This window comes from Peromyscus maniculatus, chromosome 3 (genome assembly GCF_049852395.1).
Source record: "Peromyscus maniculatus bairdii isolate BWxNUB_F1_BW_parent chromosome 3, HU_Pman_BW_mat_3.1, whole genome shotgun sequence".
NCBI lineage: Eukaryota > Metazoa > Chordata > Mammalia > Rodentia > Cricetidae > Peromyscus > Peromyscus maniculatus.
Window position 1 is genome coordinate 7,380,944 of NC_134854.1, and position 72,089 is coordinate 7,453,032.

A 72,089-nucleotide genomic window follows, 5' to 3' on the forward strand; every position below is an offset into this window, starting at 1 on the left:
TCCCAGGGAAATCCATGCATCCCTATTAGGGTCCTCCTTGTTAGCTACCATCTCTGGAACTCTGGGTTGTAGTCTCATTATCCTTTGCTTTACATCTAGTATCCATTTATGAGTGAGTACATATCATGTTTGTCCTTCTGAGTCTGGGTTACCTCACTCAGGATAATATTTTCTAGTTCCATCTATTTGCCTGCAAATTTCATGATGTCATGTTTTTTGTTTGTTTGTTTGTTTGTTTTTTTACTGCTGAGTAGTATTCCATTGTGTATATGTACCACATTTTCTTTATCCATTCTTTGGTTGAGGGGCATCTAGGTTGTTTCCAGGTTCTGGTTATTATGAATAATGCTACAAGCCTCATTTTATAATAAAAATAATCTTTGACTCTTAATTTTATTCCCTATAATGTTTCAAATTATGTTTCCTTCCATTAATAATATGCCAAGTGATTCAACTCCAAAGCATCCATTCTTGTATTCAATAGAAGACAGAAAATCATAAACAACCATAAAGGAAGAGAAACTGGGTGCCACATGACTTTAATCCCAGCACTAGGGAGGTAGAGCCAGGCAGATCTCTATGAGTTCGAGGCTAGCTTGTTCTACAGATCAAGATCCAGGACAGGCTCCAAAACAACACAGAGAAACCTGTTGCAACCCCCCCACACACAAAAAAAAAAAATTAAAAGCAAAACAAAAAAAAGGAAGGGGATTTTAACCCAAAGCTATTGTGTCAACATATTTAAGTAACATGAAATTTATTTAGAAAAAATATTTTCTTTAAACTCTAAAAACAAACATAAAACTTTATAAAGTACACATAACTTCTGAAATATAATATCTAATCATTAAATACCTACATATTTTGAATAATACGAAGTGTATCTTTCATATTATTTTAAGGGTGAATTCTATCTATATAACTTTTAATCCATTATGTATTCTATTACATGAAATTGTCCTTGAATAAGCTAACACACACACACACACACACACACACACACACACACACACACACACACACACTGTATTGAATATCCTTGTTTATATATATTGATGGACTTATGTTTGCTTATTTTTAAATTTCACTGAAGCTTTATGAAACAAAAAATATTCAGAAACTTTACAAATGTTTGTCACTGTTACATCCTGATACAAACAAGATTTTCTTACCTATAGCCATCCAAATACTAGATGTCTTTTTATCCATGCTTGCTTGAGAGTATATCATTTCCCTGTCTTTGTGGGTAAAGAGTGGTACAAGATAAGATTTTTTTGACATTTCACTAAAAAATAAAGTTGTAGGACAAAATCAATAACACTATTTTTCTTCTTCCTTTATATTTTTTCCTTATTCCTTTTCTATTTTCTTCATCATTGCCTTTTTCTATTAAATTTAGGGTATAATCTAGAACATTATGTGAAGATCATAATTCTTTCATCTTCAATCCATACTGTAAATATTATTGCTATATTTATTCACATATGATTTCAAAATCTTATAAATAAATGTATTGTATTGGCAGAACATAAATTATAAGTTTTGTCATATTTATTAATACATATAATCAGAATTCATTTAAATGCCAAAATTACTTGAAAATAACTAAGGATTCAAGAAGGGAAAACTGTTGAAGGTATAATATATTCTAGAGTGTTACTTTACCTACTTAGGTATAAATATCAAACTGACTTAATACCTGATCATATACTCTTTGTACTTAGAGACTTTGTATTTCTCAGACACTCTCAAAAATAGAATTACTTCTGTTCATAAGAATTAGTGTCTGTGTCTGAGTTGGGTGTCCATTTAGGAAGGCATATGCACCAATAATAGAAAATGTGCTAGTGTTGTTATTGAAGTTGCTTTTGTGCATATGTAATATTTGTTGGAAAATAAATAATTTATTATAAAATAAAGTTAAATTACATTCTGAAGTCTCAAAAGGCATAACTTAATCATATTCTAACATTTTGAGTAATCAGTAGATTGAGTAGCAAATTAAGATAGGTAGATTATTGTCCTTATGGATCAACTTATTTAGTGTGATAATTTAAGATCAAATATTATTAAATTTACTATTTGAATACCTAATCTGAAGCAATCATTTATATCACTGTGAAATATACCCTTGCTGTTTGGCATAAAGGAGAACATAAAGTATTATACACACTGATAAATAAGTAGGTAGATGATAGATAGATAGGTAGATAGATGATTTATACATGATAGAAAGATGATAGAAGATGATAGATGATAGATAGATAGATAGATAGATAGGTAGATAGATAGATAAAGAACTTTTAGTGTTATTTTCTTAACTGATTTTATATGGTAGAGAATAACACTTCTAGATCACTCAGTAAAATATTAGAATAATGTATAGCATTTACTCTAACTGATAACATAAGCCAAAAATTAAAACATTCATCTAAGTGGTCATTCTTGGTTTAAATGTGCACTTACCTAAAACATTGAGTAGTTGTTAATGGCACTGTTAATCTCTGACATGGAAAGGGTACCTGAATTCAATTCTTCTACATAAGCTAGCATACCAAATCAACTCTGGGAAGTTTACAAAAGGCTTACCATTAAACAAACATGTTCAATTGAAGAGACTTAAAATAAAACTTTATTTTTCTTCAGTATAACACTTTAAGAGCATGTTACTTTGATGTATTAGTAAACATTTCAAAAGTTGAGAACCTCTGGATGTGCTATTTAATTCTTCTAGGAGACTAAATGTACATTCCACAAAGAGAAAGGCATTAATGAAAATGTTTATTAATTTTCATATTAATTTAATTATGCATATGTGTGTGTCTATCTATGTAGACACATAAAGGAGTGCCAGTGCCCAGGAGACAAAGACATTGTAACCCCTGAAGCTGGACTTACAAGTGGTTGTCAGTGCCGGGAACTGAACTCCGGTCCTCCGCAAGAGCAGTAATTGCCCTTAAAAACTGAGGCACCCATCCAGACTGAGGAGAATAATTCTTAACGCAGACCTCTTCTTTATTTATTAAGTCAACATTTCCCTAATAAGTTAGATAGGAACTGTGAGGGCCAAGGCTATGACCTAGATTCATGTCTCACTAAATCAGGGGTCAGAGCTAGGTTTGGGGAAGTGATTTTTGTCTTGAGGATTCTGACTTCATCAATGATGGATTTATAATATAATGATATTATTGTAAAATTGTTTTATTATTGAAATTATTATTATAAACTATACAATAAACTTATCATGAAACTTAATATTATTATAAATTATTGGAAAAAATGATTATTTGTAGTGGGAAATATGAGGCAGACGTAGTTGGAGGAAGCATGTCACTGTGGCATTTCCTGGAAAGGCATTTATTTTTACTCCCTACAGCCCCTTTCTCTCTGCTTCATGACCACAGTGAGGTGAGAAGTTTTGCTCAAACCCAGGGTTCCCATGTGATGTTCATTCTTGCTTCTGTCCCACAGCAATGATACCAGTTAACCAAGCATTGAAAAGCCAGGAGCCAAACAAAGCTTCTATCAGTTAAGTTGTTTTCTCCGGTATTTGTCTAAGGCAATGAAAAGGTTTATACATGCAGTGTCTCTATTGGAAATAACTTATTCATACTTATTCAGTTTTCTTCTACTGTATTATTTAGTGTGAGAACACACAACAGAAGTGTATTACAAGTCACACAAAGCCCTAACACAGACATATTATGCATATAGTCTTTACTCTTACAATTGGAATTGTCAGTATTCCCTTAGAGTTATTTTACATTTTAACCTCATGCTCAATCTTTAATATTGATACCTTTACTGGGAAACTATTCTCCAAGTGGCAGGGCTGAGCTGTTCAGAATAAGTTTGTAATGTATTTTTCCTAGAGCCAGGCAGCATAGCATCCCTCTTCTTTCACCTTGATCTGCTCAATACAGAAACACAGCTTTTAAACAAAGGTACAGAGCACAGATAGCCAAGGGAGGTTCTGAAAGAGTGCATGCTGCTGAAGCATCTCAAAATATTGATCTGAAAAGAAAGCAAATGGAACAGCACATTGATCGGAAAGAGGGAAAAGCAGGTGTGGGCAGAAGAACAGAGAGAAGCATCAGCCCTGCTGAAGAAGTGCAGAGCACCTTGCTGAGAGAAATGAAGCAGAGTGTAAAGATGAAAGTGTGGAGAGATTTTAAGGTGAAAGTAGGAGAATTTTCATCAAATAATATATACTTTGAAAATTCAAAGTGAGCCCCATAGAGTGAAAAGTTTTAATGAAATCCCCAGCAGTTTGCAAAGTACTAAACAGAAGATGGTCTATACAGGCTCCATATCCCCATTACTCGAAGGCTTCACCAGCCAGCAAGGCTTCCAGTGGAACCACTGGGACATCAACCCAGCAACAAAAGCTTCAACCTACAAGTTGTCCTGCCTGCAATATGTGCTGGGGTAAAAGGTGGTGCAGACTTATGAGAGTGGAAAACCAACTGGTCTAACTGAAAGTCCACACCATGAGAAGGAGCCCATGTTCATGGCTGGCCAGGAACCAGAGGGTGGATAACCCAGAGACCTAGTATAAAACCAAATATGATTAGAAAAAAAATCAATGGGTGAAATGATTCCTAATGATATTCTGCTATACTCATAGACTGGAGCCTAGCATAATTGGTACCAGAGAGGCTTCATCCAGCAACTGATAGGAACAGATGCAGACACCCACAGCCAGGCATTAGGCATAACTCAGGGAAGCCTGTAAAAGTGGGCAAGGAAGGTTGTAGGAACCAGAGGGGTCAAGGATACCACAAGAATATGGCCCACACAAACAACTAAACAGGGCTCATATGGGTTCACAAAGACTGAAGCAGCAATCAGGGAGCCTGTTGTGGGTCTGAACTAGGTTTCCAGCATATTGTTATGGTTGTGTAACTTGGTGTTCTTGTGGGACTGCTAAAAGTGGGCTGTCTCTGACTCTTCTGCCTGCTCTTGGGACCCTTTTCCTCCTACTGTTTTGCCTCAACCAACTTTGATATGAAGGGTATGTGCCTAGTCTTATTGTAACTTGTTAAGCCGAGTTCAGTTGATATCCCTGAGAGGTCTGCTCTTTTCTGAATAGAAAAGGAGGAGTGGATCAGGAGTAGGGGGCAGATATTTTGAAAGAATCTGGGAGGAGAGGAAGTAAGTGTGGTCAGGATGTAATATATGAAAGAAGAATAAACAAATAAATTAAACAAAGTAAAAAAAATAAACTGAGCTTGTCAGACGTCTAAAAAAAATGGTGGGAGGTACTAAATAGACCAAATTTAAGTTGTTGCTTATGCCTAAACACAGAATATTTTCAAAGGCCCCTAGTCTCAATATGTCTATTTTCCTATGTTTATCCTCTAAGATATTGTCAAATTCAGTGATAACAATGGTCTAGCTGTAGCATTTACCCTAAATCCACCCTCAGAATATTCTTGGGCAGAACCACTGGGCAAATAACTTAAAGGCTTGATTTCAATGCCACATTTCCAGTGTTTTTGCATGATAAATCTACTCAACCCTTTCTAATTTGGGGTAATCTCAGGCCATCTAGATTAAAATAGAATGTAATAATGTGGTTTGTCAAGTATGGGCACAATTGTACTGAGTTTTTATCCTGATACATTATCCTAATAGCTGGCACCAGCAGCTCTGTTCACAGTTCACATAAACCTAGTCATCCTTCCAAGCCCCATCCTCTACACTCTCCTCACTTATTGTTACCTCCAAATATTTTTATGCAACCAGCCACCATGTCCTAATCATTCTACCAATGTATTACTCAATTCTGTCTATCCCAAAGTACACAAAGCTAACAGTAATTTTATATGCCTATAGTGTTCTGCTAGAGTAGTATGACAACCCTCTTTCATTTCTGGCTTCTAATCACACAATCTGTTTCCCTTTTGTGAGAATAGAGGATAGACTCTTCTAAAATGCATATTAACCCCAAACTTACTAATTTAGAGCATTTTAGTGATCCAACATTATCAGAGTCATATTGCCTACTATCTAAGGCATCTCAGAGGACTGAAATATACTGTAATTGATTTCTAACAATTTCAGTAGTTATAAAACTAATAAACTTCATAAGAATTAGAAATAAAGTATCTGATCAATATTTTTCATGGTGATTACTAAATGACATAATAATATTCTGACCAAAGAGTTGTAAATACATTTTGTTACTAGTACTAATTCTATGCTTCTTTTTACTTATTGTAAATCTGACATTAGTTTGCACAAAAAGTGTTCCTGACAGAACACTTCTATAAGGTTACCATATAATTTAAGGTCCTAATGGAAATGAAAATGTGCCACCCATTATTCAAGGGGTAGAAATGCTGTTTGGTGTCTTAAAATATTTTCATATTTTTCATATTCCTTCTCAACATGCAATAGCATTTCTTACTCTTGGCTGAAATGACTGCACATTGCTGAAAGAAGTTATATATTTTAAGACAACTACATTTTGTTCATTTTTTTTTGTTAAATAAATTCATTACTTCAGGTCAGTATTCTAACTAACTAGAATGGAACAGATCAGATGGATATAAAAAATGTTTTTTAGAGTGAATATTAACTACTAGGGATAAAATTATTTTATGACTTTTCTTTGTCAGTTGTGTGTTTATCTGTATCTGGGGTCATGTAATAAAAATAGTTTTTCTCTGAGTTGTGTACAAAAATGTTTGAAAACAACAGAAGTATGCCACATAAGTTCCATTATCACCTTGACTCCATATCATCTTTACACAAATGATACTTAAGTTTCAGGCATGGTTTCATTTCATAAATAAATCTTATTCTCTAAATCAGCCTGTGCAGTATTATTTTTGCTGGTCTGTCCTTAAATGTCCCATCCACTCACAAATTTCATTCAGATTTTAATGCTTGTTTAAAACATTGTCTGCTCTGTGAATCTTCCTAGATATGCTGTCTCCCCCATCTTCCCCTTTCATCCCCACCATTGTCTTGAGCTAGACTTTTGGCAGAGTTGTAATATTTGGAATTAGTAACAATTGTACTCTACTAGGTACCTCTACTAACTTCCTCACACTAAATTCATCAGCAAGTAGGAACCTAAAACTCTTAACAACTTACTTTGCAAATATAGTAAAGCATGGCTGTAGGTGACTTTACTATACTTTGTAAGAAATATTCTTGAAGGCAAAAGGTGGTATGTTTCCATAGACAGATTTTTAAAAGAAAAAATGTATTGGATCAAATTCTGTTTGTTGCTAATCAAATTTGATAATGACGTAAGGGTATGATAGACATATGTATGTGAACCCGGGTTCATATGCAGTTGTTGCTGGGTGTGTGTGCTACATGTATTTCAAATCTATTTTCATCAGGTCACATGTGTTGGATCTTATTAATGTGGCTAAAGGGTCTCAACTTCTCACATTCCTTGTCAATAAACCATTAATTTCACCAAAGAATACTCAACCCTACTTATGCTAAGTGTCCAAGCTACTTACATATATTATTAACCAAGATAGCTGAACTCATAAGGGAGATTCTTAAATCTGAAAAACTTTATATAAAAGTGTTTACATATGGGTACTGTGAAAAACATGGACAGAGAACTGGAATCCAAGTTGTTTAAGATTAACAGGAATCTCAAACGTATTTCCAAAATTGCACTAACAAGCTTTTACTACCAATGTCAAGAATTTGACAACTGGGGGCTGGAGAGATGGCTCAGCGGTTAAGGGCACTGGCTGCTCTTCCAGAGGTCCTGAGTTCAATTCCCAGCAACCACATGGTGGCTCACAACCATCTGTAATGAGATCTGGCGCCCCTTCTGGCATGCAGGGACACATGCAGATAGAATACTGTACACATAATAAATCAATAAAGAATTTGACAACTTAGAAGAAGTTGTGAGAGTGTCAGTTTTAATTAAACCACAAACATATAGAAAGGAACACAGCCTGCAGAAACTTTGGCATTGAGTTGCAACACGCTTAACTTTTCAACTTCCAAAATAAACACCCTGGAAAGATAGACCTTTTGTGACTTATTGTGCACTGAAATGACCGTAACACACTAAAATACAATCCACTGACTGGGCTAATTTAACCACATCTGCCACAAGGGAACTGTATACACAAACTGCTACACCAGAAAAATCAATAAAAAATTGAGAAGAAAGTGAGTACCACAGAAAACGTCAATGAAACTCTAATGGTCTGGCTGTGAAGTGACACTAAACAGCCCCTGTGTTGAAGGACAGTCCCTGATGGCGAAGCTATGGAGAAGTGTAGGCATCAGGAAAAATCTTGCTTCATGAATGGGTTATTGAGTTGTGAATCCTAGTTAGAGGAGGTACCAAAATGGTCACATGCTGTTGAAGGCCAGACTTCTTTCCCTTCCCACTCCTGATTGTCACAGGTGAGCAAGCCTCTTGGCCACACAGCTCTACTGCCACACTGTTTTCCTTAAATCAGCCATAGTTCAGCAGACTAAAATCTATGAAGCATTCAGAGGCAAAATGCTTTCCTAACTTAAGATGTTTTTACTTAAGTGCTTTGTCTCAATAACAAATACCAAACACAGAGCCCTAAAATCACAGAACACAAAAACAGATATTTTAGAGGTTGAGAAACAGCAATTATGTTATGATTTCTACAGGAAACTATAGCTACTTCAGCACATTCTTGACAAGAAACAATAGAAATTGCGGAAAATTCCTCATATTAAACAAATGTTTCTCAAATAAATTATGAGTCTGTAGAATTTTATTACAAAAGTAACTGTGAATATGAAATTATAAATATTTTTCAACAAAGGATGTAAAAAAATAACTTCATGGGTTCTGGCTTTAGTTCAGATTGCTTAGATACAATTCCAAGAACCTAAAATTTATCTAAAAATAAAAAGGCAAGCTGGACTTCATAAAATAAGAAACAAAGAATCAGGAAAAAGAAACATATTTTAGGCCTTTAATGGAAGAAATGAGTAAACAAAAAGAAAAATCACAGCCTGAAAGACAGTATATTCAACAATTCACAAAATAACAGATGGACTTTAAATACGGAATCTATAAAATAGGACAGGAGAATGACAGAAAAACAGTAAACTCTTTGATTTAATTCTTCGCAAAAACGTATGCATATGCCTGTGCCTGTGTGTGCACGCGCATGTGCACTCGTGTGGGTATGTGTGTGTGTGTGTGTGTGTGTGTGTGTGTGTGTGAGAGAGAGAGAGAGAGAGAGAGAGACAGAGAGAGACAGAGACAGAGAGAGACAGGGAGAGGGAGAGGGAGAGGGAGGGAGAGAGAGAGAGAGACAAAGAGAGAGAGAGACAGAGACAGAGACAGAGACAGACAGGGAGAGGGAGAGGGAGAGGGAGAGGGAGAGGGAGAGGGAGAGGGAGAGGGAAGGAGGGAGAGAGAGAGAGAGAGAGAGAGAGAGAGAGAGAGAGACAGAGACAGAGACAGAGACAGAGACAGACAGAGACAGAGACAAACAGGGAGAGGGAGAGGGAGAGGGAGAGAGAGAGAGAGAAGGGGGAGGGAGAGGGAGCTCTTCTCCTTGATGCAAATGATCTGAACTGCCTCCCTGTACCAGATTCCTTGTGCCACAGGATTTCTTCCTTCTTTGATTTATTTAGTAATTTTATTGAAAATAGATTTTCTCTCATACAATTCGTCCCTATTCTCCCTTCTCTCCACTCCTAGCTCCTCCTTCCCCTCCTCCCCTCTTCCCAACATCCACTCCCCTCCATTCTCCCTTCAGAAAAGAGCAGGCCTCTGAGAGATTACAGCTAAACCTGACAAAACAAGATACAATAAGATGAGGCAAAGCCCTCACATTGAGGCTGGATAAAGAAACCCAATAGGAGGAAAAGAGTCCCCAAAGCAGGCGAAAGAGTCAGAGACACACTAGCTCTCACTGTTAGGAGTCTCACAAAAGCACCAAGGTAACAACCATAACATATACATAGAGGACCTGGTGCAGACCCACGCAGGCTTCATGCTTGCTCCTTCAGTCTCTGTGAGTCCATGCGAGCCCTATTTAGTTTGGTGTGCCGTGTTCTCTTGTTATCCTCCGTCCCCTTTGTCTCCCACAATCTTTCCTCCCTCTCTTCTTTAGGGTTCCCCTACCTCTGAGGGGAGGGAATGGATGACAATGTCCAATTTAGACTTTCTCTGTACAGTGTCTGGTTGTGGTTCTCTACATCCGCTCCCATCTGCTGCCAAAGGAAGCCTCTCTGATGACAACTGAGCAAGGCACCGATCTATGAGTGGAGCAGAATATTTGTAGGAATCATTTCACTGATTTATTTTTTCTGCCAGGCCTGTGTTTCCACTCTAGGTCTCTGGGCTATCCAGTCTCCAGTTCCTAGCCGTCACGGCAGTATAGGGCAGGAGCTTCCTCTTATGGACACATGGCGTTAGCCTCAAGTTAAAACAAATACTGGTTGACCACTCTCAAACGTCCTGTGCCCCCATTGCCCCAGCACATCTTACCGGCAGGACATACTGTAGTTTGAGGGGTTTTGTGGCTGGATTGGTGTCCATCTTTTTCTTTCCATAGCCTGCAAAATCTCTAATAAGCATTGGTGTAGGAATAAATTTTCGTTTTCCATTTATCTTTTTTCCTCTTATAAAAGTGAACTGGGCGGGCGGTGGTGGCGTACGCCTTTAATCCCAGGATTCGGGAGGCAGAGGCAAGCGGATCTCTGTGAGTTCGAGGCCAGCCTGATCTCCAAAGCGAGTTCCAGGAAAGGCACAAAGCTACACAGAGAAACCCTGTCTCGAAAAACCAATAAACAAACAAACAAATAAATATAAATAAATAAATAAAAATTGAACTGTGGTCCATTTCTATGTTCTTTATATCTTCTCCCATCCTGTAGGTTTTGCCTTTACTCTATTGATTGGTTTGGTTGGTTGGTTTGTTTGTTTTGGTATATACAATCTTTCCCTTTGGTGTCACCTCCTTTGTCACGTCTCTTTTTACTTTCCTGTACTTTTAATAATTGTGTCCAGGTATCTTTTGATACTGTCCAAGTATTCCTTGCCCAGGCAAATGTCATGCAACATTTCTCCTTTGCTTCCTTCTAATAGCAATCAAGTTCCAAGTATTACATTTAAATCTTTGTTCTTTTGAATCTTACTTTTGTCTGATGAAAGATATAGTCTTATTTAACCCTTTAACAACTGCACATTGAACTTACCAACACATTTTATGAGTCTTATCTTTCCTTGATATACAAAATTTTATTTTTGTAAAGAAACATGTTTGTTTCTTGCATAAATATGTGTTTATTTCTAAGATGTGTATTGAATACAATCATTTATGGTTTTTTTGTGGCAAAGCCTTAATGCTTAGGTTTCTATAACTTTGAATCACACTTTAAATATTGAAATATATAGCTTGAGTTTCATTCCTTCTGTTCAAGATTATTCTATCCACTAGAGACTTTTGTGATTACCTAAAAACTGGTAGTTTTATGACAAATATCATTGGAATTTTCATATGGGTGCCAGGGACTTTGTAGACTGCCTTAGAAAGAATGGCCATTTTGGCAATATTCTTTTTTATAATCCATGGACAGTGATATCTTTCCCTTTTTCTCTTTCATCTCTTTTTTAAGTGTTATTTTATTTATGCATATATGTGAATGTATGAAACTTGTGAGTGGCTGCCTATAGAGTCCTAAGAGGGCGGTGATTTCTGGAGCTTTGGTTGCCCTACATGGCAATTGTGAAATAAATTGGGTCCTCCGGAAGTTTAGGAAGCATTCTTAACCAATGAACCATCTCTCCAGATTTCTTTGTCATTACTTGAGCCAATGATAGTTTCTGTTTCAGATTTAGCTTTCTAGTAAATGACCACAGATAAACAATCTGGAAACCTTGATGAGTTAATCCCATTTTTTTTTCTGGGACTGAAATTGGCATTGGAAATTGCTTGGTCCTGCTTTACAGACACTTTTAGCAATGATTATAATGTTTAAAATGGAAATTTCTATTAGATATAAGGTTTAATTGTTTAAAAATAGAATCTCTTAATTACTAACCATTCAATTTTAATGCTTTGTCTTATATGTACTCATTAGTGAAAAATAAAGAAAAATATAACAGGAAATCCAAGATCCTTAGTAAGTGACCTATGTATTCTTTCTTCAAGATCTAATCTGTTGTCTGAACATCCTACCATAGGTAATCAGTTTCTGAGATTTGCTGTTGTTGTTAAAGAATTACCAGTAGCCTTCTTAAAGGAAAGTTTCAGATGTATATTTCCTTTGTATATTTCAACATGATACCTGTAGTTTTGCCCATTCTTCCATTCTGTGTTATGGTCAATAGTTGCTGTGCCTAAGCTTGAAGTGATGGTAGTCTTTTTCCTATTCTCCATTAAATTTATTTAATAAAAGTATCTTATGATCTTGATAGCCATAATTTTCAACCACTTCATTTTTTATTTAAGAAGCTGTAAGTATGCCCACTCATATCCTTCAATATGTGATCTCTGAAACCTGAGTACAGTGTCAGGTTTATTTATTTATTTCCACAACTTGTTAAGCACAATTCCATTTCTTTGGTTTTAGTACACACAGAGAGATGCGTTCCTTCATTTTACTCTAAACATTATATCTGTTTTCTTCCATAACACTGGTAGTTGTATATTGGAAACATAACATTAACTGCTTCAACACGAGTTTGTACTGTGACAAAATAAGCTCAACCAGTTTGTTGCTTGGGGAAAATGCTGATAAAATCATTTCAGGTTCTGTTGTTTTTTTCTCAGCTTTTCTTTCAGGTATGAAGATTGCACAGGAAATTAGCAAAAACAGCATCTATAGCCTAAAAGATTATAACACATCGTTTCCTTTGAAATACCATTTTGTATGAGATAATTGCCTCAGAGGAGGTAGTGGGGAACATCAAGAACAGTTAAGGAAGCTGACAGGAATATTAGCAGAAGCAGAGCCATCTTCACAATGACATCTAAGTTTGCATGGTGTCGCTTTATACTCATTTAAAGTTTCATTCTGTTTGCATTATTCTTCAAAAATAACTTGGTATATGGCACTCCAGTCCTTTTCCTCTAGTGCTACCATGCCTGCCCGTCTGTGTGGGGCCGCGATGGCGAGTTTCTGTTCCACAGGATAGGGTTTGTGAAAGTTGTCAAGAATAAGGACTACTTTGAGAGGTATCAGGTGAGATTTAGAATATGGCGAGAGGGTAAATGACTACTATGCTCAGAAATGATTGGTGATCCAGGACAGAAATATGTACAACATATCCAAAGGCAGGGTGATAGTTCATGTAACAAACAAGACATCATCTGCCAGATTGTGTATGCCCGAATAGAAAGGGTTATGATCGTCTGTGCAGCACATGCACACAAACTACCAAAATACGGTATGAAAGTTTGCCTGACACATTATGCTGCAGTCTATTATACTGTCCTGCTGCTGGCCCACAGGCTTCTCAACTGGTTTGGTATAGACAAGATCTATGAAGGCCAAGTGGAGGTGACTGGAGATGAACACAATGTGGAAAGCATTGATGGTCAGTCTGGTGCCTTCACTTGCTATTTGGATGCACATCTTGCTCGAACTACAACTGGCAATAAAGGTTTTGGGGCCCTGAAGGGAGCTGTGGATGGAGGCTTATCTATTCCTCCTAGTAACAAAGGATTTTCTGGTTATGATTATGAAAGCAAGGAGTTCAACACAGAAGTACATCATAAGCACAGCATAGGTCAGAATGTCGCTGACTACATGTGGTACACATAGGAAGATGGAGATACTTATACAGTTCTCTCGGTACATCAAGAACAGTGTAACTTCAGACATGAAGGAGGAGATGCATATGAAAGCTCATGCAGCTATCAGAGAGAATCCAGTCTATGAGAAGAAGCCTGCAAAAAGTGAAGAAGAAGAAGTGGAAGCGACCCAAAATGGCTTGTGCCCAGAAGAAAGATCAGGTTGCTCAAAAGAAGGCAAGCTTCCTCAGAGCTAAGGAACGGGCCACTGAGAGCTAAAGCAATTTTCTATGAAGATATTTTTATAAAGAAAATAAACTTATTTGACCAGGGAGCTAAAAAATAATAACTTGTCATTTTCTAAAGTATGAGTGGCATAGAATTGTCCTAAATAATGAAGAATGTGTATTTGGTGCTTTCTACTGGTTTCTTGGTGGCAACATTGACTATAATGATGGGACAATTTTCAAAAGGAAGAATTTAATACTTATTTCATTGAATAGTATTAATATTATATAATTTAAAAATAATTTAACTTACAGCAAAGAACAGCAAGTGCCCTTAGCCACTAAACACTCTCTTCTATACCCACATCAAAGATTTTATTTCTCTGAGACAAACACATGGCTGTGGCCTCACTGAATTGTGTGATAAACACATAGTTAACTCTCTACGAAAGTTCCAGTGATAGCTGGAATATACTTCCACATTTCTACAACAGTGAGTTAGACTGATGACATCAGTTTAAATTTTTGCTACAAACACATTTGGAAGTAATGACTTAGTGTGTTTTATGTGAAACACATAAAATGTAAAATGTGGTTGGATGGATTTCTATGCATGTATTGTCAATCCATGTATTATTTAGACAAACTCATTTTCATTATTAATTTTCATTTAAAAGTTTTATCTTTTTCTTCTTTTGTTTTGTTCAATTCCAATGTGTTAGTGTTTGTTTTATCTTTTTATATCTTTTTTATTTTATTTTAGTTATCTCTTAGAAGTCCCTGCCCATTCTCTCTAGCTCACTTTTCTTTTTTTTAAAGATGGGCTTTCTCTATATAACAGCCTTGGCTGTCCTGGAGCTTGCTGTGTAGACCAGGCTGGCTTCAATCTCACAGATACCCACCTGCCTCTGCCTCTGGAGTGCTGGGATTAAAGGCATGCACTGCCATGTCTGGCCTGTCTGTTTTCTAATCAGAAACAGAAAGGAAGTGGATCAGGAGGATAGAGGGGGAGGCAAGGAGGAACTGGGAATAGTAGAGGGAGGGAAACCATAATCCAGACATATTATATAAAAATATTATTTTAATGAAAGGAAAAAAAGCTTCCAGAGAGAAATACTGATTAATAAATAGAACATTAATTAGTTGAGTGAGTAGGCATATAAATTACTATTTGTCAGACATTAAAATTGGACCATGGTTCACTTAGCCATTTGGTTCTGTATCATAATAAAATTAAAGGAAATTAGTAAATTTTGATATCTCTGTTTATGCATTTTTAGCTATGTAACACTAGTACAGTCATCTCATTTTCATGTGAGACTCAAGAAAAAAAATGGGTATTCGAACTAGAGCTAATTTTTGCCTTCTGTTTCTACTTGAAATTATCTTCCCCACTTTAAATATTTTGAAAATTATCACTCAGTTGTGAGTTAATATGGGTATATAGCCAATGGTTTGTATGTAAATTATAAACAATATATTATTAAATAATTAATTGATTAATTTTTTTCTAGTAAAAAGCCAGTCTTTGAAATAAAATATTGACTATACCAATTGCTATAGCGATTAAAATACATTGAAAGGGTATTCCTTCAGTAACTCCCTAGCACATGATAAAATGGATAAAATGGTTCCTTTTGCTTATATATAGTAAAATTTTATACAAAGAAGCTGTGTATCAAGGAAAGTAAACATGAATAGCATAAAGTAGATGAGAAAGAGCTTATGAGATATTGAAGTTAAGAGAATTCACCATAATGTAAACAAGATACAAATATCAAAGAGAACATAATACAGATTCTCTGTGTGGTAGCCATCTTTATGTGGCCTATTTTTTATATTATCTTGAGCCTATTGCTTTAAACGGCAGCATTTCAAGACTGAAATGGCACTGTGGCTGCTGGCTCCACCCACTTCAGCTTCCCAACATGGCTGTGGTACATTTACCACCAGCTCTGGGAGCCATCTACTCTCAGAAATAGTGGGTCTATGCTTCTATCAAAGCAGCGTGTAGCCCAGAAACCTCTTTTTTTGTTTTGTACTAGCAAAGGATAAATCCACCACACAGCTTAATGTGCTACTTGCAGAGTCCTCATTCCCACCATACTGCAGGTCAAATGCACAGGTCAGGAACCCGCCATAGTAGCTCACTAAGCCGCTAACTTGAGAGAGACAACTAGGAAGCTGTTTTTACCGATTTAGAATCTTTTTTCTCAGGTTTTAGGTGGAAACTCTTGCCAACACGTTGGGCACCATTTGTAGCTAGAGTTTTCCTGCCTTGCCCACAGTCAGGGCAAATCTTTGTCACCCGCCAGTCCCTCAGCCGCTCAGACCCAACCAAGTAAACACAGACATTTATATTGCTTACAAACTGTATGGCCATGGCAGGCTTCTTGCTAACTGTTCTTATAGCGTAAATTAATCCATTTCCATAAATCTATACCTTGCCACGTGGCTCATGGCTTACCGGCATCTTCACATGCTTCTTGTCATGGCGGCGGCTGGCAGTGTCTCCTGCCTTCCTGTTCTTTCTTTTCTCCTCTCTGTTAGTCCTGCCTATACTTCCTGCCTAGCCACTGGCCAATCAGTGTTTTATTTATTGACCAATTAGAGAAATTTGACATACAGACCATCCCACAACACCCCAATTTTCACCAACAGTCAGGTAACACAGACAAAACCTAAAAAGAGAAAGCTGGAGCTACTTGATGATCTAAACCAAATGGACCTAACAGATATTTACAGAACGTTTTACCCAGACAGAAAAGAATATACTCTTCTCTTCAGAACCTCATGGAATTTTTTAAAATTGACCTCATACTTGGAAACAAAGCAAGTCTCAATATATACAAGAAAATTGAAAAATTGCCATACTTCTTATATGACCACTATGGATTAAAGCTAGATATCCACAACAACAGAAATCTTACAAACTCATGGAAAATGACCAACTCACAACTGAATGAAAATGAGTAAAGGCAGACAATTTTAAAAACATTTAAAAAATTCTAGAATTGAAATAAAATAAATATGCAACATACCCAAACTCATGTCCATTCCAATACACAGATTCATTCCATTGAGGGCCTATTTAAAAAAATTGGAGTGATATCATTCTAGTAAACTAACAGTATACTTCAAATATCTAGAACAAAAAGAAATCACTTCCAAAAGGTATATATGGGAAGAAATAATCAGACTCAGGGTTGGAATAAATAGAATACAAACAAACAAACAAAAACTACAATAAATCAATCAAACAGTTGGTGCTTTGAGAAAATTACTAAGACTGGCAAATCTTTATCCAAATAAAACAAAAGGCAGAAAAAAATATCCAAATTAACAAAACTGGAAATGAGAAGGGGACATAACAACACACACCAAGGAAATCTAGAGACTCTTAAGAAAATACTTTAAAAACCTGAACTCCACCAAACTGGAAGAAATATAAGAAATGGTTAATATTTTGATAAATGGTATTTATCAAATTTAAATCAAGATCAGATAATCAATTTAAACATATTTATAACCTTGAATCCCCAGTGAAATAGAAGCTGTTGTTAAGTCTCCCAATCAAAAAAAAAATGAAACAATAACAAAAAATTACTAGTGCCATATGGTTTTACCACAGATTTCAACTGAGAGTTAATGCCAAACCTTCTCAAATTATTCCACAAAAGAAGTATTCATTAACAGAACATGTTCCCTAAATTATTGCTGTTTTTATGGAGATGCTATTGTGCTGTGGACTACGGAAATATGAAGCAGTAATTCAGCTGACTATTGTCTAGTTTTATGCCATGCTATTTACCCTGCAAGAAAAAGTCACGAGGCACAACAAAACCCACTATAAGAGTTTATTAGGAGAAGGGAGGGACAGGAAAGGGTGTCCTTAGGCCTATTTGAGAGATATTCGTGGAAGAGGGGGGAGGGTACATGGGATCTGCCTTTTATGGTCTCCCTCACACATGCACATATGGGCCCACGTAGCTATGCCCATGCATGCACATTGATTAAGTGATCACACTGCATGTAAATTATGTGACCATGCAGTGCATGGATTACGTAGGACACAAGACTCCAGGATGACAAAGCCACTTGCTTGGCTACTGGGCAGCCCAGCAGTCATGTAGCTGGGGAGTGGCCTGGAGTTCCAACATTCTATACTCTTTGCTTATTATAAAATAATGGCGGGCGAACAGCAATGAGGCCGCTGTGTCTCCCGAAATGGCTTACAGCTGACTTGGTGAACACCAGTTAATTTTTGGAGAGTAGGGAGGGGGACATCTGAGGTAGCCAGATGTCCTAGGGTAGTGGATTGTCATCTGCTGCTTTACAGTCATCCATCATCTTTCCTGGCTTGGGACTCTGTGGCTGTTTGGGTCTGAGAAGGTGCTGTCCCGGTGGATTCAAGCTGGCTCTGGAACAACTGAGGCTGCCTGGTTCCCAGACCAACCACACCCATCTCACACAGGGGACCCAGGGTAGTCATGATAATATTGAGGTGACACATGACTGAGCCACTTACTCAGTCATGAGGGAGTTTGGGGTCCCACCTCTCCTCATTTCCCTATTGTTGGGGCAGGGAGACAGGCTTACCTACCTCATCAGACTCCACCACTTGAATGTATTTTCAGGGGTATCATTCTTACCCATACATTTTTAGTTGAGCCAATCTGCCCTGTGTCCCTAATGGGAAGAGATTTTGTAGCTAAGGTAGGACCTTTTGTTTCTTTGCTTCTTTCAAGTGCCTGAAGTGCTTCTTCTCCTCCTCATGCACAGTGACACAGGCAGGCCCTGCTCTCTCTCAAGGATACCAGGATCCACTGTCTCATCACCAGTTCAGAAGAATGAAGTTTTACCCCACAAGCTTTTCCTTTCTGGTTCCCTCTCCTAATGAACTACTCAGCTAATTGTTACAGGACCATCACAGAGCCAGAAGCCAAGGACCACCAATTAAGACCAGGATGTAAGGAACAGATCAGTCCAGAGGTATTTATACCCCTAGACCCAAAATGGTATAGTCTCTGCAAAAAGAACAAAAAAACAAACAAACAAACAAAAAAACCCAACAGACTTTATGTAACACTCCATTGCTGTTAAATGCCCTGGGCAATTGATCATCTGTGTTTCCTGGATGCTAAAATAATAAAGGAAACAGGTAAAAATTAAAAGTATGTTCCAACCTCCCCCCTCTCTCATCAATACTAACCAATATAGCAGAGTGCTAAATATTATAATATCATGGCTACCAGCTCAAGAATTTAAATTCCCCATGGCTGCTTCTTAATGTTTAAAATTCTTCTGAGCTCTAGAGCCTGCTTGAATCACCTGGACAATACCTTCTCACACCTAAACAGCCACAGAGTCCCAATCCAAGGAAGATGATGCATGACTCCAAAGCAGCAGACAATAGTCTACTACCCCAGAACATCTGACTATCTCAGAAGCCCCCTTCCCTACTCCCCAGGTATTAATCAACGCCAACTGAGTCAGCTAGAAGCTGTTTGAGGAGACACAGCGCCCCCATTCCCACTCACCCTCCATTTTTTATAATAAGCAAAGAGTATAGAATGTTGGAATTCCTGGGCACTCCCCAGCTACATGACTGCTGGGCTGCCCAGTAGCCAAGCAAGCGGCTTTGTCATCCTGGGGCCTTATGTCCTACATAATTCATGCACTGGTTGATCATGTAATTTGAGTGCAGGGTGACCATGTAATCTATGCGCCTGCATGATGTAACTACATAATCCCATATACACATGTGTGGGGGACATCCATAAAAAGCAGGTCACAGACTTCTCCCCTCTTTTCCTCTTCTTCCTCTCTCTCCCTGGATAACTTCCATAGGCCTAAGCACATTCTCTTCAGTCTCCTCCCCTTAATAAACTCTCATAGTGAGTTTTGTTGTACCTCTTGGCTTTCCTCACAAGGTGTACAGTGCTGCCTAATGAATAACATTACACCTGCATAAAACTAACAACTAGAACAAAGGCTAATACCTGGAAGAAGCAGGGATCTTCAGAGGAAAAAGCCAAGCCTCAAGGAGTCTTTATGGTGATATTTTATTTGTATTAAGATGTTATTTGTATGTTAATAAATAAAGTTGCCCAGGGGTCAGAGCTATTAGCAAGCCATAGGAAAGCAGGGCAGTGGTGGCATAAGTTTATAATCCCAGCACTTGGTAGGCAGAGCTAGGTAAGTCTCTTTGTGTTCAGGGATACAGCCAGTTTTGGATACACAGGCCTTTAATCTCAATACCAATCATAGAAAACCTGCAGGTCTATACAGACAGGGCGTGAGGAGGCGGTTATTTGGTTGTGTTTACAACCAATGAGAAGGCAGAACAGAAACACTATATAAAGATTTTAACACAGGAAGTAGCTCTGGTTAGGAGAGGTAGGACCACTGTAGGAGGAAGAGTAAGGTTTATCTCTTAGCTCTGACCTCTTGGCTTTCTTCTTTGCATTGGTTCTGTGTTTCTTATTTAATAAGACGTTGGTTACATCTACAAATGGCACCCAACGAGTTGGCAAGAGTTTCCACTTAAACGCTGAGAAAAAATTATAAAACAGAGCTAAAAACAGCTTCCTAATTGTCTCTCTCAAATGAGTGGCAGCTGCCAGTTTGAGCTACTTGTGGGTTCCTGGCATGCGTGCTTGACCTGCAGTATGGCGGGAATGAGGCCTCTGCAAGTGGCACATTAAGCTGCATGGTGGATTTAGCCTTTGCTAGTACAAAACAAAAAAAGAGGTTTCTGGGCTACACGCTGCTTGGATAAAAGCATAGACCCACGATAGCTCCCAGAGCTGGTGGTAAATGTACCACCACCATGTTGGGAAGCTGAGGTGGGTGGAGCCAGCAGCCATAGCACCGTTTCAGTCTTACAAATGCTGCAGTTTAAAGCAATAGATTCACAATAAGACAGATTCAGATGTAATAGTTTACAATGTGTGTAAAATATACATAGGCTTGAAAGAGACAAAAAGGTGATATATACAGTTATATAAACAAATACATAGTTTTAAAAAATAAAGTCTTTAAAGAGACAATAAAATTAATATAAAAAATAAGCCACATAAAGATGAATATTACACAGAGAATCTGGATTGTGTTGTCTTTGGGATTTTTAACTGCAGAAAAACATTTGATCGTAAAAGATGTTGAGTTAAACCAATATGTATATTTTAAAGATACCTTGACTTCAAAATTTGGATGTAAGGATGTTTGCTTTGGAAAGGAGACTCTGCTTTTGTTCCCACAGAAAGCCAGAGGCTATGTATTTGTTCCAGATTAAGATACACCAGGTTTGAGCAGCCCAGACCCCTTGAAAGGTCTCTGAAGACACCATGGTCCAGATGATCCAACATCCAGAATGATTTGAAGGCAACTGGCTCAGACAATACACCCTCACGGACTACTCCATAATCCTAAAATTTTCTTTGTGTCCCCATAAGATACAGTGCCTGCCTCTAGCAGGAAGTAGTAAGAGAAGCTATGCCCAAATTCCCAAATTATATGTAATTTTACTTTGTTAAGGTTAAAACCTTCCTTTTAGAAAAAAAAAGGGGGGGGGGGAGTGCTGTGGGATGTTCTGTATGGCAAGTTTGTTGCTCTGATTGGTCAATAAATAAAACACTGATTGGCCAGTGGCTAGGCAGGAAGTATAGGTGGGACTAACAGAGAGGAGAAAAGAAAGAACAGGAAGGCAGAAGGAGTCACTGCCAGCTGCCACCATGACAAACTGCATGCGAAGATGCCGGTAAGCCATGAGCCACGTGGCAAGGTATAGATTTATAGAAATGGATTAATTTAAGATATAAGAACAGTTAGCAAGAAGCCTCCCATGGCCATACAGTTTGTAAGCAATATAAGTGTCTGTGTTTACTTGGTTGGGTCTGAGCGGCTGTGGGACTGGAGGGTGAGAGAGATTTGTCCTGACTGTGGGCCAGGCAGGAAAACTCTAGCTACAGAGTCTTGGTGATATTAGCTTTTAAATATATATTAGCCGGTTCCTACAATGATTTTCTTGTGTGCTATGGCAGGTCTCTCAATTGATTCCTTTCCTAAGAGTTTCTAAACAGTGTGGATTGATCATTCCTCAGGCATATACAACTAAGGTATTTGGATACAGTCATGCAGGCAAGGCTCCTTGCTTCCAGGCTTTTTGCTTCTTCATTTTAGCATTAGAATTCAGCTGTCTGACTTCTGCAACTATTTCCTTTAGCAAGCACACAAAGCCAGGGCCAGCTCTGGACAAAAGCACCCAAGGACAAAAGAAAGACAGAATAAACCCTCCAGACAAACTGCTAGGTAAATATCCATATGGAGACAGAACCTAAGCCAGATGGACCTTAGGTACATAGTTTGCTTCTTGTGCAAATTAATCTCAGACCCCATGTCTCTCACAGCCTTAAAATCAAAGTCATATTAAAGTCAAAGTATCTTTATTTGTAGGTGTATAATAGTATACAAAAGTGACCCCAGCTGTGCCATTGTGGTGATATTTTAATTGTGCTGAAATGTGATTTTATTTGTATGTTAAGAAATAAAGTTTGCCTGGAGATCAGAGGTCACATAGCCATAAACAGGAGTCAGGTGGTGGTAGCACACGCCCTTAATCTGATCACATGGCAGGAAGAGTCTCTGTGTGGTCAAGGACACAGCCAAGCATGGTGACATGAGCATTTAATCCTAGTACCAACCATAGAGACCTGGAGGTCTGTATAGACAGTTGTAAGCTGCCATGTGGATGATGGGAAATGAACCTGGGTCCTCTGGAAGAGCAGTCAGTATTTTTAACCCCTGAGCCATCTCTCTCCAGCCCCCATATAAAAATATGACAGACTGAAAAAGAAATCAGAGAAAACTACCTTTCACAATAGCCTCAATTATAAAATGTCTCATGGTAACTCAAACTGAAGTTATAAAGTGCTTTTATGATAAAAACTTCAAGTTATTCCAGAACAAAGTTAAAAAAAAAATCAGAAGATGAAAATATCTCCCATGATCATGGATCACTATGTTTAATATAGAAAAAAAAAAGGCAATTCTACCAAAAAGCAAGTCTCATCAAAATCCCAACACAATTCTTCACAGATCTTGAAAGAACGATTTTTCACCTTCATGTGGAAACACAAACAACCCAGGATAACTAAAAAAATCCTAAACTATCACTGCTAGAGGTATCACTATACCTGATTTCAAGTTGTACTACAGAGCTATAGTAATAAAAAATGCATGACATTTGTCCAAAAACACTTTTATCAATGGAATCAAATCGAACAATAAGAAATAGATCCACACATTTATGTACACTTGAATTGCTTATTAAGAAGCCAGAAAACACTCTGAAAACAGGATTGTATCTTTAACAAATGGTGTTGTTTAAACTGGATGTCTGCATGTAGACAATCTAAATAGATCCATACCTATCTCCTTGCACAAATTTCAACTCCAAATGGATCAAAGATCTGAACATAAAACTAGATACACTGAACTTGATAGGAATGGAAGTGGGAAAAAGCCTTGAAGTGATTGATACAGGAAAATAATTTCTGAACAGATCACCATTAGCACAAGCACAAAGACCCACAATTAGTAAATGGGACCTCGTGATATCAAAAAGCTTCTGTATGGTATACGGGAAAGGAGAATGTCATTTGGACAAAGAAGCAGCCTATGGAATGAGAAAAATTTTTACTGACTACATATGCAATAGAGAACTACTCTCTGTGTGTATCTATCTATCTATCTATCTATCTATCTATCTATCTATCTATCCGTCATCTGTCTCTCTCTATATATATACATACACATCTATACATATCTATAGATATGTATGTATGTATATATGTCATAAAACAAATAACCCAATTAAAAATGTATAGACAGAGATTCTCAAAAGAGTCAACTGAAATGGCTAAGAAACCTGAAACACTTAAAAAAATATTCGGTATCATTGGCCATCAGGAAAATGTAAATCAAAACTTCTTTGAGATTTCATTTTATACCGTTCAGAAAGTCCAAGATCAATGAAAACAAAAGACAGTTCATGATGGTGTGAATGTGGAATAAGGGGAACATTCATTCATTGCTGGTGAGAGTGCATACTTATTCAGTCACTATGGAAATCAGTGTGGCGGTTCCTCAGAAAGATAGGAATTGATCTACCTCAAGATCCTGCTCTATGACTCCTTTGCATATATCTAAAGGAAAGTTCATTTTACCACAGAGTCACATGCTCAAACATGTTCCTGCTCTATTCATAATAACCAGAAATTAGAAACAAACTTAGATGTCTTTCAAAAGATAAATTTCTAAAGAAAATGTAGTACATTTATACAATTTTTTATTATTCACCTGTTAAAAATGAAATTATCAAGTAAATGGAATGAGAAAAAAATCATCCCGAGTGAGATAAGCCAGACATATTAAGATTAATATAGTATGTATCTGCTTATATGTGGATATTAGTTGCTAAGTTAATGATATGAAAACTACAATCCATGATATAACTGATATTTGGTACAGAATAAAGGTAGATAGATCATCCTAGGAATGCAAAAAATAATAAGTTACAGATGGATGGGGTGATAGGTAAGGGAACATCAAGTGGTCAGGTGAGGGAAGAGGGGTTCATGGCAAGGAATAAGGGGAGAGACAGCTAAACTTAAGGACCATTTGAGTGTTAATATGAGAACCTAATACAGTGGAAGTTTCCTAAAATAAATACATGTATGAAGGTGATCTAAATTAAATCACCAAATAACAGAGGAGACAGAGCCCAAATTGAACATCTCTCATCACAAATGAAGCTTCTTATACCAAGAACTGGTTACATCTAATTGTGCTGTTGACAGCAGGGTTCCCATTAAAACCCCCAAACAACTCAGGCTGGTGTCAAACCTATAACTTGCTCTCTGCAAAATGACAGCAAGGCTCCATTGTTGAAGACAACACCTGCAAAACTGATTGAACACAGGGAAGTTGAACTGCAGTCTACATAGAGCCTACACGCCTACAGCTTAGTGTTCTTGGTACAAGAAGGTACTCTGCATGTTATGAAAGAAAAAAACGTAAACACCAACACAGATACAAAACCACTGATGTACTAGTACAATGGAGGAACAAAGCTTGTGGGAGTAACTAACCAGTATCTGACTTGACTTAGGGTGTGCTATACCAGAAGGAACCCATATCTGACACTGTTTGGGGGACCAGGAACCTGAGACTAGATATCCCAGGGGCCTAGGGAAAAAAGAAATACTACTCTTCTACTAAAAATCTTAGCAATAAAATGACTCCCAATGACTTTGTGCTATATCATAGATGGGTAAATTGCTCAGCCATCATCAGGGAAGCTTCCTCCTGCAACAGATGGGAACAAATACAGAAAGCCACACCCAGAGAATATGCAAAGAAACCTTGGAACAGTCAACTCTAAAAGGGATATCTCTTTCCAATGTCTCCTCTCAGGGATCAAGGAAACCTGTAGAAGAGGAGGCAGGAAGAGTATAAGAGTCACACAGATGGTGGGGGACACAAAGGAAATATTCTAAACACAGCAGGACCATGCCCATAAGAACTCAGAGAGGCTCAGGCAACACGAACAAGGATTGTAGGGTCTAGAATAGATGGAGAAGTGGACACATACACCTAATCTAACTCAAAAGCTATCTTCAATTCCAAATGTTAACCACTTGCAAAGGGAAAAATAGTTTTCTATAAAGGAGATTCACTTGGGAAACAAAGTACCGTTACTGGTGGGCTACATGCCCATGTGTAGATGGCCAAAAGAATATAATGGCTTTCATTTTTTATCGGATTCATGAGTGTGCAAATGAGTGTGTTTCTGCATTTATATCTGCCACTTATGCCTTTTTTGGGCTCTCTTCCTTTTTTTCTATATTCTGATTTGTTTACATTTTCTTTTCGTTTATTATAATCTCTTAGATTCTTGTTTGTATTCTAATGAGAGTTAGAAAAGGTGTGGATCCAGATGCCAGGGGAAGCAAGGAAGAACTGGGAGGAGGAGAGGATGGGGAAATCATAATCAGGATATACTGTATAAAATAAATTTATTTTCAATATAGAAAATAAAAAGAGAAAGAATGCCTGTTAAATTTTGGTGACATATACATTTCTAAGAAACACAGAAAATAATTTTTATATGTACTTTCACCAAATAACTTGATTTTTAACAAAAAATATTTAATTATTCTGCTAATAAATTTATTTTTTACATTAAATAATCAAACAACATTTCAGTCTCCAGGCCCAAAACTAGATGATCACAAGTCAGAAATGATAAAAGCGGTCCTTCTAATTTCACCCTTCCTTTGTTCCTTTAAACATCATCACAAACCTGCCACCAGCCCCAGAAACCTATGCCTCTCTTTCAATCATTTAATAAGCAGATTCTATGCATTGGCTTTGTGGCCCTACCTGATATTTGGAATGCCTTCTGAATGCCTGGCTTTTATCAGTTGTTGCAGGAGTTTTCAGAGTTCAAACACATTCTATTACACAGAAGTACAAATGGGGGCCGAGGGATGGGTTTGATTGTGCACATCCTCAGGCCTAGAAATAGGGACTAGGGGCTGAAGAAACACTAACTGGACTCCAAATTCAGTTGCATAGGGAGATACAACCTCAAGGGGGAAAACACTGAAACATAAGATGCCTTTATATAATAGGGTTACAGCTTAGCCATAGAATGAACAAAAGAAATTACTTTAACCCCAGTTAATTAAGTGTATTGTGTATGATCTTTCTATGACAAATTCATTGCTAATCATTACATCATATTTTTGTAGTTTTTATTGACCACATATCTTATAATAAATATAGCATAGTTGAGTTCTGTTCATCCTTAAACTATAAACTATTTTATATCAATAAACTTTCATATATTTGTGACATAAAAATCAATAAATTAATTACTGATAATTTTAGTGACTGAATTTGTGATAGTTTGGAAGCAGTAATATATGAATACATAAGGGAACAGTATCCTAAAATAGAATTTGAAAAATGAAAAGACTTGACATGTGGCTTGTCCAGAAAAGGAAGCTATGTTTGAATTGTTTTGAGTTTCACAATCTAATTCTGATACATGGGGAGCTGAAGTGAAGATCTGAATAAATTTAGATAAGTAAGGCTACCTAAATCTAGACAAGAGGTTTTATGTGCATTTTTTGAAGCCAGCTTATTTAACAGACAATAATATAATTTTGGCAGCAATGAGCTGGAAACCCTGTAGGTATAAGACAAGAAGATTTTTATATTATATATGATTTTGCTATAATCCAGTGTATTAGCCCTTCACAAGTGCTTAAATTGGATAAGTACAAGAAGATAGGTTTAGTTAACTCTAATATTATTCTGTACCATGCTTTCTTCTTTGCTCATAATGATTCCTCATTTCCTCTTCTTTTGTATAAAAATGAACATAAGAAATCATTATCATAATAGCAGCAGTGTACTGTAATTTCTCCTAGGGAGCTTACCATATGGTACCCGTCTCTTTCATATTTAATTTACCTTGATCTGCTAAATATCAAACTTGTAAGGAATCATAAGTCATGCTCATTAAAGTGTCATACTCTTTAGAGAATCCTACTCCAAAGCTACATAATACTCTTTGATATGATAAGTAATAATTTAATGTCAGACAACCACGAAACTAAAATTCACTAAGTGCTTAAAGAATAAAAGATATTCTCATAATAGAATTGTCACTATTTTTGTTTACTCATTTTTGTTTTAGTAATTTGTGTCCTCAAAATACATAACTACAAATTAAACAAGTTAGTATTTAAGTTGTCTACCAGCAACAATAAACAGCTGAAAATTTCTTATCCATTCTAAATTAGAAAAGATAAGTAGCACTAATGTTAATAACATTGTTAATCAAAGAAATGAAAGTAAGTCCAAGAGTTTTTACGTTGACAAAACTGAAATTTTATCAAATTTCAGTATCTAATTTGGAAAGTGGTGCAGTGGGAACTATGAAGTATTCGTTTAGAGAGGCGTCGGCAAACTACACAAAACTACTGGAGAAGAGTGGTGAAATGACTTGATGTCTAAGATGTTTGCTGGGCAACCATGAGCGCCTAAATTTGGATTTTTAGCTTCCATGCAGAAGAGAGAAATTTTGGCTCATATCTCTCATCTCAGCATTGGTGAGTGGAGACAGAAAGATCATGGGGGTTTTCTGGATATCCAGTTTATAAAATTCATGAGCTCCAGGGTCAGTGAGAGATCTTGTTTCAATATATTAATATGGAGGGGTGGTAAATGAAGATATCCTGATGTCAACATCTGGTTTTCACCTACTGTTGCATGGGTGATTGAATCTAACCAAACATGTGAACAGATAGATGCAAAAAGTTTGGAGAACAATATATTTTATGTAATGTAAGTTACAAGACAGTTAACATATTATATAAATAATTAATAAAATATTAATTTTACATTTCTAAATAAATTAGACAAAAAAGTATTGTATCACTGATATATCACTTAACACTATACAGTAAGTAAAATTTAAAATCATATTATTATCACAGCTAGAGTGTTAAATTATACACATTGACATTGTGAACTACTACATAGTAATTTAATATGATAGGCATGCAGAATGCACAGAAAAACAGTTTTAAGCTATCAATGTAAAAAAGAACTATCAGGATAACAACACTATAATAACTGTGTCATAATGTAACTCCTAATAAGTCTAAACAAAGTAGAATCAAGGTAGTAAAATGATTTTCACTTTTCAATTTCATGAAAATATTTTAAAACTTGTTCAAATTTCAATAATTATATACTATAGTCATGAAAGAAGTGCAAAAAATCTATGATGAGATGCTATCTCATATCCATATAGAATCACTATTATTTCAAAAGCAAAAAAGAGCAAATACGAGTGATAATGTGGAGTCAGAGGAACTCATATGCTTTAGGTGGGGATTTAAATTAGTAAGGCCCCTAGGGAAAATAGTATGCTGGTCTTTAAAACATTTAAAAACAGGTCTATTGAATGATTGACTAACGCTACTTCTAACCCTTTAGGTTAACCATAAGTGTCTACAGCAGGTGGGTCATTTAAAGTTGTGACTAGTCTTCACTTTCCAATAAAAACTTCAAAAAATGAGAATGAAAGCCCTTGAAGATGATTGGAACTGTTTGTACTTTCTGCTAGAAATAGAAAAGTTTCTCCCCGTCTATGTCTGCCTGATGCTGGTCTGAGAACTTAGAGTTCACAGGCTGTGCAGAGACAAATTAGAAAAGAAACATAAAGTAGAAATATTTGTGTATAGCACATTGCCCAGAGTGGTGACAAATTGGCCTTTCTAAAAATGATATGGTGCTGTGGAGACAGTTAAGGGCTTGTTAGTAATTCACACAGGTCCCAAGGGGTTTGAAAAGTTCAAGAAAAAAAACGAACTATGCTCTTCACTATATTTTCACAAAATTCAAAAGTTTTGCAAAACTCACTTAGAGACTCTTTTGGGAAAAACGTCCTTTGTTACTGTTTTTAAGGATAACTTGTTATATTTTCAGAATGATATTTCAAGCCATTTTTGGCTAGCATCCATGGACCATGAACCTGGCCACTTTGAGGGAACTAATGCCATCATGACAGATGAACTTGACAGGAGCCACATTTCTGGGCAAGAGTGTCTGGCCAATGTAATCAATATAATGGGTCTCCTGAAGCAGTAACAACTATGAAATATATTTTGCCCACTTTGACTCCCCTTTAGAATTGTAGTAATCCCAGATGTCCACCTCCCTATTCTCAAATTTAATTTATCTGGGCAAGTATTGTGTATTTCAATTCCTCTATCTTCATATCCATTAATTTACTCTTTTTCTGTATTATACCTACATTCTCTCTTTTTGAATGCATTTATTCCACACAGACCATTCCAAGGCTTCTCCATTTCCAATTGTTTTATTCTGGATTTACCTCAGTTACTTGGTCAAGATATCAATGTTACCTATCTAGAATTACTGCAATTATTGCATTGGTCTCACAAGCAGCATTTCTGATTCTTGTCTTCACCCTCATAAGCCATTCTTCATATAGCAGCTGCTATAATAGGAAGGCAAATAGATAGAGAGGTAAGTGGTAAATAGATGGTAGGTAGATAGAAAATAGATAAATAGATGTAGACACATGAGAAATAGATAGATAGATAGTAGAGAGAAGACAGAAAAAGAAATGGACAATTGTAAACAGATGATGTATAGATAGAAGGATAGATACGTGGAATGCATAGATTCATACATACATACATACATAGAAACTATGTCCATCTGATGAAAAGTTAGCAAAGTGATGTCTTCCACTGTCTCAAAGAGCACAGTGTCTACTCTGAGTGTTTTCAATGTTATTGTTATTTCCTTTCTTACTGACTTTTTTTTCAACATTTCACCTTACCTAGATATTTCAAAAGTACAACATTGGACTATCTATTTCTTAAATAAGTTTTATCCCATTGTGAATGAAAAGAAACAGTTTCTTAGAGTATGATAGAAAGCACATGTTACAATAAAATAATTCAGAATTTCCTGAATTTAATGACTTTTAATAAGTAGCAATGATCCTAAATGGAAGTTTTAGAAATAAAATTCTTATGATTAAGAATCCTTATTTCTTTTTCATTATTAATATGTTTTTATTTTTAGTTAAATTACTGTTCCTGATCCTATGCTTAATCCTGGAATCAAAACCTTCCAATTTATTTTAATTTGGAAGAGGAAATAAGAACTTGTATTTTTTGTTGTATATTTGACTATTTAAATTGTATTTACTTAATATGTACAATTTTGTTCATTTAGATACATATATTATAATTAATTAATTTGAAAAAAAATCTTTAGAATAAGCATTTTGTTATTATTTTTCTTTTTTTTTTGTTGTCTTTTTTTCCCTTTTATTTTATTTTACAATACCATTCAGTTCTACATATCAGCCACGGATTCCCTTGTTGTCCCCCCTCCTGCCCCCTCCCCTTCCCCCCAGCCCACCCCCCAATCCCACCTCCTCCAGGGCAAAACCTCCCCCGAGGACTGCGATCAACCTGGTAGACTCAGTCCAGGCAGGTCCAGTCCCCTCCTCCCAGATTGAGCCAAGTGTCCCTGCATAAGTCCCAGGTTTCAAACAGCCAACTCATGCAATGAGCACAGGACCCGGTACCACTGCCTAGATGCCTCCCAAACAGATCAAGCCAATCAACTGTCTCACCTATTCAGAGGGCCTGATCCAGTTGGGGGCTCCTCAGCTATTGGTTCATGTTCATGTGTTTCTATTCGTTTGGCTATTTGTTCCTGTTGAAACCAACCTTGGTTTCAACAATTCTCGCTCATATAAACCCTCCTCGCCGGGCGGTGGTGGTGCACGCCTTTAATCCCAGCACTCGGAAGGCAGAGCCAGATGGATCTCTGTGAGTTCGAGGCCAGCCTGGGCTACCAAGTGAGTTCCAGGAAAGGCACAAAGCTACACAGAGAAACCCTGTCTCGAAAAACCAAAAAACCAAAAAAAAAAAAAAAAAAAAAACCCTCCTCTTTCTCGCTAATTAGACTCTCGGAGCTCCACCCGGGGCCTTGCTGTGGATCCCTGCATCCGGATTCCTCAGTCCTTGGATGGGGTTTCTGGCATGACTATTAGGGTGTTTGGCCATCCCATCACCAGAGTAGGTCAGTTTTCGGCTGTCTCCCGACTATTGCCAGTCTATTGTGGGAGTATCTTTGTGGATTTCTGTGGGCCTGCAGAGGAAAACAATGACATCATGAGTTTTGCAGGCAAATAGATGGATCTGGAAAAAAATCATCCTGAGTGAGGTAACCCAGACTCAGAAAGACAAATATGGTATGTACTCACTCATAGGAAGATGCTAGATGTGGAACAAGGATGATTGGACTCCTACTTACATCACCAGGGAGGCTACTTGGAAAACAGGACCCCAAGAAAGACACGAGGATCACCCAATGATGGAGAAATAGCTGAGATCTACATGAACAACCTGGACATGAGTGGGAGTAATGAAGGGCGAGGGTCGAAGGAAAGAGAGCCTGTGGGAGTGGGAGATCCCAGCTGGATCAAGAACAGAGAGGGAGAACAAGGAATAGGAGACCACGGTAAATGAAGACCACATGAGAAAAGGAAGAAACAAAGTGCATTTTGTTATTTTTAAACAAGCTCCAGTACAAATACTATTTTGAGTAAGCATTGTACCACTATTTATTCCCAAGATTTTCATTGGAAAGCATATGTAGAAATGGATGACAAGCTGTAGCTTCTTGTTACGTTAAAACATCTTTACCCATCAGTTTCCTCTTTGAATCTAAAGGAACAGTTGTCTTTCTCACTATAATGATCACATCAATTTTTACACAGCTGGCACAATTTTCTACACACACTAAAATATTAAACTGTCTTTTAAAATACAGGCCATGTAAGCACATCTTTACGATGTATCAAGTAAACATTTTAGTCCGGTTTCCTGTTTTAATTATTAAAGGGAGATTTTCAAAGAAATGGCATAAGTTATAGAAAATATTTATTTTACTGAAGCATATTAACCTTGCATTATAGATCTTGGAGTTTGGGGGAATAAATGCATTATGTTTTGTAACTACTACCAATAAGAATATCTAACAAATCCCTCATTTTAAACTATTGAACTTGCCCCTGTCTGTTATAACACACTGCATTAGTTGTTTTTGTTTATTGCTGTGATAAAGCCCTATAGATAAGGTAAGTCAGAGAAGGGTTTGTTCAGTGCTTAGACTTCTAAAAGGCATCACCATCACAACACCAGAAGCATAGGAGGATGCAGGCATGGAAACTGGAATTGGAAGCTGAGAACTGAGGCCTCTCATCTCTAACCAGAAACGAAGAAGCAGAAAGCACACTTGGAATGACACAAGGCTTCTGATTCCTCAGAGAAGCCTGCCTCCGGTGACACACTTCCTTCAGCAAAGCCATACTTCCTAATCCTCCCCAAACACCTCCACATCCTGGCGATCATCCAAATCATCACACCCATACACTCACCAGTAATCCTTCAGTCATTCATCAGTTTTGATTGATTTTGATATTGCTGCTTTCCTTGTAAAGAATAGTATATCTTTGGAATTATGAAGAACTTATATGTGGATTTCATATTTAGTCCAATGCATCTGAGATTTACCCTTGTTGTTGCATGCATTAATAGTCTGTTGTTTTTCAATACTGAAAAAACACTTGATTGAATATTGTTATGCATTCAATTTCAATGTCTCCCTTGGGCTTAGGTATTGAGAATTTGATATCTCTCCCTCCCTCCCTCCCTCCCTCCCTCCCTCCCTCCCTCCCTCCCTCCCTCCCTCCCTCCCTCCCCCCCCCCCCTCTCTCTCTCTCTTCGAGACAGGGTTTCTCTGTGTCGTTTTGGTATCTTTCCTGGATCTCGCTCTGTAGACCAGGCTGGCCTCGAACTCACAGAGATCTGCCTGGCTCTGCTTCTGAGTGCTGGGATTAAAGGCATGTGGCACTGCCTCCTGGCAAGAATTTGATCTCTTAAAAGCTATTCCAGGTCTTTTAGAAAGTAATGGGAACTTTACAAAGTGGGGTTCAAAGAAGAAATATGTACTGGAAAATTTTCTTTGAAGGTTAACCTGGCCCTCTTCCCATTCTCATCTTGTTATTTTTGGTTCCTGGTAGAGTTGTGGTATAGATATGCTCTGCCAACATGATGTTTCTCTTATCATTGTCCAAGAATCAAGAGTCAAGAGCTATAGAGTAAAACTTCTGAAACTGTGAAGCAAAATAAATCATTCCTAATTTTTAAGTTGGTTGTGGTGTGTTCTTCCATGCAAGAAAGCTATTTGTCATCAATTTAGCACTGATGATTTGTTCACTCAGAAAGTTTATCAACATTTAAGTTTAGTGATCTATCATTTAGATGATTAATATGTACTGATTATTTAATTTTAACCATAAAAATAAATAAAGAAAATGTAATATTTTAGACAAACCTATGAAAATTGAAATGGGGAAATCCACAAGTTTTCTTTGTCATGAAGCATAATACCTGTGAGGCCGATGGGAAAGGCTAAGAGCACCACCTTCAAAATGTCACCACAGTTCAAAATGGAATTTTGCTTTCATATGTCCATTTTGAGGTCATCTTAAAATTTATGACAACTTATTTCTTTTTTTTTTTTTTTTTTTTTTTGGTTTTTTTGAGACAGGGTTTCTCTGTGTAGTTTTGCGCCTTTCCTGGAGCTCACTTGGTAGCCCAGGCTGGCCTCGAACTCACCGAGATCCGCCTGGCTCTGCCTCCCGAGTGCTGGGATTAAAGGCGTGCGCCACCACCGCCCGGCTGACAACTTATTTCTTATCAAAACCCCTGAGACATCAGATTTGGAACACAAAACTTTAATGCACACTATTGAGCTTGAGCTGATGCATTCAGGGATCATGGTTCTGGGACTACTGAGGGATTTCATGAAAACCACAGGCCCAGCCTTATGGAGCAGTATGAGGAACAAAGCTCATCTGAACTCTTCTCTTTCCTTCTTTCCTTCCTCTCTCCCTCCTCCCCTCATCTCTTTTTCTTCTTTCCTTTATTTTTTTTTCTTTTTTGAGGGAGGTGCTGGGTTTCAGGAGCTTGTCTCCTATTCACTGGGAGGGCTGGGTGTTGTTCTTTCATTACTCTGAATACCAGTGTAATCTTATAGCAGATTTCAAGTATAAAGATGAGAGCAAAACCTGTAAATTATGTTCTCAAAGACTTAGCTCCATCACTACTACCTCTGAGCTAAACAAAGGGGAAGATGTTATAAAGATAACACTCCTACTGGATTTTTTTAATTAGAAACAGGAAAAGTTACACTATGCTTCACAAGAGAACATTCAAAACCAGCATAGTGGTCCCCTAGGTGTTACAAAGAAGAAGGTAGAGGAAGAAGAAGGGGAGGAGGAAGAGTTGGAGGACACAGAGAAGGAGAAAATACCCAGAGTAGCCAACAATTCTGAGAAACAAGCTCTGACTTATTCTTTGGACTTTCACGAACATGTGTCTTCTTATTTGGACAGTAATCCTAACAACATAGCAGATAATTTCCATTTATTATGATAATTTACTAAAAGCTGTAAAAGAATCCATTTCTTAGGCCATACTATTTCATGGAAGAATTCTGTTTGCTAATGGTTTTCATATTTTAAACATTCATTATCTAGAACACTGTACTGTTCTCAATCTGTAGGTTACAACTTCTATGGTGGTAAATGACCCTTTCACAGGGGTCACCTAAGATCATTCTGCATTTCATATATTTACATTAGATTCATAACAGTAGCAAGTTACAGTTATAAAATAGCAAGGAAAATAATTTTGTGGTTGGGGATCACCACACCATGAGGAACTGTATTAAAGGATTGGTCGTAGTAGAATTAGGAAGGTTGAGAACTGCTGATCTAGAGGCTGGAAAGATGATTCAGCAGTTAAAAGCACTGACTGCTCTTGCAGACCATGTAGGCTCACTTCCTAGCACCCACATTAGATGGTTAACAACTGCCTGGAGCTCCACTCTAACTCCAGTTCCAGGCTGATCTGATGCTCTCTGACCTTAATAGAGCTCATAAACTTATGCAGGCACACACACAAACATACACACGAATAAAAAATAATTTACAATTCATTATATAATCAAAATAAAAACTTCAGTGCTGACTAGATACTCATTCTAATTAATGTTTTATTGCTGGGAAGAGACACTATGACCATGGCAACTTTGATTAAAGAAAGATTGCAGTTTCAGAGGTTTAGAACATTATCATCATGGTGAGGATCACGGTAACAGGCAGGCAGGTGAGGAGCTACATCCTGATCTATGGAGAGAGAGAGAGAGAGAGAGAGAGAGAGAGAGAGAGAGAGAGAGAGAGAGAGAGAGAATATAAAGGCCTGCCTTAGGCCTTTGAAATCTCAAAGCCTACCCCTCACTGACAAACTTCCTTCAGCAAGCCACACCTCTTAATCCTTCTCAAATAGTGATACTCCATGATGACTAAGCATTCAACTATATGAGCTTATAATAAAGAGATTAAAATCTATGTTTCAGTTAGCTTTTTGGACTGCTGTATATAGCAGTATATTGTTGATTACATATCTCTGTATACTTTTCCAGATCAGTGGAGTAAGAAACACCAAGAATGATCCCTGATAAAGACTACTGACTTTGGGTAGTATTGATGTATCAGAGCAGCTTTGTCAAATGAACAACTTTGGAGGCAATGTAAATAATATGCAGCCATGACTGTGTGGGCCAGGGATTGGCAACAAAGTATTTGTGTTCTACTAGCATTTGTGTGTGTGTGTGTGTGTGTGTATGTGAAACTAAACTGCTCTAGCAATTAAAATCTTGAAAAATATAGTTCATTGTAAAGGATCATGCCACTTTCTCGTTTCCAAACCAGAAGGCTAAATAAGAGCATGAAGACTTGCATTTAATACATATTCATCAGAATCTACACCAGGGTCTGCTTTAGACTCTGAAGCAGAAGGAGTGCTCTCCCTGTGGGCACTCATGAGTATTTGAAAGAAAGCTCAGAGCAGCATGATTAGGGACTAAGAGCAATTCAGTCAATTTGCGAACAGCATCAGCAACATTGAAAAGCCCTTTGCCCTTGTATTTTTATTGAATAAATCATCACAACATGCCACTGGGGTTTTGGAATACAACTGAGAAACTAGGAACTGCATCAGTTGGATATGAATATTGTTAATATTAATTCATAGATGACTAGTATTTCCTATTGCACAATAATCTTTAGGCTAGAGAAAGAAAATGTACTTGACCCTTAAACAATTATGTCAAGGAATAGTTTCAAAGCGGTTCTGGGATAGCTCCTGCACATGGCATCAATCCAGACAGGAGCCTGCAGGTGCTGGGAGAAATCTGGTTTGTTTAGGATTTCCACTGCAAGGGCAAAGTTGGAAAGCCTTTAACAGTCCCTGTGAGAAAGCATGGACCACTAGGAAGAGGGATATTGTCTCTAAGGCATTTGCCTCCTAAATGTCTAGCAACTCTGGTATAAATAACAATGAGTGATAATATGCACAAGAGGAGGTCCCAAAATCATGATAATTGTGAATTATTCTTTCCTTGAAAATTTGTCAATTTTCTAGACCCAAGATTGAGAGGAAATCCTTCTTCCTGGAGAAACACCTTTAGATGGAGGGAATCTTTAACAACTTTGTCAAAAGAAGAAAAGAGAGCTGTAGAACTGAAAACTGAAACTGAGGTATTGAAGATGCAATGATCACTTAGCACATCAGATATGATCAGCTCTTCATCAGGACCTGTCAGCCTAAGAAGATGATCCAGTGGGGTGGGGAAGGAAACATTTGTGGGAAATAGGGAGGAAAGAAAGAAGGAAAACAATTATGGATTTGAGCTTTCATGGACATCCGGCTTCTCATAGATCTATTTAAATAGTGGAAATCTCTGGGGAAGAGAGGATGTGGGCAGCTAGATTTTTAATTACAAGTGAATGAGTGTTTCATAAGAGTCTATCTGTATTTTATTTGTATACCAATACATTCCAATAAAATATCTGATACTTTAAAATATCTTTTTTTTTTTCAAACCGGATTTCTTTGACTATGATGTGTAGCTGGAGTTTTCCTGTGTCCACCTGATTCCTGCAGCTTCTCAGACCCAAGTAAACACACAGAGACTTATATTACTTTTAAACTGTATGGCCATGGCAGGCTTCTTGCTATCTAGTACTTATATCTTAAATTAACCCATTTCTATTATTCTATAAGTTGCCACCTGGTTTGTGGCTTACTGGTACTTTTACATCTTGCTTCCTCTGTCTCTGGCTGGTGACTCCTTACTCACCCTTCCTGTTCCCAGCATTCTCCTCTCCCTTTGTCCCGCCTATACTTCCTGCCTGATGACTGGCCAATCAGCACTTTATTTATTAACCAAACAGAGCAACACATTCACAGCATACAGAGTGATATCCACAGCAATGATGTTGTTCCTAGCTAAATTATTACTTTTTAAAATTTGTATTAGATTTATATTTTGTCTTTTGCCTGCATGCATTTAGGTGCATTATGTGCATACTTATTACCTGCTTATTACCCGCTGATATCAGAAGAGAGAATTGAATCTCCTGGAACTGGAGTTAAGGATGGCTGTGAATCACTATGTGGGTGCTGGCAATCAAATCATGATTGTACCCTGAAAAGGCAACATGTGCTCTTATCTGCTGAGCAGTCTCTCCAGATCCTTCCCTGCTAAATTGCAATGATTTCTTTCTACATTTTCAATTGCTCCCTTCAAGTGCAACCACCATAACATTACACATGTCCATTAATCTGGGGTGGTACCAATTTTCAAAGGGAAGACATTAATGATACCTACCAAATAGTTCTGACTCTCAGATGGTTGTTCCTCAAATATAACGAGCATATGATAGCACGTCCTTTCAAACATCTCTGATATGTTTCTCATTCGCTTCATTAAAAAAGTAAGTACCTTGCTTCCAAACCCTAGGACAAATTTTCCTTCACTATCACTATACTTAATTTATGAAAAACAATAATTAAGAAGTTTAATTATTGTTTTCAGATGTATTCTAATGTGTTGTTGATGTAGGAGCCATCAGCCCCAGGTGAATCCTCTGGATTGTGATGTGCTTTAAATGGAAGATAAATTCAACTCACTGTTCCAAAGGTTTATTTTAATACATGATTTACAAAAATCTCTGAGATCGATTGTATACTGAGCAATTTCATTGTGGATATACTGCTATAAAATAATAAGTGGCTTATCTGAAACCATGTTATTTATGATCCATTTGTGGTATTATAATTAAGGTCAGTGTAATAGAATTTAAGAAAGCCCTTTCCAGTTTATTTATTTAGATCAATAGCATTAATAAGAAGAATTCTAAATTCTACAACCCCTTAAATATAATGTTTGTTAATTTTTATGTGATTGGCTTCATATTTGTGCCTGTGTTTGTGAAGAAAAGTTTACATACTTCAAGTCATTGCAGAGTAAGAGAAACTTTAAGGAAATAAAGTAGTTTCACAAATATGGTAGTGAGAGAAGTCACTTTTTGAGGGCAGAACAAATAATACATAATGCATTTTTTCAAGAATTATTGTTTCAAGGGTTTTTGTGCCCCCTTAAAACCTCCTGAGCAAGCTAAGTACAAATCATGCGAGAAATTGACTAGATGGAATTTTCCACTCAGGGGTTTGGATGCTGTCTTTGATGAAAACCGTGTCTGGGTTTTGTAGCTGCAGAAACATCCTCAGAGACTTGCTTCTGAAGGGTAAAAAAATACTAATATTTTGAACAAAATGAAAAAGAATAAAAAAAAACCCATAAAATCAAATATCAAAGAACTAAACAACCATAGGTATATGATTTATCAGTTTTTATTTTTATCAGTTGGGCATTACTAATAAATGCACAGGATTTGACAAATTATATATAATTATTATCCAAAGATCTATTTATAAATTAAGGTTATTTTCTATGAGTACATCATATTGTTTCTAATGATCTTATAATGCATAAAAACAAAATTTATTTCACAATCTAGAAACATTTTTAAACAATTGTTCCATTATAATAAGGGTATAAGCAAGAATGTATCTGAATAATATATATAGTCACAGATAAATTATGATTTGCTGAGTTGTTAACTGATTTTTTTTTTACAAATATTGCTATTTCATGTGGATCAAGGAATATATTTAAGAAACAACCATATATTTAAAAAAATTCATTTTGACTTATTTTAGACTATTGGGTCTTCATCCTGGGATGAGGCTGATTCTGAGGGAACACTTTAACTTTTAGTGTTCTTTCATAAGATCTATGCCTTTATGCAAGTTAGGCTATTGTTTCTCATAAATATTATGTTACTGTGACTTGGTAATGTGTAAGTGTTAGACCCTGAAAAAAAGAAAAAAAAATATCTGCTGGGCTTCTTTAATGTTGAGGTGAAAAACAAAAAGACAATGAATGGTGTGGTTTGTGGAGGGGTTGCCAGCTAGATTAGATGATAAGTACCCAAATACAGTCAGGTAGCAAGTTATGAAGTTATCCAGAGGAATTTTATTACATTTGGAATTACCTGGTCTTTAAAAAAATTCAAATTATTTTCTCATGTGCACAGATGTAGTTCTCTTCTCTCTATCATGAACAAGTATGTTAAATAAACTTTCATATGCCAGGTGATTCAACAGTGAGGGTGGGAGAGAGAGAGAGAGAGAGAGAGAGAGAGAGAGAGAGAGAATACTAAAATAAAAATAATAGGAAGAAAATAGGGCAAAATTAAAATACTGGGGTGATAATATTTTAATTATTATATATTATATAAGAAAAGTTTCAATGCCAGGGTCATATATAGGGGACCTCATTGTAGTTGTTGGTCAGGGTATCCAAGAAACACCCAAAACAATATCAGATATTTCTGATGTCCTTGGTGGCTTCAAAAAAAGATGAGACCCACATTGCTGAAGATATCATGCACTTTAGAGACAGGATTTAATAAATCAAAGTGGAACTGACCTGGAAGCTTTGTTGCCAAAGACTGCCTCTCATAGGTCCATTAGAAGCCATGAAAGCTGCCCATGGAGAAAAGCAGTCAATAGTCCTATCCATCTGCAATCCTAATGACTCACATCAGTACCCACAGGGCCACATATTCTGAAAGCTGCAAGAGTTGCACTTATCTCTTAGAAGTAAATAACAGATATCTAATTATTCCTAAGGCCTACTCAATAGAAATTCCTGGAATAATAAATACAGCAAATATATGGCTGGTTAGTCATGGAATCTAGAGAATAACCTCCCCTGCCACTTTCCTAAACCAGTAAAATCTGTATCCCTATTGTACACAGTTATCTTTATATCCAGAGATAAATATAGCTTGTCGCCCTCACCAAAGAGACTTATTTTTGCAGCAGACAGAGATCATTACAGAAGGCTACAACTTGTCAAAATGCAGATATCAGCTGACTCTGAGATGCTCTCTCAATCAATTAATTCATTTCCAACACAACCTCCAAAGTTCAGTTTCAGGAGACATCATGGAAGATGGGATGAAAAGTTGTAAGAGCCACAGAACCAGGACTCTCTTGCAAGAAAGTTTTTTTTTTTTTAAAAAAAAAGTAGATAGAGGATACAAATAGGAGTATGGGTTGGACTTGGAAGGAGATGGGGTAGGAATGTGAGGTAGACATGATAGAGAGATGCTGTATGAAATTCTCTAAGAACTAATAAAAGTATTATGTATAAAAAAGTGAGATTATAATCTTGGACAAATGCCAATATTAGATTCAAGAATACATAATGAACAGCTTACTAAGAAGCCTAGTCCTGCCACAGATGGGAAACAAATACAAAGAACCATTATTAGACATTACACAAAGAATGAGAGACCTTGAAACCCTCAGACATAAATGGGATGTCTCCATCAAATTCCTCTCCTCAGAGCTCAGGGAACTCTGCAGAGGAGGAAGCAGAAAGTGTGTGAGAGCCAGAAGAGCTGGAGGACACCAAGGGAACAAGAACCTCTAAGCCACGAGCAGAGCTTATATGAACGCACTGAGACTGAAGCAGCATGCACAGGGCCTGAGCAGGTCTGTACCAAGTCCTCTCTACCTACATTTTGGCTTCCAGTTTAGTCTTTTTATGGGAATCTTGTGTGTGAGGATGAATGTGTCTCTGATTCTTATGCCTGCTCTTGGTCTGTTTCCTTCTATGTGTTTGTCTTATCAAACTTTAATGTGGTAGTTTTATTTTTATCTTATTATATTTTATTTTGTTATAGTTTTAGAAAATGGATGAATATGAATGAATGAATGAATGAATGAATGAATGAATGAATGAAAAATCTATCCACTGGAATAAAGGTTAACAACTAAACTGACATTTATATATGCTGTATAGGAAAATCAGTCTTCTGAAATAGTGTGACAATGGGTATATCAACCATTCCAGGGCAGGCCTTATGTTCAGGGGTAGTTGACAAACATATAAAGGACCCCATTTTTGTTTTGTGTGTATTTATTTGGTTACAGTATGGTATTATTTGAGGGGGTGGGTATTTTGTGTATTGGGTGCTGTTTTTGTATCTGTTTGTTTTCGTCTTTTGAGAACTAACAGAGTTGGATGGGTATGGAGAGGAAAAGGATCTGGAAGGACTTGGGGGAAGGGGAGAATATAATCAAAATATATTTAAATATAAAACTGCTTTAAATAATAAAAATATACATAAATTTAAAAATATAACAAAGTAAAAAAGAAAAACAAGTAAGTAAAATAAAATCTGGAAAATAAAAGAGACACAATGAAGTCAATAGAACCTGGGCAGCACACACAAATTGTACAATCTTATGTTTTTTTAAAAAGATCCAGATGTGCAGGGATGAAAAATAATTAGAAGGTTTATCCAAATCATGTAGGTTCAGCAAACATCTTAGACTGAAAATAAACTTAAATAAAATATAAACTATAAAGTTTGATTTATCTACAAAGTCTATGTTTATTAAGCTTATGGAGATCACACTTATGTGGTCTGAAAAACTGGGCAATCAGAATGATCAGACAATTCCGATGAACTTGGTTTTTCAAAATGTTCAGGAAAGTAAAACTATGATTAAAAATTTTGATCTAATTTATGCAAGGATGAAGACTTCCAGGGAAATTATCATCTCTATTCATGCGTTTCAATCATGAACAGCTTGGTACAACAGTAATTTTAACATCCAGAATCAAGTAAGTCTGTGCACAATTGTAACACAGAGATAAACAATCAATATGATACTAACATAGCAAGAATGATTTTACACTGCCTTATTGAAAACAGTATCAAAATGTCAATACCAGAATAAAATATGGACACACAGTTTGATGTTATATGAAGAATATAAAAACTTCTTGGTTTTTAATTCACCATGCAGGAGAAACTAAGATAAAGTTTATATCAACAAGAAACTTCTAATCGAATAAGGAACCATAAGCAAATAAATTAATATCAACAAATAATGTGATTATTGCTTTGACAAAGCACTGCATGTGCTCCACTAGAAACTCATTGAGATTATATTTCATTTTGAGCATCACATTTTGAGAGGGCTACTAATGACTAAGGATGTAATACAAAGTTGTCATCATGGTTTCTAAATAAAAATAGAGCTAAATCAAGAATGTTGAAGAACTGTTTCATCTGTGTCTGGATAAGTCACTTGCCAAGTTCAAATATCCCATCAGAGTTAGTCTAAGTAAATACTAATTAAATATTGTAAACAAATTATACTTTTCTAGAGGGCTCTTTGAGAGGAAGCTTTGCCCATCTGTCTGACAGTTAAACCTTATAGTTTTCCAACAAAACAGAGATTTCATTGTAATTATTTTTTCTATTTAATGAGCCAATAAACACCAGCAGAACTCTTAAAACTTCCTTGATAACCATGAGTGTAACATGATAGATGGAATTTCTATTCTAACTTTCCAATTCAACTACATGATCTTAATTATCTCTACATATTAAAGTACTTCATATCAAATTGAGATTTATCCTTAATGAAAATTTGAATCCACACTCTGGGTCTTTATTATCTTTATAATGAAAGGATCACAATGTCCCCCTTATATGCAACATGTTAGTATTATTTATTTTAATTTTTTTCTCTTTTTTCCCCCTTTTATTTTATTTTACAATACTATTCAGTTCTACATATCGGCCACGGATTCCCTTGTTCCCCTCCCTCCTGCCCCCCTCCCCTTCCCCCCAGCCCACCCCCCATTCCCACCTCCTCCAGGGCAAAGCCTCCCCCGAGGACTGAGATCGACCTGGTAGACTCAGTCCAGGCAGGTCCAGTCCCCTCCTCCCAGACTGAGCCAAGCGTCCCTGCAGTAAGTCCTAGGTTTGAAACAGCCAACTCATGTAATGAGCAATGAAGGGCGAGGGTCAAGGGAAAGAGAGCCTGTGGGAGCGGGAGATCCCAGCTGTATCAAGAACATAGAGGGAGAAAAAGGAATAGGAGACCATGGTAAATGAAGACCACATGAGAAAAGGAAGAAACAAAGTGCTAAAGTGGCCCACAGAAATCCACAAAGATACCCCCACAATAGACTGCTGGCAATGGTCGAGAGACAGCCGGGACTGACCTACTCTGGTGATGGGATGGCCAAACATCCTAATAGTTGGGCCAGAAACCCCATCCAAGGACTGAGGAATCTGGATGCAGAGATCCATGGCTAGGCCCCCGGTGGAGCGCCGGGAGTCTAATTAGCAAGAAAGAGGAGGGTTTATATGAGCGAGAATTGTTGAAACCAAGGTTGGATAAGGCACAGGAACAGATAGCCAAACGAATGGAAACACATGAACTATGAACGTTAATATTTAAGTATAGATAAATTTCATTTCAAAGGTCATCTCCAATAGATAGTAGCATCTTCAGTGAATATATCCAAGTTCTCTATGCAAAGCAAGTAAATTTACCAGGTTTCTTGACTGTCAGAACTTGGGCAAAGCACTTGCATAAATGAAACATACTGTTTGGTGGACACTAGCTTGGATATCAAGGTAAAGTGTGCAGAGTAATTTATTAGAACATGATGACATCTTCTAGATAGCACTCAGCATAATACAGGATTTAGAGTTGGCTATGTCATTGGTGATGGTATGCTCCTGTACTATCCAGTCCAGAACCATGAATACTGTAAACAATGGAATTGTATAGTCTACAAGACATTAAAAATATCAAAAGCATGCACCAGATGAAATCATTTATGTCCTAATTCATATATTTTAGCATACTATGTAAATATGTATATGAGTACTATTCACTATACTCTCCAATTTGAAATCCTCTTCATTTATGGTAGAATTTTAAATAGACACCATTTTAAGATGAAAAGATTTTAAATTTCATATGTATATAACAGTCACTGCTCTGAAAACTAAATTTAGAAAATATTTCCCTTTATATTATACCAAAAATAAATTATATTTTGGAAAAATAATATTAGTACTAATATGTATAGTGAGGAATGACAAATATTGCTAAGAAATATATTTAAACATAAATAAATGTGAGATTTTTTAGCAGGCTAAGGCACTTGCTCCAAGCCTTATGTCCTAAGTTGAATCCATGGTACTAATAGGGTGGAAGGAGAAAACTGACTTCCATAGGCTGTCCTCTCGTCTCTACATGGGCTCCCATGCATGGCCACACTCCAACAAATTAATAGAAGAAAAATTGTAATAAAAAATTTCTCAATCTGGCCTTAAACCCGTAAGATGGAAATGATTTTGAATTTTAGCAGGCTAAAACAGCAGCAGCAAAAGCCAAAATGAAATTCATCTGATGAAAGCAGGTCATAAATAAAAAGGAAATAACAGATTTGTGAGTGTATGAAAATGAAACACCTATGTGACAGAAGTCTACAGGTCTTCATTTAGCAAATTCAATCAGTAATGAACACAGTGGAAAGAAATAAGCATGTTAAATAAATCATAGAAATAATATTCCTATGTTAAAAGGTACAAGTGATGAGAAAACATCTAGTAATTAAGACAATATAATAAAGACAACACATAGAACATTCTTTGACAGTCCAGTTGGTAAATATATTTTTAAAAGGTTTATTGGTTCGTTTATGAAAGGTTATAGGGATTAAATAGTGTGTGTGTGTGTGTGTGTGTGTGTGTGTGTGTGTGTGTGTGTGTGTGTGTGTCTGCATGAGTAATTGGAAACCATTGGGTGTCCCCAATTGCTTCCTGTTTATTGAGGCAGGTCTTTGGCTGAACTGGAACCAGTATGTTACGAATGATCCAGCTACTCAATTTGTCTTGGGGAACTACAATGTGGCCACTGCCTGTCCAGCTTTGATATGAGCTTGGGGATCTAAATTCTGGTCCTCAGACTTGTGTAGCAAGCACTATTCTCCAAGGAGCCTTCTTCCCAGCCACACTCAGTACTTTAAATTTTTTAACATCTACACTTGTTAGAAAATTTTGAGTTTTCTAGACTAAAAGTGTGTGAATGAACATTTGAATAAAATGTTTGGGAGAATTGATTCATGTATTTATTCTATGCAATTTAATCACTTTATTAATCTCTTCAAATAAAACACTAGCTAATTGTGTTATGTGTAGGACAACTCAAATTCAATACTTTTTAAAAAGTGATTATAAGAGTATTCTTACTTTCTTAAAAAAAAAAACTAAAACAAAACCAGAGCAATTGACAAAAACAAACAAGACTTTGTTTCTCAGTGAAAAATGGTGCTTGTTTTATGGATGGACTAGACTAATTAGTAAGAGATCTTAGAATGATCAAGAGGAAAGAGCTCTGAATTTGGGGACCAAAGACTGATTTCATAGATGTGCAGACAAATCAGTTAATTTGTCAGATGCTCAATTTTAATAGCTTTAACATCATAATAATGTTATCTTCAAACGTTATCATGTATCTACACAACTACTTAGCCTCTTACTATGTAACAGCTCAAGGATGATGAAAAGAAAGGACACATGTGAATAGACTATGTAGTCTAATAAATCGTTTAATACTCTTGTTGTGTCACTTTGTTTATGTGATAAAAAGCCCCGACCCAAAGCACCATGGGACAGAAATAAGTTTATGTGGCATGCAATTCCCAATTATGGTGTTCATTGAGTGAAGTTGGGCTGGTAACTCAAAAAGAAGTTGAAAGCAGCCCTGCATGTTCTTCTACACAGTATTACTTCTGATCAAGGACCTCACTTTTCTCAGCTAAGGAAGTGCAACAGGAACCATGGAGGATGCTCCTTGTTGCCTGACAAGGATGTTTACTCCCAGTCAGCTTTCTTATACCTTTCAGGACTACCTGACTAGGGAATTGTGCCACCAAGACTAGGCTGTGCCTTCTTATACCAATTAACACAGAAAAAAAAATCCCACAAACTTGCCCACAGGCCAGTCTGATACAGTTAATTCCTCAATTGAGATATTTGTTTCAGATGATTCTAGGCTATGCCAGGTAAAAAGTTAACAATCACAAGGACAGGTATCAGTAATCCTTGTACTAATCATTGTAAAATTGGCATTCAAAACATTGATTAAAAGGAAAGTTAGGTAAAGGGCAAAGCAGATTTTTTTTGTATTATTTTTGCCACTGTTCTGTAAGTCTAAATTTATTTTAAATTAAATTTTTAAAAAGTTCTATTACATAATATGTTTGGTATTTTATATTGTTATTTTTATGACACCAAGAAAGCTCCTTTATGCCAGAACAGAAAGAGAAGATAATCCATATTTAATACATTGTTCCTCTCCCCTTACAGTCACTTCAATTTCTGCTTAGAAAACAGGGACCATGACTGCCTATAAATAGTTATCTCAAAGGTCCTGGCTGCTGCCTTGAGGCTCAAGGGTTTTAGCTTATGAATAATGAAAAGCAAAAGCGAGCCTCTTTGTGCCCAAACTAATGCAATAATAGCGGTCCTGTGAACCTCCTGGGCTTAAAGTAAATTCCAGTATAAGCCAGCTCAGCAGTCCCAGCTAACAACTGACTGTGGATGGCAAACAGTGGCCTCCTGTGTACCACCTGACCAATCTGCTGAGCTCATCAAAGGGCCCTGCTCCTTGAGTTGTTTGTAATCAGGTTCCCAGTGTCAAACTCAAGGATGCTCTTCTCTCAGACAGTCTCCAGGTCAGGCCACCGCACAGTGTTCTCCTTCCATTTATTTATTTTTTCTTCCCTTTGCCTCTTATAATGTGAATTCCAATTTTTAAGTTCAAATGAAATATTTAATGAATGAAGAAATAATTACAGTATGGTATCATTTGACTAAGTCAGGGAATATTTTATTCTTTAAAAATACTTATAATAATATATATTTACAAGACAGAAATATTATCAGACCATTTTTTATGTTAAGAGAAAGCTTTATCCACAGTGCAGTTTGTGAAGGTACAATAGGTTTTATCCCTGCAAACTAAAAATGTCCCAACTATCTGCAATTCAACTGAAGCACAAATTTTTTAATCATTCATTTAATTGAAAGTCTAATAGTTATTACTTTTAGCTGTCTGCCAATTGGTGTATTCTGTTTTAAGAACTTGTCTTGACATGTGTTGATATTATATTATGTGTACATGTACATGATATTATATTACATGCTCCATTTTATGCTAAAGAGGATTCCTGATGCTCATGTGCCAGAGATCGTACTACTAAGAGACAACAAATGAGCAAGAGTCTGGAACCTTCAGAGTAGCTCTCCACATTACTCTGTTATATCATTCCTCATTTTTTATGCTAATAAGCAATATAGTATTCTGAAGGAAAATATGCTAATTAAAATATTTATGCTTTTTAGCACAGAAATGTGTGATAAATGCTTATCACCTTGGTCTTACATTAAATGAGTTTTTTGTCTTCAAGCTATGTTCAAGATCAGCTGTTTTGTGAGAAGTTCTGCATTAAATTAGATTATTAAAAATACATTAAAAAACTACCCAGAAATATGTATACATGCACTTATTAAAACACACTTCACTTTCAAAAGTGGAAAATATTAATGCATTCACTATTTAAATTGCATTTATTTTTAATTGATATGTAAATCATACAGCTTATACAGAAAACCAAAAGTTACACTGATGAGTACCCATGTACTATTTTAATATCATATACATGGTATAATAATTATATTAGAATAAATAGCACTCAAATATTTAAGATACATTTTTAGGGTAAAACATCTAAATCCTTCTTTTATCTCTTTGAAATGCAAAGCACATTATCATTATTTATAGCCATACTACTACAAATAGCCCTCCAAGACCTGACATTCCTTAACAATGTGTCCTATAATTTAGGACCCATTGATCAAAATACCCCAATGCCATCATCATTCCACATTAGAAAACAAACAGGCACATGATTAAAGCTTTCTAATTACTATATGTTTATATGTGCGACATACATTAAGCAAAAACTTTCCTGTAACTCTCCAGTCTCCTGCTGCCACATACATTAAGCAAAAACTTTCCTGTAACTCTCCAGTCTCCTGCACATATTTTGAGGTTTTCATCAGTGAAACTAAAATCAGAAAAGCTGTGAACTGGAGAAATAAGGAGAATTGTGAAAGTAAGAATTCCAAAGCCAGACAGGCAAAATATTTGTAGTTTCACTAATTGTCATATATTAATGAATGCAGCATTAAAAGACTATGTTGTATTAACCAATTGCCTTAGTAAAACAGCATTTCTAATTAGAATTCCATTGATAAGTCTTATTGAATCCTTTTGGTATAATTATAAGATGGTATGATAATGGCTATCTCTAAGGATGATATACTAAGTATTTTTCTAAGTTGGAAGCTTGTAATACTTGTATGTCAATAATATTGGAAGATAAACAATGATCATGAAGATATTAAAGAACTTCTGTTAATAAGTATGCAATTTTGATTCCTTACTCAGAAATTTAAACACTACTCAGATGCTAAAACAGACCTTTCTGCTTCTCTCTCTCCCTCTCTCTCTCTCTCTCTCTCTCTCTCTATATATATATATATATATATATATATATATATATATATATATATATATATGACTTATTATTATTTAAATTTCTGAACTCTAAAACTATGAATGACTCTGAACTAATTTGTTTCCATCAAGATATAAGTACTCAGTTACTTCTATTAAAAATACAGGTTATAGATATTCAATTAAGAAGTCACATGCAGAACTGGAGAAATGACTCAGAGATTAGGAGCACTGGCTGCTCTTCCAGAAGTCCTGAGTTCAATTCCCAGCAACCACATGGTGGCTCACAGCAATATGTGATGAGATCTGGTGTCATCTTCTGTCATGCAGGCAGAACACTGTATACATAATAAATAATAAATAAATCTTTTTTTAAAAAAAGAAGTCACATGCAATAGGTTTATCCTTATAGTTTAACAACCTTTTAAAATTTATTTTTTTCTTTATGGGTAATAATTTTAGTTGAATACTATAATTTTGCCATGGGAATTAAGCTTTCTGTCAGATATGGTGCCACACACCTAACTATAATCCCAGTACTTTGAAAATGGAGGCAAGAGGATTTTTGTGAAATGAAACGAGCTTGGTCTATATTTTGAATTGCAGGTCAATCAGAGCTGCATGTTGAGACGCTGTCTTAAACAACAATAAAATAAAACATTTTGTATAATTTTAGAACTTAATTGGATTTCTAAGCTTTCATGTGAACTAGTGGCTGAATCAGTGAGATCTTATCCAGCACTTGGCCCATCCCAGGGGGCAGTTTGGTGGCTCCACTCCAGGCTTTGTGCCTTTCCTAAATTTTCCCCTCTCTTGTTTCTCTCTTAAACTTTCCTATAGCTATAAAAGACTGGAGAAATCATGGAAGAAAATGAACTGAAATTACTGCGGCTGAAAGGACCCTTGTGCCCATGAGGAAAAGACATAAGTAGTATTTCTTGCTTTGTGGTGAGGTAATTACAGTGTATGTTCTAGTTTCTCAAAACCTTTCAGCACAAATAAGTCACTGATTCCCACAACAGTGACTCCACACTCCTGCTGTACTTCCCTGACTCTCGTAATTTAATATGATTTGTGTTAGGAAATGTAGTGATCATATATTTAAGGTATTGTTACCTTTTTTTCAATGTGTGTAATTTTGATTTTTCTTTTTCTTTTATTTTGAAAGTTTTGTATTTTATTCTTTATTGATGTGTGTGAATATATATGTATTTGTGTGTGGAGGGTGCCTACAATGGTCAGATCATTAAAAAAATGCAGAGGCTCCCTTTAATATTGAAAGTAATATACATTTTTGAAGTTATTTTAAGGAATACATTGTAAAAAAAGCACTGTCAAATGGAAGATTATATTATTTGATAAAAATAAGCTAGAATGTGATAAGCAACATAAAAGGACACATAGAATAAGGGTACAGATTATAAAATAAATAATCATTTCACATACTGAAGGAATATAATGACTCTTCAGTTTGGGTTTTTCATTTTCTTTCTTATTTTTCATTTTAGGGAAGGGAGAGAGAGGAGAGAACATGACTGTAGCTGTAATAAAGTAACTGTCAACTGTATGTTCAGCTTGTGTCATTAAGCAGACCCGCTTACTAAACCTTTAAAACATTAATAAATTTGATAAAGACAGTACATTGTACTTTTTTTCAGTTAACTTCTGGATTGACTACTTGTGACATATGAGTTGAGTAGAAAAAAGATGACAACTAATTCTTTCACTTTGACCTAGTGAAATGTGTATAACCTTAGAATCTTATTGTGAAAATAAAATGAGTCAATTCAGTCAAAACATATGGCTCGGCATATGTGTTTACTTCAAGCACATGGCTCAGCATATGCATGGGTATATGCTAAAATTTTTATTTAAGCAAATCAATAAAAATATGAAACCCTTTTAAACTGTGTTTTCTTGAAAATAAGTACTAATTTGCCTCTCATGAAACAGTATTAAAAGAGATGAATTGCAATTCATAAAGACATTGCTTGCATCCTTACTATTTTGTGAGTTAGCATCTTGTGGTGGAGGCATGGTTGGAATGTATGATCCACCTGCCTCAAGCTGTAAAGTACTTTTGGAGACTTTTTAACATACTCTACTTAGAAACATTCATTATTCAGGTGTTTTTAGTTTTTAGTTTTTAGGAACTTTCACTTCCTCTCACAATGCCCAGGAACACTTTCTAGGTGAGCCTCTATATGCTTCAAATTAATGTTCTTCAGTTTCTTCTTTTACAAATAGACTCCCACATTACACAAAAAGAGTAGATCATTTGCAAAATTAAAATGGAACAGGAAAAGCATTATGTGTATTGGGTGCAGTTTAACTGCATGTTAGTTCAGAATATCAAGACAGGGGCGAGTAGCTCACATAAAATACAGCTGACATACTGTATCCCAATTGCTCTGGTATATAAGAAAAAAGGAAAACTTCAGCTTTATTCATTTAAGGAAAAATATAAGAACTAATATTTAGATATATGAAGTTACTTCTATGACTTACTTTGTAAATATTTTTGTATGAATTGTCAAATAATATACTAGAAATAATAGACATAATGGTATTCTCAAATGATATCCTTAAAAAAATCATGGCACAATTGTAACAGATTCTCTAATAGATGATTTCTGACAATCATCTGAGTGGAAATTCAACAAGATAGAGATATTTCATAAAGATACAATGATAAATTTTGGATTTCACACTATGAGGCAAGATCACACTATGTGTCCCAGACATCCCCAGAGCTCACTCCAGAGCTAAATAAAGCTCTTGCCTCATCCTCCAGAGTGCTGGTATTATAGACATACATCATAATACTCTGCTTAAATGAAAATTTTAATTAGATACATCATCATATTTCCAAACACAGAAAATATGTATCAGATTAAAACTTGTAGATGTCTCACCAACTGACCAATTATTTCCTCTAATAGGCTACTAATTATCACATCCTATTTAAATATTTATGCTAATTCATTAATTTTAAACTTACTTTATTTTTATCTTACAGAAGTCTGTTTGTTTTGTAATGAGAGGACAGAAAGAGGATGGATCTTGATGGGAGAAAAAAATGGGGAGGAGTTGGAAGGATTAAAGGGATGAGAAACCATAATCAGGATATATTACATGAGAGGGAAAAATGTCTGTACAATAAAAGGAAAGGGAGAAAAATTTTAACTTTTCATTAATTAATAACTGTTGATGTCATCTTCAATAAATCTTCAACTGTAATGTCATGTTTAGGTATACTTCAAAATGTGTTTTTTAATTGAGATGTAAGATGGCAATCACTTTAGATTTTGTTATTATGAAGGGTAAATGGTATTCATAATAAAATTTATATTTCTTGGGCTTTTTCTGTTTGTTTTTTTAGACAGAGTTTTGGCATATATTTTTGGATGATTTGGCATTTGCTATGGAGCCCAAGGAAGGACTGAATTCATGGGAATCCTGTTCCTCATCTACTAAGTGCTGGGCAATACAGGGTTCTACTACCGCACCTGACAGCATTTTAATCCTGTATTTTAAATAAGCATGCCATAACCCAATATTACTATGAAGTTTTGTGATACTTAAAAAGCTTTCTACATTGTAAGTCAAAGTCTGCATTAAAGAGCCACAAATCATTGGTCAATGAATTGATCTCTATGACATACATGGTAAACATTTCTTTTAACTCATGTTTTATGTTCCAATTAGAAGATAAAGAGTTGCACATATGTGACTTTGCAACCCAAAATATTTTAAGCCTGGATATAGTATAATAAAGCATAGTAAAAGAAAACACAAACTGAATACAATGCTTTAGAACTTCTCCAGGCACATGATTGTATCACAGAACCCAACTCTAGGGTTACATTAGACTATAGACCAGTGTACTTTCTAAGTGTTGACTCAACAGTTAAGTCTTAACATGGCTTCACAAATAAAATGAAACAAAATAAAATAAAATAAAAGTCTAACGTTCCTATATTGAACCATACACACAAAAATATTATAAAGGTTATTGCATTTGTACCATGGAGCCAAAGAGAAATAGATACTTTTCTTTTTCTTTACACTCCCCACAAATGCAAGTAATGATTTCAAATATATCTTTGCATATTAAATACAGCTACTGTGTAGAACAAAAATTATTACTTTAAAAATTCAACTAATTTCAGTGAAATTACTTTGAGCTTCACTGCATTTAATTTGATGTTGGTTATAGTCTTGCTGTAAATTGCCTTTGTTATGTTTATGTATGTCCATTGTATCTTGGATGTCTCTAAGACTTTTATCATGAAGGGGGGTTGGATTTTGTCAAGGCTTTTTCAGCATCTAATGGGATGACCATTTTTTTTTGTTCAGTTTGTTTGTTTGTTAAAATCATTGACAGATTTTAGTATGCTGAATCATCCCTGCATTTCTGGGATGAAGCCTACTTGGTCATGGTAGATGATCTTCTTGATGTATTCTTTGATTTGGACTATTGAGTATTTTTTGCCTCAGTGTTCATGAAAGAAATTGTTCTGTAATTGTCTTTTTTGTTGAATTTTTGTGTGGTTTGGGTATTAAGGTGACTGTAGCCTCATAAAATAAATTTGGCAGTGTTCCATATGTTTCTATTTTGAAATAATTTGAGAAATATTGATATTAGCTCTTCTTTGAAAGTCTGGTAGACTTCTGTGCTCAAACTATCTGACCCTGGGCATTTTGGGTTGGGGGATTTTTATTGACTGTTTCTATTTCCTTAGGGGCTAGAGGTCTGTTTAAAATGTTTATCTGCTATTGATTTGACTTTGGCAGTAAGCAGTATATATCAAGAAAATTTTCCATTTCTTTTAGATTTTCCAATTTTGTGAATTACAGGCTTTTGAAGTATGACCTAATGATTCTTTGGTTTTCTTTGGTTTCTATTGTTATGTCCCTCTTTTCCTTTCTGATTTCTTTTAATTTGGATATTCCTTTTCTGTCTTTTAGTTAGTTGGGATAAGGGTTGTTCTATCTTGTTGATTTTCTTAAAAAACAACTCTTTATTTTATTGATTCTTTGTATTGCTCTATTTTATTCATTTCAGCCCTCAGTTTAATTTCCTGTCTTCTACTCCTCTTGGGTGTGCTTGCTTATTTTTGTTCTAGAGCTTCAAGGTGTGCTGTTAAGTTGCTAGTATAATATCTCTCTGATTTCTTTATGAGGCCACTTAGTCCAAATGAACTTTCTGCTTAGCATCACTTTCATTGTGCCCATAAGTTTAGGTATGTTGTGCACTGATTTTCATTGAATTCTTGGTAGTCTTTTAATTTCTCTCTTTATTTGTGCCTTGACCAGTAGTTGTTTAGTAGGGAGTTGTTCAGTTTTCATTTGTTTATGGGCTTTTTTTTTCTATTTTTGTTGAAACCTAGCTTTAATATGTGGTGGTATGATAGAATACAGGGATTTACTTCAATTTTCTTTTATCTGTTTAGACTTGCTTTGTGAACAAGTATGTAGTCAGTTTTGGAGAGCATTCCATGACATACTGAGAAGAATGTATATTCTTTTGTATTTGGGTGAAAACTATCTGCTAGGTAGGTCTATTTGAGTCATGACCACTATTAGTTCCATTATTTCTCTATTTAGATTTTGTCTGGATGACCTGCCCATTGGGAAGAGTGGGGTACTGAAGTTTCCCACTATTAATGTGTGAAGATTGATGTGTGATTTAAGCTTTAGTAATGATTCTTTTACAAATGTGAGTGCCCTAGCATTTGGGGCATAGATTTGAAAAATCTAAGAATATAAGAGATCAGGTTGTGGGTGTTGTAAGGAGAAGGGAGTGGTGAAAGGGGAACATTTCAGAGTCTTTTAAGAACCTGGCACAAGGAAGTCTCCTAAGAATCTACATGGATGACCCAGGTAAGACTCTTAGCAATAGCAGAGAAGTTGCCTGAACTGGCCATCTCCTGTGACCAGGCTAGACATCAAGTGGAGGGAGTGGGAAACTAACCCAGGCATATAACCTTTGGCCTACAGTTTGTCCTGTCTATGAGATGTGCTTGGGGTAAGTGTGGTCTAGAGGTTGAGGGAGAGGACAACCAGTGACTGGTCTAGCCTAAAACCCATTCCAGGGTTGGAAGATTACCTCTGACACTGCTTGGAGCACCAGTACCAATAGATAGATAACCCAGAGACCTAGGATAGAACCAATCACCATTGGAGGGAAAAATGTCAATGTAATGATGCCTAATAATATTCTGTTATACTGATAGATTGTTGCCTAGCCCAATTGTCTTCAGAGAGGTTTCATCCAGCAACTGATGGGAAACATATGCAGACCCACAGCGAATACATTAGGCAGAGCTCAAAGAGTCCTGCAGAATACAAGGAGAAAGGATTGTAGCAGCCATAGAGGTCAAGGACACCACAAGAAAACCCACAAAATTGACTAACCTGGACTCATAGGGGCTCATAGGGGCTGAACTGACAATCAGGAACCTGTATGGGTCTGACCTAGGCCCTCTGCATGTACGTTACAGTTGTGTCACTTGATCCTCTTGTGGGGCTCCTAAAAATGGGAGTAGGGGCTGTCTGACTCTTTTTCTAGGTTTTGGGATTCTACTCCTCATACTGAGTCAACATGCCCAGACTTAGAGCATGGAGAGGTGCTTAGTCTTACTGCAACTTGATATGCCATGTTTTGTTGATATCCATAGGAGAGCTGCCCTTTTCTGAATAAAAATGGAGGAGGAATATATTTGGGAATAGGAATAAAAGGGATTAGAGGAAGTGACAGGAAAGAAAGGAGGGAGGGAAAACTGTGGCCAGGATGTTAAATAAATAAATAAATAAGTAGAAATAATTGAAATATCATCTTGGTGGACTTTTCCTTTGAGAGTGTGAAATGTCTTTCTACATCTATTTTGATTATTTTTTTCTGAAGTATATTTTGTTAGCTATTGCAATGTCTACACCAGCTTGATTCTTCGGTCCACTTGCTTGGAAAAATTGTTTTCTATCCCTTTGTTCTGAGGTAATGTCTGTTGTTGATGTTGAGGTGTGTTTCTCATATACAGCAGAAGGATGGATTCTATTTTTTTATCCAATCTGTTAACATGTGTCTATTTACTGGGGAATGGAGTCCATTGATATGAGAGGTATTAATGGCCAGATATTGTTAATTCCTGTTAATTTGTTGGTGGTAGTAGTGTGTGTGTGTGTGTGTGTGTGTGTGTGTGTGTGTGTGTGAGTGTGTTTCCCTTCTTTGGGTTTTGTAGATGTCAGATTATTCATTGCCTGTATTTTTGTGTGTGTAATTAACTTCCTTGTGTCGGAGTTTTCCTTCCAGTAACTTCTGTAGGGCTAGATTTGTGGTATGGTATGTACTCACTTATAAGTGGATATTATCTTAAAAGTGAAGGATAATCATGCTACAACCCTGAGAACTAGAGAGCCTAAGTATCAAGGAGGACTTAAGGGAAGAATACAAGGATCTCCCTGGCAATCAGAAATAGAAGAAATTGAAGGCAGGTGGGGTTGGGAACATGAAGGATCAGGTCGGGGTGCAAGGAGGGAGAAAATATTAGAAGAAACAACTGTATATAAGGGGTATTTTGGGGGAAAAGGTAGAAGTTTAGTGCAAGGGAAACTCCATGGCTAGGAGAATAATCCTAATAAAGATTCATTATAGTAATGGGGACAAAGAGCCTAAACTGGCCATCTGTACCCAGGCAGGATACAAGATTAACTAAAAAAAAAAATAGTAGCCCTTCTATATACAAATAATAAATGGGCTGATAAAGAAGTTAGAGAAACATTACCCTTTACAATAGCAACAAAAAACATAAAATATCTTGGGGTAACTCTAACCAAACAAGTGAAAGACCTGTGTGATAAAAATTTTAAGTCTTTGAAGAAAGAAATTGAAAAAGATATCATGTTGCTGGAGAGCTTCTCTCCAGGTTCCCCAAGCCCCACAGTCCCACAATCCACATATAAAAATAATCACTCATATGCTTATATCACTTATAAACTGTATGGCCATGGCAGGCTTCTTGTTAACTGTTCTTTTATCTTAAATTAACCCATTTCTATAAATCTATACCTTGCCACATGGCTGGTGGCTTACCAGCGTCTTCACATGCTGCTTATCCTGGCGGTGGCTGCAGTGTCTCTCCCCTCAGCCTTCTGCTTCCCAGAATTCTCCTCTCTCCTTGTCCCACCTACTTCCTGCCTGGCAACCTACTTCCTGCCTGGTCACCGGCCATCAGTGTTTTATTTATAGAGAACAATATCCACAGAAATATCAGAAAATGGAAAGACCTCCCATGTTCTTGGATAGGTAGGATCAACATAGTAAAAATAGCAATCTTACCAAAAACAGTCTGCAGATTCAATGCAATCCCCATCAAAATCCCAATGCAATTATTCACAGACTGTAGTAGGACAGGCCCATATGGTTGAGAAAATTGGCTCAGACCAGTTGCCAAGGCATGCACATAACTTACTCCTTATCAGCCAACCTGGACTCTGCCTGAGGGCCTAGCAATGGTCATTGTCGGAGTTCCTGATTGTGCCCAGCCAATGAGGGGCAACCACATAGACTGAATGCTGGAAGGAGGGTATTTAAGGCCTTCCCTGTTATTAAATAAATGGATTTATTATTTGCCTTCAACTGACTCCTGGTGACTCTGCCATTGTCACTGAACCTTCTCACCTGCTTCTCCAAGGGAACCATTACGATCCAGCAACAGCAGACCTGGGAAGAACAATACTCAACTTCATGTAGAAAAACAAACAAAACAAAAAACAAATAGGATAGCCAAAACAATCCTATACAATAAAGAAACTTATGGAGGCATTACCATCCCTGAATTTGAACTGTACTATAGAGCTATAATAATAAAAACAGCTTGGTATTGGCATAAAATCAAAGACCTTGACATTAATCCACACACCTACAAACACCTGATTTTTGACAAAAAAATCCAAAATTATACAATGGAAAAAATAAAGCATCTTCAACAAATGGTGCTAGCATAACTGGGTATCTACATGTAGAAGAATGCAAATAGATCCATATCTATCACTATGCACAAAAGTCAAGCCCAAATGAACCAAAGACCTCAAAATAAATCCAGTTATTTATTATGAACTTCATAGAAGAGAAAGTGGGAAGTAGCCTTGAACACATTGACACAGGAGAAAACTTCCTTAATATAATATCAGTAGCACTGACACTGAGAGCAACAATTAATAAATAGTACCTCCTGAAACTGAGAAGCTTCTGTAAGGTGAAGGACACAGTAAATAAGACGAAAAGGTAGCGTACAGAATAGGAAAACATCTTCACCAACCCCACATCTGATATATCTCCACAGTATAAAAAGAACTCAAAAAACTAGGCAGCGAAATATCAAATAATCCAATTAAAAAATCAGCTACAGAGATAACCAGAGAATTCTCAATATAAGCATCTCAAATGGCCAAAAAACATTTAAGGAAATGTTAAACATTATTAGCCATGAGGGAAATGCAAATCAAAATGACTCTGAGATACCGTCTTATGCCTATAAGAATGGTTGAGATCAAAAACACAGAAGAGAGCTTTTGATGGAGAAGATGTGGAGAAAGGGGAACACTCCTCCACTGTTGGTGGGAATGTAATCTTGTACAGCCACTCTGCAAATCGGTATGGCATTATCTCATAAAATTGGGAAACAATCTACCTCAAGCCCCTGCAATACCACTCCTGGGCATATACCCAAAAGATGCTCAACCACACCACAAAGACATGTTTAACTATGTTAGTAGCAGCATTATTTGTAATAGCCAGAACCTAGAAACAACTAACTGCCCTTAAACAGAAGAATAGATAAAGAAAACGTGGTACATTTACACAATGGAGTATTGCACAGCAGTAAAAAAACAATGACATAATGAAATTTGTAGGCAAATGGATGGAACTAGAAAAATTAATCCTGAGTGAGGTAACTCAGTCCCAGAGAAACAAACATGGTATGTACTCACTCATAAGTGAATATTATACTCAAAACAAAGGATAATCAGGGTACAATCCACAACCCCAGAGAAGCTAGGTAAAGAGGAGTTCACTAAGAGGGACACACATGGATCATAACAGGAAGAGGAAAGGATTAAGATCTCCTGGGTAAACTGGGAGGGGGATATAGAGGAGAGGGAATGGGAGGGAATAGGAAGTAGGAACGCGTGGGAACATGGAGAGAAGGGGAGGGAGAGCAATGAAAGAGATGTCTGGACAGAGTGTACCATTAAGGGGATGGGGAGAAATCTGCACTTAGGGAAGACCTCAGGAACTCACAAGATTGTCCCTAGCTAAGACTCATAGCAGTGATGAAGAGAGTGCTTGAACTTGCCTTTCCCTGCACTTGAATTGGTGTCTACTCTAATTGCCATCATAGAACCCACATCCACTGAGTGATGGAAGCAGATGCAGAGACCCCTAGCCAAGCACTTGTTCAAGATCCTGGAGTTCAGTTGAAGAGAGGGAGGAAGGATTATAGAGGCAAGTGGGGTCAGGATCATGATGGGAAAATGCACAGAAATAGATGACTCAAGCTAGTGGGAGCTCATGGACTCTAGACTGGCAGCTAGGGAGCCTGCAGAGTACTGAACTAGGCCCTCTGCATGTGGGTGAAAGTTGTGTGGCTTGATATGTTTGTGGGTTCCCTGGCAATGGGACCAGGACTTATCTTGGGTACATGAACTGGCTTTTTAGAGCCCATTCCCTATGGTGTGATGCCTTACTCAGGTTTGATGCAGTGGAGAGTGCTGTGGATATCGCTCTGTATGCTGTGAATGTATTGATCTGATTGTTTAATAAATAAAATGATGATTGGCCAGTAGCCAGGCAAAAAGTATAGGCAGGACAAAGAGAGAGGAGAATTCTGGAAACAGGAAGGCTGAGTCAGGAGCTTCCAGCCAGACACAAAGGAAGCAAGATGTAAAAGTACCTGTGGAGCCACAAGCCTTGTGGCAACTTATAGATGAATTGAAATGGGATAATTTAAGATATAAGAACTAGATAGCAAGGAGGCTGCCATGGCCATACAGTTTATAAGTAATATAAGTTTCCCTGTGTGTGTTTACTTGGGGGACATGAGTAGGAGAGATTTGTTTTAACTGCAGGTTGGCTGCAGGAGCTGGGTGGACACAGAAAAACTTCAGCTACAGAGGAGGGCCCACTTCTGGCTCCAACTTGGTTTGCCAGCCTGCGTTGACTGCCATGGAAGGCCTTACCCTCTATGAGGAGGGTATGAGGGTGAGATGGAGTAGGTGGGGGAGAACAAGAGAAAAGAAGGGACAGGGGACAGGGATTGGTATGTAAAAGGAAAGAAAAAAAATTAAATAAAACTTTATAAAAAATCTAAGATTCTTCTCTCTCCTCTCCCTCCATTTGTCCTAGCTCCACCCAATCTCCACTGTCCCCTAGATCCACTACCCTCATTTCTTCTTCAGAAAAGAGCAGACCACCAAGAGACAACAGCCATACAGGACTTCAGATAGAGGCTGGACAAAGAAACCTTATAGGAGGAAATGAATCAAGAACAGGCAAAAGAGTCAGAAACATACCTGCTCCCACTGTTAAGAGCCTCACAAAAACACCAAGCTAACAGATAAAACATATGTGCACAGGACCTGGTGCAGACCCTTGCTGGCCCCGTGATTGCCTTTTCAGTCTCTGGTAGCCCAAGTGAGCCCTGCTTAGTTGATTCAGTGGGTCATGTTCTGCTGGTGTCCTCCATTCCCTATGACTCTTAGGATGGTTCCTTCCTCCTCTTCTTCAGGGTCCCCCAATCTCTGTGATGGAGACCTCCAATTTGGACTCTTTCTCCACATAATGTCTGGCTGTCTGATCTCTGTACCCACTCTCATATGACTCTGGAGGAAGCTTCTCTGATGATGACAGAAAAGGGCAGTCTATGAGGATAGCAGAATATCATTTGGAAACATTTTGTTGATTTTTTTCCTTTGGAGTGATAATTGATTCTTAGTGTTAATCTATGAAATTAGTATTAAAAATGTACTAAACAGAAACCCAAATTGCAGAAATTGCTAATGATAACTTCTTAAAATGTTTAAATGTTTACATAAAAGTGTTGACTGATAAGGGCTTCCCAGGGAGAGGCCATCTTTTTCCTTCCAGGGTAGTCATTGCTGCCCATAGTTCTTTCTCCAGGAATATGACTACATGAAATTTTCCCACTTCCAGTTAGCATGTTTATTGATATTGCCATTTTTCAGGTCTTGGTTAAGCAGCAATTTCTAGGAGAGACTGTTTTACAACAGTCACAACATGGTCATTTCTGAAATCATACACACACAAACAACAGAAGCAGACTCAACAGGTTGTACACATGTAATGTGGGGATTTAACAAGGCAACTCCACATAGTTAAAAGGAGGTTTATTTGGGGGTAACTTACAGCTAATAAAGGGGTTGGTGACAGGATCCGGGAGAAGTGAGATGCAGTCCAGCTGGGTTCTCTGGACAACTCTGACTCAGTCTGCCATAGAGCATCCAGGATCACAAGGAACCAAGAGGGCCAGCAAGTCTGGATCTGGGGTCTTAAGGGCTCCTGTCCTGATCACTCCCCAGGTAGGCGTGGCATTTACTGGCTGCCTCACTGGGGTGGTACTTCAAGGTGAAAGCTGGAAAAGCTACCCACTACACACATATATTTGTGCGTGCATCTATAAGTGCTCATGCAAGCAAAGCACACACACACACACACACACACACACACACACACACACACACACACAAAACCATTTCAATAAAGCAAAAGAGGCTTTCATTTGATAGTGGGAAAAGCATAGGAGGGGTTACAGGAGAAGATATCAAGTATGAAAGTGACATAAATCTTCTCTAATTAGAAACTCATTTTTAAAAAGAACAGTAATAGAAAAACATTTCTTTAACACATAGAATTTGGGAGATATGTTTTATTAATTGCCTTATGCTCTTTAAGATATGTTGTTTAGAAAGTCCTGAGCTACAATACCTTTATGTGCATAAAGTTTGTGAGTTGGCATAGACAGTAAGTCTAATAGTGTAGATGTAACCAATCGTCTTATAAAAATAAGAAACACAGAGCCAATGTAAAAGAGAAAGCCGAGAGGTCAGAGCTCAGAGATAAAATCTTACCTCCTGCAGTGCTCCTAGCTTCCCCGAGAGAGAGCTACTTCCTGTTTGTCTGTGTTTAGATAGTCTTTCTGTTCTGCCTTCTCATTGGTTGTAAACCCAACCACATGACTGCCTCATCACTGCCTGTAAGTACCGCCCTCCAGGTCTTAAAGGCGTTTGTCTCCAATGCTGGCTGTATCCCTGAACACACAGAAATCTACCTAGCTCTTCTAACCACCATGCTCTTGCTATGGCTCTAATAGCTCTGACCCCAGGGCAACTTTATTTATTAACATAAAATTAAAATCACATTTCAGTACAAATAAAATATCACCATATAATAGTTATACTATAAAGAGAGAATCCAACAGCATCATCCAGCACTGGAAATCTGAGTTATTAGAAGAAAGTTTCCCTCCTCATTCTGGCAAGGAGCATACTCATTTTTCTATATTAGTATGTTTTAGTGCATTTGTGTAGATTCCTAGAGCCACATACTTTAGACTACACAGTAACATTAATGTAGTATACCTCTGACAACTGCTGTTTTAGTGGTTGCAATAGTTTAAGGGACCATTAACCATTATTGCGAAGGTTCTGGTTTTACTTGATTGTCACCAATATCTATTATTCTTGGTTTTCAACTTACAATCATGGTAGTGGATGAATAATAATTATATAGTTACTTATATAAAAGGGAATATAATTATATTCCTTAATGGTTTTAATGAACATTAAATATATTGAGTAGTTTTATGTGTATAATGAGCATTTGTAGTTTGGTACATTCTTAATTTTTAAGCTTAATGATGTATATTGATTGTAGACACTAGATTTCTGGTCTGCAACATGTTTTCAGTATGTATGTATGATAAATAACAACTGAAGTGTTCTGATCTGTAACAATTCACAAAGCTCAGTGACATGATGAGAGATGGGATGTCTCATCCTCTAAAAGAGAGGACTACTAGAGAGAAGGAGCCCCATGATGATGAATTCAGGTCTCAATGCACAATGAAGGGAAGCTTTTGTTCTTTTTTTGCAAGGCTTACTGGAACCTTAGTTAAAATTATCCTGAGTTGTTACTCTCATACTTTAGAAAACAAATAAATCTCTTCCCATAATAGAATAGGCCCCTGTCTTTAGTTTTGAAACCTAGGAAAGCCCCTAAGGTCATTGGCTTCATTCCCTCTTAGGACATACATATCAAACAGTCATTTAGTTCACATAGACACAAGACTCTGGAGTCTCTTATTGTATGACCAGTCACAAATAATTCTCCAAAGTGGTTTTTATCCCAGGCCTCAAGTCTCAATAGAATTGTTCAAAAAGCCTAACTGTACAGAAACACAGAAAGAATTTCTCTAAAAATTTGCTTTCTGCTCTTTTCTTTGTGAAATATTAATTAATAGTTTTACTCACTTTAATTATTCTATTTGTCTTTATTATTGGGTTGTAAGAGCATTAGCACATATTTCTACTTTGTATTATCACATAATATGATTTACAATACATTTTAACCTTATTTATAATCAAAAGCATTGATAATTTAACTCTTCTGTGGATCATGCTTTCGGTACTATATTTATGAAATTATTGTTTAAACATGAGTCTTCAAGAATTACTGCTATATTTTACCCTACTTTTTTAGTTTTCAGTAATTTGTATAGGACAATGATGTGATTAAACTTTTGTATTTGATGTGAAGAAATGTGTGTTATCCTTGTGTTTTGGACAAACAACTACCCCAGTTTTATGTCTTAGAAGGCATTCCTTTGCCCTTTGTACTTCAGAAAACTTGTATTTTTCTGAAATACAAATGATGTATTATGTGTTTATGTATATATCTTATGTATTGTTATTCCTTTCAGTGCTTTTCATATCTCTCTTCTAATAAAATACACTGTTTGTTAATGTAGTTTTATAGCAAGATTTAAAATGGAAAATTATGTCTTTTTTTTAATATTGTCTACAATATTGTGGTCCCTTTGCTTTGTACATACACCTTAGCTGGTGAGTAGCTGGAACTTGGTGTGGACTGTGTTGTCTCCATAAATCAATATGGAGAGAATTGCCACTGCAGTAATATTTGATATCCCAACCTCATACAAATAGGGCGCTTCTCTATTTTAGGGACAGTTTTAATTTCTGCCAATACTGTTCTGTAGTTTTCAGTCTATAGTTGTTTTACTTCCAATGTTAAGTTTATCCTTGTGCTTTGGTTTGTTTAGGGCTATTGTGGATGAAGTGCATTTTCAAATGGTCCATTGCTGCTATAATGGAATGCGATTGTTTTATGTTTATATTTCAATCTTTCATAATGTGAACACAATGAAATCAGCTTATTAGCTCAAGTAGCTGTGTACATGGTTGTGTATTTCATAGGAATTTCTATTCATGAGATCATAACTTCTGTGCATTCACACATGTTTTTCTTTCTTCTTTTCCTCTGAATGTATTTTTTTCCACCTTTCATTAAGCAGAACATCTAGTGCATCATAAACTGGTGGGGAATGGTGCATTTAGTGGGGAAAAGATTTATCATCTTGTTAAATCTACTACCTTTTACTTATTAGCCCAAAGGTAGTGACACACACCGTTCATCCCAGCCCTCAAGAGACAGAAGCAAATGGATCTTTGTGAGTTCAAGAACAGCCTGATTCACAGAGTAAGTTCCTGGACAGGCTCCAAAGCTGCACAGAGAAACCCGGTCTTGAAAAAGAAAAAGAAGAGAAAAGAAAGAAGAACCTGGCTCAGGGCTAAAGCAAGTTTTATTTATCAGATGCTCTCGTGCTTTTTTAAATGTCTTTTCAAATCATTGATAGCAATTTCTAGGTTTTAGTCTTTTCTGCTGGCAATTTTGTCACTATAACATTTTGTAATTTGTTTGCCTTTTCATGTTGCATTCAGGTTTGTCTTTATTTAAGCTATATGGAATAAATATGCAATTACTTTACATGGTAGCAGTATTTAGCTGACATAATCCCTCTGGTTCATAGTACAAATACTTTCTTATATATTATTTTATTTTGGTAGTTAGTATTTTCTAGAAATGTTCTCAATTATATTAATCAATAATACTCATATCTATTTTTCGGTTCTTGCAAAGTCTTTGTTGGACAGGTAACAGCATAAAATACCTAGGGAAGTAGATTTCCTCTCTGAGGTTTCTAAAGGATTTACATCATAGGTGCTCTAAATATTTGTATTTTCAGCAATGCATTTATCTGGATTTAGGAAGTTTAAGGAAGTTTTAAATTATAAACACTTTTTTTTCACAGTTTTATAGCTTGGATGCAAATGTCGGCTTCTAGTTTATGAACCCTGGTGGTATAGTTTTGAGAGATGGTAGAACAGTTGAAAGATGGGTCTTCCTGGAAGAGATGAGTTGCTGGGATCAAGCTCATTTGCTCCTCAATATGTGATTTCTGATCTTTCTAGGTATGAACCAACCACTAAAACACAATCCCCTAGTGCCTCACCTCCCTGCTGTGATGGATTGTATCCATGGAGACAGTGAGCCAAAATAAACCTTCCATCTCTTAAGTTGTTTCAGAAAAGCCTTTTGTCACAATTAGAGAAATTATACCAGAATAGGTTCCTGAGAAGTGAGGTTGTTTATTTGATTACCTAACTGACCATGTAGGCTTTGGAACTTGGAATATAGGAGGAATATATGCTAGGCTAGTTTAGAGCTGTGTGTTAGAGAAGCCCTAACAATATAATCAAAGCTTAATGAACAGTTGTGGTGAGAGTGTGGAAGACCAGACAGGTGATAGAAAGGTGGACAATAAGGACTATGCTCAGGAGCTTTCAAAGCAAATAAGGATTCTTCTTGTAATTGGATTGAGGCCACTTCTATCCTTCAGTGAATTTTGCTGCATTCTGGTTCTGTCCTGGAAATCTAAGCAAGGCCAAGTTCAAATGATACACTTTTGTGGCAGAAATCTCAGTATAATATACGGTCCATACTGTGGTATGGTGATTGAACATGACTTTCAGGGAAGCTGATGGGGAAAACCCAAAGCAGAAAGTGCAGCACAAAACATGAGAAAAATGCAGTGTGGGGAGGGAAAGAATGAAGTGGAGCAGAATACAAGGAGGAAAAGGCTGATTTGAATACAGCAGATGGAGCTGATAGATTAATTCAGTTAAAAAGAAACTTCCCTTTGGAATAATAGGAAAGGCAACTTAAGGGCAAAACTTCACCCACTGAAAGTTCCAGGATATGGATCTTCAAACACATTTGAACAACAACAACAAAAAAATTCAGATGGGAAGCAATAAAACAAAACTAAACAAACAAAACCAATGTCTCAACAAAAAAAGGTAACTCAAGCAGGTCCTCCTAGGGAAATATTTGTCCAGGTTCAGCAAGCAAACACCCAAAAGCTCTGTTTCAAAAGTATAACAATCACAACAGAGAATTGCTTATGTTTTTTAAATATGCCTTTTATTTCTTAAAACATAATGGTATTACTTAGGTGTAAGCAGCTAGTCCAAATTCAGTTTTGTTTGTTTTGTTATTTGGCTTTTGTTTTTGTGCGGGACCAATGCCCTACACTGCTTCAATGGCCAAGAACCAGAGATTGGATAGCCTAGAGAACTAGATCTACAGTAGAACCAAACACTACTGGAAAAAAATGATGAAATGATTGAAATGATTCCTAATGATATTCACCTATACCTGTAGATCAGTGCCTTGTCCAGTAATCATCTGCAAAGCTTTCTCCAGTAGCACATCAAAACATGTACAGACACCCACAGCCAGAAGGTATGTGGAAAAAGAATCTTTAACTATATAAATTTTTAAAAGTGAGAATTGTAAAGAAATCAGGTCAACACTGGACGCTTCCATTTCACAACATGACACATAACACTCTAAGAATACTTCAGCGTGACACCGTGTCCTTTCAGTTATAGCGTGTTTCGCTCTGGTGACAGGGTCTATTCTTTCCCCAGAATTCTGCCTTTCATTCCTGCCACTTCTGCCCATAGTCTTCTTAGCTTGACAGCTTCTCTTCTGCTATATTTAAAACTGAGTAATGAGGTCACCATGGGACCCTGCACTGTTGGGACTTTTGAAAGCTGGGAGTTTTTCCAGTGTTCTAGCTGTGTCTCAAACTGAAGTCTGATGATGGCATGTTACTGACAAAGAGTTAGAACGCTTTGTCTGTAGTTTCACACAGTATTATGAAGTCTATTTCATTGTATTTTGACCTGTGTTTGAAAAAATTTCTATTAATTAGGAAGTCTGATTTTTATTTCTCTTTAATAGTTTTAGTGGAATACCTCTCTTTGAATAGACATCCAAATGTACAAGAGAAACCTCATTTTTTGGTTTTTATTTTCACATAATATAAGTAACTATACCTATTTCCCAAAGATGGGTGCATCTTTCTTAGAATTTGCTTTGAATTGTCCTATGTTTAGACAATGTTTGACTCTAAGTTAAAGCAAATCTGACAGTGCTTTCTAGTATTATTTCAAGTTTATTTTACCAGCAATAAAATAACAAGTTTTTCAGTGGTGACTTTGAGCTTTTTGAGACTTGTTAAGCCAGTTCAAGGCAATGCTTTGTTTTCCTGTTGGGGATCTAGAAACCCAACATACCTAGACATCAAAACTGCCATCTTTTCCAGAATGAATGGTGTGTTAAACTGATTTTCTAACTGGTTCTATTTAGTAGCCATCTTATGTAATTAATTTTTACTGTTTTCATAAATGCAAAATGCAAAAGCTAGTGACATTTTGCTTCCACCTTTGCATGAGACTTCAAAGAAAATAGAACCCCAACCTCTTTTGAGGTTTAACTTTAGGAAATACTTTTTCATGTAAGGATCAGCTCTTGCCTCAGAGTAGATAAGATACAGTTTGTTCCTGAGTCAAACATCAGGGACCAAGTTCCAAGGACACAGATTTCATTTATTCCAAATTCAATGCTCAACATGATAATCTCCTGTGGAGTCTTTATAGTATGTAACAGAGAAATTAATAAAGTTTTATAACATTGGTAAAAATATCAGTTAAGTGGGTAGAGTACATGAGGAAAACCATTGCTGTCTGTATATGATGAGATTCTTACATTTGGGATTGAAGAAAGCCAGATATCTGTCTTAATTTCTGTTAAGAGATGAAATATAGCCCATGGTAGAACTTTCAACATTCTAACCCAACACATAATTAAATTTCTAGTCAGTAGACTAGCCTTTGTAGTTGCTGCTTTATTCTAGGAACTTCAATTCACAGTTTCCCCTCTTGTCCAAGTACTGAATTTTGTGTTTACAGGAGGGAAAGATTATTATTTGTTTCCACTGTTTAGATAAATTAAATACGGTTTTAATTGACATATAATCATACTGCTTTCCATCTTCCCTTTTCTTCCTTTAGTCAGTCTCAACTATACTCCCTTGAACCCCTCCTACATCCCCTAACTCTCAAGGTGCTGTTATATATTGTTTAAAAAGGTTCCTCATATAGATAAGGCTGAGTCATAGCTAAGGGAGCTGAGCAGTCTTCATAACAGAAAGGCAAGCCAAATTTCCCCATATTTTCTGAGTAAATAAACATTGACTGTCTGTAATTACCAGACATAAATGTGGCTGGAATACATCAATAGTGGTTGATGTCCAAGCAATTCCTCTCTTTGCTTTGTTGTTATTTGATTTTTGTTTTGTTTTGTTTTGTTTTTACCTTTTTGTTGTTGTTTTGTTTCAATTTTGTTTTTGTTTAACAAGTTTTCTATTCAGGTTATGGGATACTGTCTTGGATTAGGCTCATGTGCTGCTTTTGGGATTGACTCTCCTGCTTTGACCCAGAGATCATTTTATTTCCCACTGCATCTCTGTTTGTCCTGCACAATACAGGAGCTTGAGGATTCTCCTGATACTGGGTACTCAATTCCTTCCATGTGTCTCCCTGTCCTAACTGATAAAGTCCCTCTGGACAAGGAACAAGGTATGTTTGGTTAGCCTTCTCTAGGAGATGGACCACACAATGGAGCACATTTCCTGACAGTTCCATCCTGTTGCTCTGGAAATAACAAATGCTCTACTTGAAGCTTGTTCCTGGTCATGCACTCATGGGATTCTAAAGCCAAAGTAGCCATAATAAAACAAACCCAAAGCCACAGAACTATACACTCATGGTGTGTTATGAGACAAAGACCAGAAGAAAGCCAATCAACTAACCAACTGTTCTGAAAGCAAACATAACCAAAAATAAACTATCAGAACCAAAGTTCATTCAAAGGTCTGAAAGGTAACAAAACAGAAAAAAGGTGACATTTTGAAAGCCAAACTTTTTCCAAAGCAAAGAAACAAAATGGATATCTGAAAACAAACACATTGAAAGCCAACCCATAAAGGTATCAAATACACATTATTCTAAACAAATAGCCCCTATTAATAAATGGTTGACAAACCAAATCAAAGGAACCAACCAGCAGAAGGAATTCACCAATGTCATCTGAGGGGGCAACAAAGACCCATGCTGAGTCTTGTTTCTGATCCAAGTGACTCTTTTGGCAGGTGGATCCCTTTGGGTTTCATACTTGGTCACTCTGAAAAGCAGAACACTTTATTCTTAGTCCAGGTATGAATGGATATGTCCCAGGACCAGAGATTTCAGCTGTCCTAATTCCATGTGTCAACAGGAAGTTCGAAGAAGTTTTGATAGTAATGAAAAATAGTCATTTATCAAGACATTTTTTTCCTCAGGATGATAGGTTACAGCAGAGGGAAATCTCTGTCATAGGCCATCCATGCTCTCTGATGACATTCCTTCACTTTTGGTTGGTGAAATCTGGGTGTTTATTCATGTTTTCTAGGGGATCTACTTAGTACCCTCCAGGATGATAGCCATATACAGAGGTGGCTAATAAAGGGCTGTTTAAGAGGCTGTTAAGTTTTATCAAGATCACTTGGCACTGAACTTGGGCCATTCTACCCTCCCCACATCATGAAGTTCTAATTAGTCAATCTAGCTTATATTGGAAGCAGATATTGGAAACAACTTTAAATTATTATAGATAGGTGAATGTAGCCTATCTCAGTACCATTAATACTGTTATTATTATGATGATGTCTCTGTTCCTAAAATAATCCTTAACTGTTATATCTCAAATAACATTCCAATTCAGAATGAAACATGCTATCATCAGTGTGAAATTTCAATATTCACAAACATATTCTTTATGTCTAACAAAACCAGCCCTAAAATCTTAATTAATATGCTCAGAATTTCCTACGCACATGGGAGCTTTAATCTGCATTATTTGCTGTGATTATTTTCAACTTGGACATGGTGAATACCAATAGGAAACTTTAATAATAATTTTAAAATATATTTATAACTTACTAAACTAAACACTTGTTTTAATAAGTTGCATAGAATTGTAATTATAAGGCATTATAAATTATGGAGACACCAAATTTTGCCATATCTGTCTCATGATGGACATGTATTTGAATTAATTATGATTACAATAACAAGTGTCAGTTTCAAAACAATAAACAGAGTGTATGACTTTAATTTTTATCCATTTTGCTTGTAGGTTTTCATCATTTTAGATTCAGATGCCAAAAATTCATTATTTGATTTCCATATAGTATGAATTATGCATTTGAATAAAATACAGTTTCAATTAGAACTTTTGTGTTTCATTTGACAATAATTTAGTCTTCATATTTATATGATATTTGCAGAAAGATACATAGATTGATTAAAAAAATACCACCCATATCTACTCTTTATTAGATTAACCTTACATGCTAACACATGTCTCATTAATAAATTGTAAGAATAGAAATGGCTATTTTTACACTTTGGTCTCTACTTTTGTTTAGTAATGTGGCATCAAGGGAACTATTGGAGAGGCTAGATTAGTTCTGCTCAAGGATAGGACACATGTATTTCATACATTAAATGCTCGCCAAGCCTCTGAAACTGTTACATTGATTCTAAGTTGTTATTTGAATGTATGTAACTCAAGGGATGATTGATACGACTGGCACATATCCTAGAATTTGGGGACTTTGGAGTCCCTGTCTTTCTCTCAGAGAAGGCATTTAAAATAAAGGCATCGATGTTTGTGGAATTTGTCAAACCATAGTGATGGTTGCAAAACTTCACCAGAAGTGTGTTATGGGCATATCAAGATAGAAAGTGAACAGGTTGGGACTTAGGCATAAGACTGGGTCAGTGATGCTAGAAAAAATCATATTATTCACAGAAAATTAGAAAGGAAGTTATCATTTATGGTATTATGTAAACAAAATTATAAAAAAAACGATGAAAATTTTTACCTGAAAAATAAGATTTTCACTTTTCTATCTGATTCTCTCCCTTCCTACTGCCCCTGGATACTAAGTGTATTAGGTACAGCAGGGCATTTGGAGGAGGAAGATTATTCTTAG

At 36.5% G+C, this 72,089-nt stretch overlaps 1 pseudogene; it reads left to right on the plus strand.

Annotated features, from left to right (window-relative positions):
- Positions 1-4,029: 4,029 nt before the first annotated feature.
- Positions 4,030-14,009, plus strand: LOC102927170 (large ribosomal subunit protein uL18 pseudogene; annotated as a pseudogene).
- The last annotated feature ends 58,080 nt before the right edge of the window (positions 14,010-72,089 follow it).